Source organism: Polyodon spathula, chromosome 14 (genome assembly GCF_017654505.1).
Source record: "Polyodon spathula isolate WHYD16114869_AA chromosome 14, ASM1765450v1, whole genome shotgun sequence".
In the NCBI taxonomy this organism is placed as follows: domain Eukaryota; kingdom Metazoa; phylum Chordata; class Actinopteri; order Acipenseriformes; family Polyodontidae; genus Polyodon; species Polyodon spathula.
The window spans coordinates 4,581,484-4,634,865 of record NC_054547.1 but is presented as its reverse complement, the minus strand read 5'-3'; the positions used below and the strand labels follow the sequence as shown (position 1 = coordinate 4,634,865).

At 37.4% G+C, this 53,382-nt stretch overlaps 4 protein-coding genes across 8 annotated transcripts; 1 reads left to right on the top strand and 3 right to left on the bottom strand.

Annotated features, from left to right (window-relative positions):
* Positions 1 to 5,636: 5,636 nt before the first annotated feature.
* LOC121327310 (volume-regulated anion channel subunit LRRC8D-like) lies at positions 5,637 to 13,570 on the bottom strand. Its single transcript, XM_041271260.1, has 2 exons — positions 12,854 to 13,570; positions 5,637 to 8,890 (listed from the first exon to the last, which is right to left on the bottom strand). Exon 2 carries the CDS (start codon positions 8,886 to 8,888, stop codon positions 6,321 to 6,323), a length of 2,568 nt encoding a protein of 855 aa, XP_041127194.1. The 5' UTR covers positions 8,889 to 8,890; positions 12,854 to 13,570; the 3' UTR covers positions 5,637 to 6,320.
* Positions 13,571 to 21,155: 7,585 nt separating this feature from the next.
* Positions 21,156 to 31,577, bottom strand: LOC121326423 (volume-regulated anion channel subunit LRRC8C). The gene is made up of 3 exons (XM_041269678.1): positions 31,366 to 31,577; positions 25,750 to 25,892; positions 21,156 to 23,665 (listed from the first exon to the last, which is right to left on the bottom strand). Exons 2-3 carry the CDS (start codon positions 25,885 to 25,887, stop codon positions 21,395 to 21,397), a joined length of 2,409 nt encoding a protein of 802 aa, XP_041125612.1. The 5' UTR covers positions 25,888 to 25,892; positions 31,366 to 31,577; the 3' UTR covers positions 21,156 to 21,394.
* A 949-nt stretch (positions 31,578 to 32,526) lies between these two features.
* LOC121327425 (volume-regulated anion channel subunit LRRC8B-like) lies at positions 32,527 to 35,516 on the bottom strand. Of its 2 annotated transcripts, none has more exons than XM_041271486.1 (2): positions 33,420 to 35,516; positions 32,527 to 32,793 (listed from the first exon to the last, which is right to left on the bottom strand). In XM_041271486.1, the coding sequence occupies exons 1-2, from the start codon at positions 35,514 to 35,516 to the stop codon at positions 32,527 to 32,529; spliced, it is 2,364 nt and encodes a 787-aa protein (XP_041127420.1). The 2 variants fall into 2 exon arrangements, with proteins under 2 accessions (XP_041127420.1, XP_041127419.1); XM_041271485.1 differs by having other exon boundaries at positions 32,527 to 32,802; positions 33,429 to 35,516.
* A 2,039-nt stretch (positions 35,517 to 37,555) lies between these two features.
* Positions 37,556 to 52,090, top strand: LOC121327307 (kynurenine--oxoglutarate transaminase 3-like). Of its 4 annotated transcripts, none has more exons than XM_041271255.1 (14): positions 37,556 to 37,610; positions 43,300 to 43,400; positions 43,560 to 43,618; positions 43,789 to 43,933; positions 44,838 to 44,987; positions 45,346 to 45,432; positions 46,634 to 46,765; positions 46,851 to 46,971; positions 47,234 to 47,310; positions 47,857 to 47,946; positions 48,145 to 48,331; positions 49,350 to 49,423; positions 49,790 to 49,876; positions 50,764 to 52,090. In XM_041271255.1, exons 1-14 carry the CDS (start codon positions 37,571 to 37,573, stop codon positions 50,827 to 50,829), a joined length of 1,416 nt encoding a protein of 471 aa, XP_041127189.1. In that variant the 5' UTR covers positions 37,556 to 37,570; the 3' UTR covers positions 50,830 to 52,090. The 4 variants fall into 4 exon arrangements, with proteins under 4 accessions (XP_041127189.1, XP_041127191.1, XP_041127190.1 ...); XM_041271257.1 differs by lacking the exon at positions 37,556 to 37,610 and adding an exon at positions 42,885 to 43,016; XM_041271256.1 differs by lacking the exon at positions 37,556 to 37,610 and adding an exon at positions 42,885 to 43,026.
* Positions 52,091 to 53,382: the final 1,292 nt, after the last annotated feature.

Here is a 53,382-nt window from a genome sequence, read left to right as displayed (position 1 = left end):
TAATACTAAATATGACTCATTATAATTTACAACACGACAGAAAATAAATGATGAGTTTATGGGGGGTTTAAATTGAAACTAACAGCAACATTTTTAACTAAAATAATAGATCTGTATACCTGTAGAGTTCCTGCAAAAACTGATATCAAGATCATAAATATGATAAGATACTCTGCAAACACATCCCACCATGGCTTTAGAATTCTGAAGGGATTGTCTTCTCCATGACTTGTAATTTCACCAATAGCAATCATATCTAGAAATTAATAAATATTAGTTTTAAAACTTTACAATTAAAATAATGGTGATGTGTAAAAAAAAAAAAAAAAAAAAAAGGCAGCTAGACATATGCTCCAAACATACAAACACATATAAGCGATGCTTATTGCTGTGGAGAAATCTACCCATCATTTAATCTATTTTGCTTTGTTCTAAATTGGATTGCACATTGGAGTAATCCTAATAAAGTGTCCTGCCCTGTAGACAAATGTGAATATTTGACGTTTGGGGCTTTTTAAAATCTATATTCAGCTATTAATGTTTTTTCCCTGACCCTTTGCTCCTCAGGTAGTTTATTTTTTTATTATTATTTATATCCCAAACAAACGTTATCCACTATATAGAAACTACACAACAGCAGGGAAAAGACGAAGCATTGAAAAACTTATATGAAACTACAAGTCAAGTAGACAAACGCTTAGTAGTGACTGTCAGTGTTATGAATGAACAGGTAAATAAGTGTTATTTCTACAATAAAAAAGTAGTTTTTGAAGCAAGTAAGGGAATACCTATAAATATGCTACATGTGTGCAGTTTATAACAGTTAAAGCATAAAGTAACCAACTTGAATGTAAAACAATTTTTTATCGACGGTACCGATGTGGTAGTATTAATGTAGCCCTATACATAGATATTAATGATCTTAATAAAATAAAATACATTAAAAAGTCATACTTGCTTGTCAGCGAAATTCCACCCAGTTGTAGGTAGAGTGTAAATTTCACAAAATATCAAACAACCATTTTTTACAACCTCAAAAGAGCGGCACACACGCCTATGCAGTTAACGGTTGTTTAAATATTGTTTGTTCTGTTCCGAGCTCGGACTCTTGCATTTCACCGGTCAGTGTGACCCTCGCGGTGGTAAGAACTTTGGACAGCCAATCAAGCGCTCAGTCATGTATGTAAAATAGTACAGAAACAATGTTGGTTGAAGGATACAGTGGCGGTAAGTAGATGCTCATTAGAAGTAAACACGAGTTGGATGGAGGGTGTTATTCTAAAAAGTTTAAGGATCTCCTGTTGCAGTTCGTGTGTATCCTTATTTGAGAATAAACCTATATGCAAGAAAAGGCCATTCGATTTACATGTTCTTGAATTTATTCTATGTCGAGTTGCGTTTGACCATTAGAGGGAGCAATTGCATTCATAAAAATACATTTGAAGTTAGATGAGTCCGCATTGAATGGAAAGCTGAAAACCACGTAAACTCTGATTTTAGAAGGTTAATAAATGTCAGTATTTCACACGGTTTGTTAATATACAGTACAGGATGTAGTTAACAAACTATAGCTGGTTGTGGCGTCAGTGGAGTTCGTGTCAGCGATGTTGAAGTTCCCCTTTTAAAAAAAACAGAAAGTGCAGTACGAGCTTTAAAAATAGGCCCAGTGGAAATTGGAACTTGTGGGGCATATGTTGTTGATACTGTATTCATATTTTTGTTATAAACCAAGACGTTATTACCATACTCCACCCAAGACTGATCAATGTGCCAAACTGAGGAACAGGGGCCAGTCCAACTGCATGATACGTGCAACCACAAATTACACAATACCAACATAAATCGCATTAAAAAGAAATAAAAAATAAAAAAACGTACTACAAACAATACAAGCACAGAAGACAAGTGCATTCATTTTTATTTATTTTTTCTTCCAAGAAGAACCTCAAAAACATTTGCAATTTTAGTGTAAGCATCTACACGATTACAAAAAAAAAAAAAAAAATGCAGCAGTAATCTGAGAAATGTACCGTTCATTATTGTGATGGGAAACACCCTCATGCCCCTGTTTGAAACATATTTCATTCTGACTTCTACCGCATGTAGAGTTTCACTGGAATTGTGCTATCATGCACAAAAATCTAAACAATTCTGGCTGGGTTTTCTTTAAGTATCATACAATTACATCACTATATAAAATGAAGAAAAGGTTTGGGTGTTTTCACATAATAAAACACAATACACAAGGAATGTTGTCCAACATTGTAGATGAACACGAATAAATAATGCTACACATTGCAGTAACACATTGGTTTTTATGTGCACGTCCTAGTGGAGAATCAGTTATCCAAATGATTTTCATGAAATGTTTTTGGTTATGTGAACCAGGCTTTATAGTGCCGACTGATTATAGGTGTCACATTTTAAAAGGCAAGTTACAAAAAATGTAGTTGACAGTAAATGAGGTACTATGCATTCTACACTAAAACTTCACCCTCAATTCTCCCATTGGCAATAAACTATTAATGGATGCACAAAGCAACAACAGCAAAAAGTAAACAGCAGCATAATATTTTACTAATTATAATAAAATAAATTGTAAAATAGCAAACAGCACAATTAGCCTTATCATGCTTTAATACTTTGCTCCAAAATATGCACAGCTTATGGTAATTTTGTTTTGGTTAATACTTGACAAAATAGAAACAAACCATCCCTAGCTGTAACACACACTCAGTGGCAGAAAATGTAGCAGTAAAACAAAGCAAACTTTGAAGTTTATTTTAGTTTACTGCATCTATATAAAAACAGAAACAAACTAAGCTACAATAATTAAACGGGTACCTTTGTTTTGGTTTGTTTTACGTGGGGACATAATGTTTGTTGGTTTCTCCAAACTTTTAAATGTGTGTGGGTTTGGAAAAGTGATTCTCCAGTTTCTCAGAGGGACAGGAAGTGACCCCCTCAAACATAATAATACATAGTCACAAAACTTGAGAAACGTATATTCATAGTTTAAGCTTCCCGAATACCCTATGCAACTGTTATAATGTCTAAACTCTTAAAGTTGAGAATGAAGGAGCTGTGTACCCAGGATAGGACTTGGTTCCACAACGATAGGGTGCTTTCTAGTTTATTATTGATCTGTGAACAAGAGAGTCATACGAAGACATTACAAAATACAAAAACAGATTAAAACAAACAAATTTAGTATTCTACATTTTCAATACAATACCTAGGCAACTGTTTTTATTTTCCCCAATCAAAATAAACTGCAAGTAAAGCCTGACTCTAGGTTGAGGGTTTTATGTAGGGCCTATCATGACCTCTCAAAGATTAATGGTTTTTAAAGGTACGATTTATTCAGCTTTCACTGTAAAAATGGCATCTGCTAATTTAAGGGATCCTGCATGCATGCACATGGCTGTTGCACCATCTTTTCTGAAAATAACTAGATCAGTACCCGTACATAAAAGCTTTAAGAAAAGGCAGACAGGGTGGAAACATTTTGAAATTTTACTAGAAATGTATTAGAACTGTAATTTTTGTTTTTACCCACTGTGCTTCTACCGTTATTTCAGTTAACTAACCCTATGAAATCCACTTTTTTTTTTTTTTTTTTTTTTTTTTTTAAACTATGGCATAGTTTTAAGTTGCAGAAATGTCATTAATCTACAGTATACATTTGCTGTTTACTAGCTCCATTATTTCCCCAATTTTCTCATTATCACAACACGTTACCTTTGCTTCCAACAGGAAACCAGTGGTTTAGAACTGCACAGCTACATCAGCAACAGAACTTTAGTCTCAGGAATGGTTCTGAGCAAAACAGTATAGCCATTGTGTTATTTTAGCATATGTTAGTAATAAAGCACATTTATACAGTAAAACAGGCCTAACTTGTACCTTGGGACCATCACGATTTTCTCACAAGCTTTACTCTCACTACATGCCACAAAAATCAACATTCTAAAGACACTGCTGTTTCTTGAATTAGGTACACTTAATTAGCAGCCCTTTTTTGTGTACACAAAGACAAATAAACTAGAAATCAATAAGGCCAGCTAAGTACTCAAATGCTCGTTCTATTTTAGTATTACCAGATAGATTACCAGTATTTTTCTCCATTAGAACAATTTAATTTCATGCTGGTCTGTAAATATTTATTTCTCACAGGATAGAACTAAGCTAGGCAACAGGTGCTTTCACTGAAGATGAAAAACAAAATACATCTGTCAATATATTACTCCACACTGTTCTACAGTGGAAGGCTGAACTAACTGGGTTTACAACCAATTTTTGCAAGCCGAAGTGGTACGTTCTCATCACATGACCATAATTTATATATATATATATATATATATATATATATATATATATACACACACACATACATCCTGTCCTCCTGTGGTCTTCAAAGCTTTTGTATTTTGAATGTCCTTGTTTCTTACCATTCACCTCTGTTCCAATACAGCTCATGTAACAATTATCATACGGATGCTGCTGGATTCATTCTTGACAGGTTACTGATGAGAATGTACTGGTTTAGTGATTGCTTTATTAAATTAGCACATAAATAGATAACTTAGATTACTTCAAATTGTTTGTGGTCAGACCCTAACAGCTGTTTGAAAAACAAGATATTCTGCACTGCTATAGTGACGTTCCCCCATCTTGCCTGTGATATTTGATGCACAAGTCTAAATACAAAAATAGCAGCGAAACGTCGGGCATAAGAAATGCAGCGAATAAAAGCTATATTGTGAATAGCCCTTTACTTTGAATGATCTTGGAGTACATAACCAAAAAGCTATGCCAGAAGCTGGTTTGAAACAGCTCCTGTGCGGAGCAGTGTCACAAGTGAAACTGCAGATATAAAGTTAAATAGGGCTGTGTTCAAAGGTTCGTTCGCTAGCCAGGGATTTGAAGATTGTTTTAAATCTTCGAAAACGTTCATCAGACGGGTTCACGCACTGTATTGTTTTGTTTTTTTCTGTTAACAGAAACTTTAACAATATGTGGATACTATAAATCACACATTAAATGTCACTCGATACAAATAAAGATTGAATTTTGCATCTAATGCATATTACGTAAACAAAAGTTATTAAAATCCGCTACCAAATCGTTACGTAGCAACTCTACATGGCACAGCAAAGCGCTTTAGCGTGCGTAAGGCGTAAGCTGAAAGAAATGTCTCGAAACCTCTCTGCTGTTTGGGTTTTTTTCGTTAAATGCCCAGACGACCAAAAAGAAGCTGAATGCAAACTGTGCAAGCGACTCGTATCATGGAGGGATAACCAATCTCTGGGGTCACTTGACAAACCTAAGTTTGTATTACTATTAGCATTAGTAATATTTTTAGTAGTAGTAAAATGTAAATGATAACCTGCTTGGAACAGTGACTGTTAAAGCTTTGTCCGCTGCAGCTGGTGCTGGTGCAATGCAAGCTTACTGTATCTATCGCAGACTCAATCAAGTGTAATTAAACAACGTGTATTTTTATTTAAATTATACAAACTAACTTGATTATTGTTCTATATAATGTATTTGAAACTACATGTGTATGTTTTATTCCATTAAATGGGATTACCTGTAAAATAGGATTTTCAATCAAATCAAACTAGTATGGGCAGGTCACCAATAAATTATGCAAATGAGTACCATGGAAGGTTCGAACCTTCCTTCAGGAATGTGTTCTGAACCTTCAAAGGGCAAAATGTACCATTGGTTGCAGCCCTAAAGTTAAGCATGGTAAATATGAACACTGAGGAGTACATATACAGCACTCACAGCCCTCAGTGCCCAATACACCAGCAGCATTACAAACAGACATCCTGTAAAATTTATAAGCACTCTATTAAGTTACCGATGCACATTTTATTAAGTTTCTCTGGGGTGCTCTGCGCCAAAGCAATAGGTATTGGGGGTGATCTAGCAACTAAAGACTAAAAGTAAAAAATGTTTTCATAATCCAATGTTGTCCTACTAAAATGATGGTAGAATGACATTTTGTGGCTTGACAAACATGTTTTTTTTGTTTGTGTGTTTTTTTTTTTTTTTAATAAATCTCATTGTTAAATAAAAAGCTCACCTCTAGTAGGTTTGTTAAGAACAATCTGTTCTATAAACAAATGAATAAGGAAAGTGAGCCTCTACCATCACCCACAACTGTAGTTCCCATTGAAACCTGACCAGCAGAATATGGATGTGAACCCTCATCTCCCTTCACGTTAAAAGGGGTCTTCAATACATTAGTGCACTTGCGTGTTTGGGATACATAAAAATATCACTGTAGAGTTTGTTCGGCTTCTGTAAAATTACACACCAGCGAAGGGGGCAGTAGACTCGAGATTGATCATTTCCTTCACCTCCAGGGGCAGGGTGTCAAAAAGGTGGTCCTCTACAATAAGACAATTTTTCTTGAGAAGACGACAGAGACCTAGTTGTGAAGGGAGGCGATCCAAGCAGTTTCCCTTTAGTTCGAGCTGAGTAAGCTGCAGCAACTGGCCTATTTCATCTGGGATTGTGGTGATGCAGTTCTGTCCCAGGAATAAAGTCCTTATCTTTGTGCATTTAAAAAGGGGTTTAGGCAAGATTTCCATTTTGTTTCCTGTAATGGCAAAATGCTGCAGGTCATGCAAGGAGACAATTTCATTGGGAATTACCGCAATGTTGTTGTAACTTACATCTAAATATCGGAGCTTCTGGAGTAGGAAGATCGAAGTGGGCAGCGATTCTAGTTTGTTGTTAGAAAGGTACAGCCATTCAAGGTTCTTGACATGGCTTATCGATAAAGGAATGGTGATAATTTTGTTGTGCCACAGTTTAAGACAGGTTAGTCGCTTGAGGTGCTGCAAGCTAATGATTTCTTCAATAGTGCGAATGTTATTTGATTTCAGGTCCAGCTCTTGCAAATTAGTTAAGCTAAATATGGCATGAGGAATTCTCTCAAGTTCGCAGTCGTGCAGCTCCAGTTCAGCCAAGTTCATCATCTTCTTTAAGCTGTTCAGCACTACAAGTTTAGTTCCATCATTGTGTACTACTAGTTTGGTTAAATGTGGGGACAGGTCAGTGATGTTTGTTGGAATCTTGGTGAGGTTACTCTTGAGATGCAAGATCTTCAGATGTCTCAAATCTCTGAGAGACTCCAAAGCTATCATCTTGTTGTTCTCAGAATTCAGATTACCTACCAAGTACAGTTCCCTCAGGTTTTTAAGCAAATAGACCCAGGTTGGAATTTCAGCAACGTCTGTAAACTTGACATGAAGGCACCGCAGGTGGTCACGGAGAAAGCTGAAAGCCGTTTGCTCCACCTTGGCAGGACAGTGGTAAAAATGCAGTTCCTGAAGGCTGGTCATTTGAGAAATCTTAGCAGTAAGCTTGGCTTCAGGTATCAGTTCCAGCTTTAAGATGTCTAGGTCGGTGAGGTCAAACACTGCATCAGGGACCCCAGACAGCATGAAGAGGTGAAGCTCCAGCTTGTCTTGGGCATTCCTTGTTACGTGCTGTCGTAGCTTCTCATAGGCCCACTCATGGTTGAGGCTAATCGCACGAAGCTTGTTCTCACTGACCTCAGACAGAAAAACCCCAAACCGTTTGGAATACAACTGATCATACTGGTCCACCATGTGCAAAAGGAATGCAAAATCATTCTTAACGTCCGGAATGTCACTAAAGCTGCTTTCTTCTCGTACTTTCTCAAAGGAGTATTCCTTCAAAGGCCGCCTAAATAACCAAAACAGGGTATACAAACAGACAAGGCCGTAGACACAAATGAGAGCAATGTAGCTGACGAGCAGCTTTCTTAACATAAATGCCATGTTGTGAGTGCAGTGAAATTTGGAGTAGCCTGTTAGATGCTCTACATTTGGCTCGCATATGTGGTTGAAATGGATTGCAGCTACAAAGTTTAAGGTATAGCACAAAATCAAAATGAACTTGACCGTTTTGATCACTGTCTGAACAACATACAGTTTATATATGAAGTCACTGTCCTCAACATGGGCACGGAACTTCCTGACCTTCTCAAAAAGTGCCTTGGCCTGTTCGCCATCTTTCTTATCCAAAATAGTCATGCAAGGAACCTCGATAACAGGTTTTTCTGCAGAAAATCTCACGCCTGTTTTTGTCAGCATTGGGGTCGTCTGACCTGGACTCCCCTCGTCACTGCTGGTCGACACGTGCTTTGGTAAAGAAGAAGTCGCACCGGTTAACCGCTGCTTGTTCTCTTCTGAATCTTCACAGGCCGTTTCAGACAGAGCTTTTGTAGTCCAAGGGGACTCGAAACACTTCCCCAAAATAGAAACAAAATGCTCGATCTTCGAACTCGTCTTTGGATACTTGAACCAGAAGTTGCTGCTGACCATGAGGACAATTGTGTGAATCAGAGCAAGATAAGGAAAGTACTTGGAGTACCAAGGCAGGGCCACATGATAGCACATCTGGTTAACAAAAACATACTGCTGATAATCCAAGTTGGTTTTGCGTCCTGTAGGTTCTGGCTCAGATATTTTAACTACAGGGTTTGGCATTTGGGTGTATTGAATCTCATGAGCTACATTATCTGCTGTAATTGGTGGTATGGTTCCTAAAGACACCTCTTTAGGAAGGCTTCGATGTTGCACAGAAGGATCATTAGATTCTGCTGCCCAGGGTGTTGTACGCATACTTGGAAAACTATTCAACCCACTGGTTTTTTCTTTTGGTTCTTGCAAAACTGGAAGGCAAACTACTTGATCTTTGGTTAATTGCATGGTGCCTGCAAAGATTGCCACCATAAGCATGACAACAGCCAAGTAGTCCATAAACACATCCCACCATGGTTTTAAAATTCGGTATGTTGGTTGTATATCATTGAGAGAAGCGACTTCTGTAAGGGTAAACATTCCTGTAAAAAAAGAAAAAAAAAAAGAATTTTAGATTTTGCAGGACCATGCAAAAACCCACGTGCACATCCCAAAACAAAAAAAAACAAAAAAAAGACTGAAAAGTGCTGACTATTTCGGCCATTCTGGAGTGTAAATGTTGCAAGAACTAAGATGTTGTATCCATTGATGAATACCCCTCCAAAACATGGTTATCCTAATTTTTACCAGAGCATGCATGGTACAAAAGTTTGAGAATTTTATTCAAAAACGGAGGCAACGTGGTATTTTGGAAAGTTACTGGAGACATTCTGGAGTTGCCCGATCGGAAAGCCTTTTTGATTTTCGTAGCTAATTGGTTAGAGACTGACAGTCTAATTGCAGGCAGATCTCAGGAAGCACTTTAATGCTTGCAATAGGTGCAACGACGCAAATGCATGACGACCCATTTACAGTTGCAGCACCTCAGATCCATTGCTTTTTAAAAAAAGTAAATTTATAACAGTTATAAGTAAAATACACATAGAAAGCTACACACATAGGGTCATTCCATGTCAAAATCACACAAGACCACACTCTACCTATAGGCCTGTTGACCTAGAGACAAAATGTTGTCATTATAACCATTCTGTATTGATCTTTGACTCAACATCTTATAATCCATATTGTAAATACCAGTTCTATAAAAATTCCTGGCTGGGATAAAAGGTTAGATTTTTACTGTGACAATAATTGCAAGCAAGCATCAGAGTTAACCCATTTCCTCTTCTACTAGGAGTCCAAACCAATACAGTTCTATTCATACCTACTTTCATCTTCCAATTGAAATGAATGCACCAACCTCACATGCCAGTCAAACTAACCTATGGTAGCACATTGGAAACATACTTAATGGTTTTTACACATTTGAATTCGACCTTCTTCCCCTTTGCATCATTACATTATTTCCACGCTTGACAGTTCTATTGATTCTTTACATTTCACCACGCTTCCTGTACTATTCCATGCTGCAGTAAACTGTTTAAGAGAACAGCCTTAAAAAAGAGAATGCAATACAAATGCTTAGATGAAAAGGCTTCTCCATAACCACTGTGTGAGGACCACCCATATCTCCTCAGCAACAACGAAGCCTCTTCAAAATTAACTTGCAGCAAGTTGACAAAAAAACAAAGCGTTTAAGTACAGATTTGTATCCCCCCCCCGATCTAGTTTTACTACCTGAAGAGCACTACACATGCTATAATAAAAAGGAACTGTAATTACAGGCCTTTTACAAGACCCATGTAATTAAAACACTGTGCTCTTTGATTTAGGCCTACTGTTGATTTAAAACACCAGCCAATCTGAATGGGAAGGACAGAAGCTATTCTTAGAACATTATCAGAATCCAAACATTCTACAGGTTCAAGAAAATCAATTCCCAAAAGTGCTGGGAAATGACATATACATTGCTGCAGGCTTTTTAAAAATCACTATCCAATTGCCATCTTCAGACGCATGCTGGGTTATACATACTTGAAGAGTCAAGTTCTTTCAGATTCACATGAATGGACTAATATTTGTTTATTATAAATGAATGTTTAATTTTAAAAAAATACTGTACATACACATCATGAAGCTGTCCCTTAACTGTGTATATACTCCACATTGTGCTGATGTTGCTGTCAGTCGTACACAATTCTTACCATGTCAAACAATGTAACACATTAGGACTGCTTGCAATCTACATGTATTCAGAATAATTCTCCATGCACTCATCCCAACTCATTTCCTGAAACATTAACATACTAAGAACAGGGGAATTATATTCATGTGTGCATCTACTCAAGCTGAATAAAGAAAGGCATGCAATAGAATGAAAAACACTGTTTATGATCTATTCACAAAGCAACACGAGCCGTGCCTCACAGCCCGTCTGTGGATGTGTCGCTTGCCATTTTATTGTATTGCCTCTTGTGTTGCGCAATCTGCACAACTGAAAGCACTTCTATGTAACCTCAGTCTAGTTCCTTTTAAAGAACCGGGGTCAGGAGCTCAATACTTATACAGGACGACTCATTTACCATCGCATTTTACAAAAAGTTAAGACGGTGTGAGGGCAAAGCACAAGAGTCAAGCTAGACTTGCTATAGACAGATCTATAACACACTATTCTGCATAGCAGGCATGATATTTTTGTGTTAAGCAGAAGATATGTCCAAGTACTACTTGAGGTTGTCTGACAAACTTAAACCAAGTAGGAAGTTATTTATTTGGTGAAGTTAACTAGTGAACTGGTATCCACTCAGTAACATTCGAAAGCTGTACTTTAGCAGGACACAGTCCACCGACATTAACACTGGCTTTGTGCTTATACTGCTGAGGGGTAAGCATGTAATAAATGGAGCAAATGTTTCATCACAATTTGGTTAATGGATCTGAAGATAAAGCAAATAAATATCAGTACAGAGGGGCAGGCAGGCTAACAACACATCTTATATAAGTCTGTGACAAATGCGCATATAACCTGTACTGAAATGGATACAGATAACCACTTACATGCAAGAACAGTAGGGGCAATAAACCAAGCAGGGCCCACCCTGCAATTGTACTTTGTCTGCTTGGTTCTATCACTGATTAAATAACTGAAAATACCCAAATATCATGCGAATTGAAGTTACCAGGACTGGACAACATAAAAATGATTCAAAAATCGGTTTTAAAATTTTATTAAAAAATTGACAAGCTGTATATGCACTAGGCATTTACAGTCTAGTTACCCTTTGAAAATAAAAAGGGAAGTCAAAGTTAGTGTACAAACTGACAGCAACAAATCCATTTACATAGGTGTGACTGCTACAGTAGCACAGTGCAGACCTATCTTCATACTGCACACAATAAGCAAGTACTGATGACCCCGAGTCTTGCTGATAACAAGGACTGTGTTGCCTAGTTGTAATTGCTGAAGGCCATTGGTTGAACTGTATTCCAAACTGTCCCGCCAGTAAGTCAAAACATCTAGGAGTTGTCTTCCTTATTTTAATGGACGTCTAACCATATCCGTTAAGGGATTCGAATATGTGTCACGATATTTACTCCCAGATTAGGGAATTACAAAAAAAGAGAACAAGTTCAATCACACCTCTCTGCTGCACAAATACACGTTCTAGTTGCTTACTTGAATTAGATCATTTGATCACAGTTTGACTGCAAATCAGCAGGTCTAGACGCCTTAGTGTTTTATTACTTGAAGGTAGAAGTGTCCAGTTACAATCTTCAGGGAGCTGAACATGCGACGCGAGAAGCAGTGTGAAAACACAGCGGTTAGGTTTTGTCCTTGCTGAGGCACGACAGATCTATTTTTATTCATCAATAACCATGCAAGACAGGCCTGCTTCTACTGGTCCACTTGCACGGATCACAGTACACCGATTCAGTTATTAAACTTATTACAGCCCACAAGAAACTATCTAAAATCACCACGTCTTGGTAACAGGTTCCCGTACAGAAACCGGTGCTTGCTTGTCTTGAATTAGGAATATTTGGTAAAAAAAAAAAAAAAAAAAAAAGTTTTACATTAACACAATGTAACAATATATGTACTTTTATTATCAGTGTACCTTCTTGAACACTTGGTTACATTTGAAGGTCAAAACGCTACATTCAAAGTGTCTCTCATAACATGCGGCGTTCTCTAACTCCTGTGCCAGTTTGTCAGGGAGACACATTGGTTACAGTAAGAACTACAGTAGCCATGTTGTATCAAGTATCATATAATTCATTAGACATTTCTGTAGCTTGTGCTCTACTGCATTTGCTTTGGCGGAACAGAAACTGCGTAAGACTCACAGTAACTCACAATTCACTGCCTGGCATTCCGTTTAAAAACGTAAAAACGTTACGTATAACGATTAGGAGAGAACTTCCCAATACAAATACCCACGTAGCGTTTTTACCAAAGGCAGGCAAGTATTCAAATAAACAAAACATTCACATAGTATACTTACTGTATATTAAGACGGTATATTATTGAGACTTCTCAAAATACCTTTACCAACCCGGCGATATTGTCCATACAGAAATGCCTTTTGTCTCTGCCGGATTACTGAACACAAGTAGGAGATTATAAATCCAGTCCAGTTCCCGGCTGCAGCAAGGTTCACAATCCAGGTAAGTGATCTATGGTCTGTTCACCACTGCTGCACGCCTCATGCTCACTTTGTTATTGTTCATGCCCTACATCCAACTACGGCGTGTTTTTTAAGAACGTGTATAACTGAGCATTAAAAACATATTGCGGTTTTGTTTGCCTGCCGCTACCGATGTGTCTGCTTGGTTTTCCTCGGGGAATGTCTGCCGTTCAAACAACGTCCTGGAAATTATTCAGTGAAAATAATTTCTGCCAATAAACAGCGCTTCTCCCGCGAGTATAAAGAATGTTAATCTGTTAAATGACAAATCCCTTGTCGTTCCAGTCATTCTACTGAATTGCGGTTTGATCACATTTTGTGTCTGATGTGCAGAACCAGTCAGGACCAGTTTTCACTGCGTTGCTAAAAGTACACAATCATGTTTGAAAGGAGAAACTTCGTACCGGTATCCATTAAGAACCTTACGACGACGGCAAAAAAATTTTTTTTTAAAAAAAAGCGTCTGGTCAAGGTGAATGAATGCTTGACTCAATTAATAATTAACGTGTCGACTTCTTAACAACGACTCGATAATCGCAATATAAACAGGAAGTGCGAGAGGGCGTTACTGATGAGGGAGGGAGGGCTTATTATGCAAACCACTATAACACCTGGTTTTAAGTGCAAATGCACAAACCTGCCTGCGAGACACGGGCTTTATTTTCTCGTGCGTCTACAAGCAGCAGCATGCATAGCGCATTCTTCAGGGAAACTCGAATTTCCCAATTGCATACTCTTGTAATTAAAACATGATCTAACATGTAACGAATGTAAACATACGCTGATTAAATTATATTAGGTTTGTTTAATGTAAACTGCTTTTAGTGCCTTCATTCTGTGTAAGTCATGCTCATAAATAATAAACTCTTCTCTACAAACCTTGGGTTGAATGCAATTCACAGCCTCAGTGCTCATGTATAATTGACCATGGGCTGTTCTTCATTGTTTAACAAACTGCAAAAAGACACCAGCTTATGTGCTGTATATAGGAATTAAATGTGTCACTAGCATTACCAGCACTGCAGAACCAGTACTGGTATATGTTTAAGTGATGTAAAGGATATATTAATAGTAAAGGCATTTAAGAAATTAACTCCTACATTATTACAGTGGATCATTGAACTAATAGGAAAAATGATCTTTTGCAATTTGAAATGATCCAGGGATAATTAAAACAATTATAATCATTATACTCGTCGATCTACTGTACAATATATTGACGATTATTTCATGCAAAAAGTATTTTATTATATAAATGTTCGTTTAATAAGTGTCGTATCAATAAAGCACTTGATTTCACCAGGTGCATGAGAACTTACCCAGCTTATGCCAGGGTGCAAACGGCCCCTGGAACTACAGGACATCTATTATTTAGTTGACACTAACCAGGCTGTGTAATGATTTACACCAAACAAATCCTATCCCCTGCAGCAAGAGGAAATGGAAGAACATGCTTGCCGTGTCACAGATATGAAACAGGAGTGCAGTGCTTTCTATTTGAAACAGGAGTGCAGTGCTTTCTATTTGAAACAGGAGTGCAGTGCTTTCTATTTGAAACAAGCAGTTTGAAAAGAGATAGTAGACTCTGGATTGCCATGTCACCTCCCCTACACCATTAGTTCTCAGCTGTCAATCAAGTTTATACAATTTGATGCAAGTTTGAAGCTTGAATCTTGTAAACAGTAGCAGATAAAAGGCCGATTGGTGACTAATAAGCTCAGATACAAGACTAACCCAGGAACAGCATCATCTCCTTTATTTGCTCGTCAGAGTTTCCTCTCCTGCTTGCAGTTCATAACAGGATGCTTTTATCCTTCTGGTTTTAGGGCACAAGCACAACGTACTATATGCTTCAATATGAAAGTTCCAAATGCACTTCCTATCTGAGGGGGAGATCCTTGAGGAAGACAGTTATTGGCTCCTGGCATTCGAGTAGAGCACACAATAATAATAATATAATATCTTTATATAGCACCTTTTATAGTGGACCACCATCACAAAGCACTTTACAGAGGTAGGCTGTGAACTGTGCATTATATGCAGAGTCACTTACGATAGGACATTGATTTAACATCTCATCTGCAAGACAGAGCACAAGGAGGTTAAGTGACTTGCTCATAGGCACACAGTGAGTCAGTCAGTGGCAGGGTGGGATTTGAACCAGTGACCTTCTGTTGACAAGCCCTGGATTTTAACCACTGGACCACGCTGCCAACATTAGATTTCTTCAGCTGTCTTTGAAGTGAGATGAAGCAAAAGTGGGATGACCATTACTGAGGACATGGTACTTGAAGCATGAGCTGACAATACAGTAAAGTAGTTGGGCAAGCCTACCCAATTTTGTTTCACAGTATTGGGTTTGCCATGAGAATGGGATTGGCAGATTAGCGTAATTCTAATATTAAACAGTAGTGTAAGTGCCATATTTTAATAAGAATTATATACAAAATGCACTCTTTATTTTTAACAACAAGTAAAACTGTCAATAATTAAATCATTTTAAAATAATGGCAGGGGAGATCTGAAATAGATAAAACACAGTTTTAGTTCCTATATTTACTGTACACACTACATAACTCACAAGATTGTGGAAGCTAGATGTGGGAACAGTCTCAAGCTCAAATGTTGTTTTTTTTTCTTATTTTTATTTATTGCCAAACAATAATATATGCGTTTAACATGAACTTTTTCCATACTTCAAGCCTCTAGAACTCCAATCTGCAGACCGTTCTAGTGGTAGAAGAAATAAAACACTCAGGCTCTCCTAGACCTGCCAGCACAGTTTATTTAGCAACTAATCTGAAACCACCTCCCAAAGGTTTAATAATAGGGAGCCATCTGCAGATGACTAGGGTCTTATCTACTTCCAGCCCATTTAATTATATTACCAGCAAAATGGGAAATGGTGTTTTCTTCTTTAATTTGTATTGCAGGAAAAACAGCTTGATAATTATAGTGCCTTTGAAGTGCTGTCTCGCAGCGGTTACTGGCTGTTCCAGTTTAGTCTTCATTATTAAAAGCGCTGTTTATTTACCTGCTGCATTCGTAACATGTCATGTTTATTAGCACGGATAATTTATCCTTGCTGTTTGTCATTTTAATTGAGACAACATCACAGGTCTAAATGAAACTAAACATAGTAGATCATTAAAAGGATAAGAGAAAAGTGAAAAAATTTAAACTATGACATGTTACTTAGCCTTTTAAAAAATGAGATTCCCTTTTTTTCAGAATGTGCTATTATCTAGTAACATTTACAGAACTCACACATTTTCAAACTTTTTCTTTTAAACCTCCACTTAAAAAAATGTAAATGTAACCCAGTGATGTTTTGACATAGGTGTTAGTAAAAAGAAAACATGACATATAAATATACTGCATGATTAACTGCACCTATAGTGGTGGATATCAAAAAGTCTTTTGAAATCTATAAATACAGATCAGAAGAGTTGAGAGGAGGTCATTCTGCCTATTGAGGTTGTCTAGCGCAGTGGTACTCAACTCTGGCCCTCGAGATCCATTCCAGCCCTGGTCTTTATTCCAACCAGGTCCTAAATTAGTTATTTGCCTCTTAGCAGCTTCAATTAACTACATTAAAACCTGCTTTGAGTAAAAACCTGGACTGGAATAGATCTCGAGGGCCAGGGTTGAGTATCACTGACAAGCACACCATTTGCCTCAGGACAGTACCTAATTGCTGTTCATTTAGATCCTAGTTACAACTTCACATGTAGTATTGCTTTCTGCAATCCGTTCCGAACTTCCTTTTACTCAGCTTCCATTTGTGCCCTCTGGTCCTGCACTCTAGCATGGATTAAATCAAAACCATGTACAAAAAAGTACAGTTGTGATAAATACTCATTTATTTCTATCCACATAGTAACTGACGTCATCATCTATTTCACACCCTTTAAAAATGTGATTAAATGTAATTCAACTAACAACCATTTTCTAGTCTAAAAAGATCAGCACATACAGTATTTAACATTAACCTCAGTGTGCTGAAATCCTACCAGTGCACAATCGACATTCATCCAACCATGTGCAGAATAGCAAAACCGCTTAATAAAACCCTGTTAACCTTTAACTTCTGCCTGCTATACGTGACTGAAATCAGCAGACATTTTTCAAAGAGTTCAATCTAGGCCAATTAACTCAGCAGTAGCACCATCTCTTAGTGTGGTTACTTTATATGTAGTTTCTGGTTGTGAACATTTTTATCAATAATTTAAAGGGTACATAAGGACCTTTTTATTTTATTGTGTTACATGTTCCCATGTGTTGCTAAAACTGTTTATGTAAGGTGTGTGTATTGTTTTAATTTTAGTTTTTTCTTACTTTTTAAAAAAAAACTTTTAAATTTGCATTCCCTGCCTCAAGGTGACTTCACATGTACCCGCATGGACCGCTCAGAACTACATTTCCCATCATCCTCCTGCTCACTGGTAAATCCATCTGTTATATATGTGAGCAGGTCTTAGCATGCCAACCACGATGCTCTTACTGGCACATTAATGCTTTATATATTAGGACACTGGTACAATACTTGGGCAAACCATAATTAATCAGTTACTAAAGACCAGGGTGGTTCAAAAGTCACTTGACCAATTCACGTGAATGCAAAGGGCAAAGTATGCACTGTAGAGTAATGCAACTTGGCAGGTAGAATCAGCAGACCGTAGCGACAAGATCTGTGGTTGGCAACTTGCCTTTTAATCCATGGAAAAAGAATAAGATTAAAAATATGCTTTTACATTATTTACCAAAATAAAACAGCTTTGGCATCAAAGAGCAACAAAACATTACATACGTAAAGCGAGTTAAAAGCCTAGCAATACTACAGTGCAGATGGAATTTTCCATTAGCCATTGCTGAAAGAAAACAATGTCTTTGTGTCCAGCACAATGGTCTATTTGTCATTAAGAATGTGAAGCTGTGTTCAGCAATCTTTACACTACAGCAGAACAGTATGTAATCCAGTACAAATAAAATGAAAGGTCCTCACTCTTCATGGTCGGCAACTCATCTGGTCATCCAAAAAATACTTTCCCATTCCTCTATTGTGCTTTCCATACCCTTCAGCAGCAGTGTACAATGTGAGCATTTCAATCTTCTAATCTAACGCTGCATTAAACATTACACCCATACCTTACCATACATGCTCCCAGGTTTACATTACAGTACAGGTCACACAATTAACTGCTTGAAAAGACTCTTTACACAGCCTTTAACCCTTTCTTAGAAACAAAGGGAAGAAACAAGACTTTTTTATTTCTATCCGCATGTACACAATTGCTTTAAGAAGGCCTACTGCATTTGACAAAAATATCGGTTGTTCTACAGACTCTGTAAAGGCATTTTCACATGTGGTTAATTCCCAAATTAACCCAGTTTATTTTATTTGAAATAAAATAATGGGGTAAAAAAAATGAAGAACAAATTTGCTTTAACTGATTTGCTTCCAGTTTATTTGCTTTCACATTGCGCTGAACAAATGGACATAACTGTGCTTGCAGGCCTACAATGAACTTGAATGAGTTTGACTGGACCATTTAAACTAACTAAATGGCACACAGTTGAAAATAAACTGACCATACTTAAGTGTGAATGGGCTCTTTCTATTAAAGGGATTGATACATTTATCATTCAATAAAGTACAAAAAATTATACTCCTTATGTAAACCCATCTTATCTGCAGGCCTACTTCAAAACGAGATCATACCTCAGAAGCCATACTGTAACAACACCAAAACAAATATGATCCTGACTAATTTTTGTTATTTATCTGTAGTGTAATTCTAGTGGAGAAGCAATGAATAGTATCTATTTGTTTTTTTGTTTTGTTTTTTTGTTTGTTTTTTTTAGGGATTTTTCCATTTTGGTTATTTTTTTTTCTTATAAAAGGTGGGATGCGACGTGTTATTGAAAATACAGAATTATTAAATCTATGAAACATTATGATTTCATATAGTTCAATATCACAATAAGGCTTCTCTCACTCCTCTACCTCAACCTTATCCATTTTAGGATTTGCTCTCCACTGCCCTCTGCTGTTAAGAAGTGTAAATATTTTTCAGTTTTCACTCACACAGTATGCAAGAAGAAACCAACCCTCTGAAAACGAAACCTCTTTCTATGGCAAAAACATTTAAACAGTGAACACTGCTTCAGAACCATTATTCCTGTGGGTGTTTAAACACTGTTGTCGTACATTTCTGAAAAATTACCATACTGTGCCACCTACAGGCTTTCATATAAGATATGTTTTATTGTTGTTTTTTTGTTTGTTTGTTTGTTTGGTCTTGTTTATTACAAACCCAACTCAGCTTTGAGCTAATCTGAATGTACACAGCATGTGAGCAATTAAATATTACAGAAGCTGCATAAAAACCCAAAGGAATATGTATCCCAGATGTAAAAGTGCAATGTATTTTTTACATATAGGGCTTCTAGTTTTTGGTTTCTATCTCTCTCCCTCCATTTAAACCTTAATTAATAGTTGTTAAGCCTTAACTGAATACCAGATAGTTTAAATTAGGGACGCACTACTAGAAGCTAACGCAGTGAAAATTAATAAACTGGATTCGGCGATTAGAACTACAGGTTCAAATAGAATCAGGTGAGATCAATGCACGTCGTTTGTTAACGCAATCAAGATATAACAGTAAAAAGAAACAACTTCCTTTGGCAATTAGCGTTCGATTAAGAAAGCGAATCGGCTCAAAATATGTTTAAAGGGACATCATGTGATCAAAAATAAAACCCCAAAACTAGAAGACGTATTTACATATAAAAGCTGAACAAGAAAACATGATGAGAAACCTTCAAAAGTACTTTCTGATAAATCACATTTACTGTCTGCTATAAAATAATGCACATCTATAGAAAAGAAATAAATATGAAACTACATTAATATACGGCATGTCTGATTATTTTTTGTATATTTAAAATCTTGTTATAACACAATCTCAAATACTTTTAATAACTTACAGCTCCTCAACAAATTCATTTATATGTATATTATACAAGGTATCAATAATACCCAATTAAGTACTTTTTTTTTTTTAAGAAACATGTTAAGCACCTTTTTGTAACATGTTACTAAAGCAAACATTTCATACAAAGTATTTGAAAGCATACTTATATAAGAAATTACTATAGCAAGAGGAACAAACACACACGCAATAAACAGTAACCCATCTAAAATCCTCTTTTCGTTTCATTTTCAGTATTAACATTTTTAACTGAACTGAACTGTTGTTTTTAAGGATACAAAATGCAACTGCAATGCAGGAAGTGATCACAGTAGCTGCAGGAATGCAGACACTGCATTCACTGATCTGCATACAAAGACATTTCTTCACATTAATCGTCACACAGTCAAACACACACATCAGTCACTGCAAGCATCTGCCAATGAACACAGAATGTATTCCACACACAGGAATGATGCACAGCTACAAACGTTGTTTTTAAGGAGTGATAAATAAGACTTTAAAAAGAGGTAGGCACAGGTGAAAAAAAGATTCACAATGAACAGTTGATGCAGGTAAGAGCAAGAGCATTCGGTGGTTTGGGTACTTTTTGGTTGTTGGATACCCATGCCTACCTTCCCTTCTTCTAAACAGCCATCTCATCTCTGACCTCCTTTTAATGAAAACATGGTAGTTATTTGCTGCTTCTTTTTCATTTAGAAATCAGGACCCCTCCTCTCTCAACTATGGAAATATCTGCCTTTCCTCTAACCTAATCAGTAATCAAAGACCCTGTGTGTGATAAACATGAACATAAGTCCCCAAACAATCAGACCACACTTACATTGGAACTTGGGACACTGCACATGTGGCGTATGGTTCTGGAGTTAACTAAGCAGGTCTCACATAATTCTATAAATAATCTTTATGGCGCATTTATGGGATTGAAACACTGTATAAAATAATCAGTGCAATTTTTAATGTCTTCATATACTGGCATGGTTATGTAATTGCCCATAAATCTTGGCACATGCATCTAAGTAGCTACATTTAGAAAAAAAAAAAAAAAAATATATATATATATATATATATATATATATATATATATATATATATATATATATATGTGTGTGTGTGTGTGTATATATATATATATATATATATATATATATATATATATGTGTGTGTGTGTGTGTGTGTGTGTAAAAAACAAGTGCCAATAAAATGTTGGATGTAAACACTAAAATACAGTAGCAAATCTTAAATATATATCAAACACATATAATACTGTAGCTTAATAAGAAACTAGTTAGAAATGCCACTTTGTAACAGTCTGGATTGATCGTCATATTAAGACATTTGCAATTTTAGAAAATGGCGTAGATTACTCCACTTTCATTTTCTCCCTGACTTCAGAAGGCAGAGTTTCAAACAAGGCATCCTCCACAATCAGACCACTTCGCTTCAAAGCCTTACAGGCACCCAGTTCAGCAGGGAGAGCTTCAAAGTGGTTGCCTTTGAGGTCTAAGAGCGTCAATAAAACTAAATTAGCAATCTTTGGAGACAGCAGAGACAAAGAGTTCTTTCCTATCTTTAAGGTCTTCAGCTTCTTGCAAAAATAAAGCTCGTCGGGCAAACTTTCAACTTTGTTGCAAGTAATGGAAAAGTACTGGAGACTCTGCAGAACCCCGACTTCAGGAGGGATGAACCGAATGTCATTGTATGACAAGTCCAAGAATCGGAGCTTGTTGCACAGAAAGAGGTGAGAAGGCAGAACCTCGATTTTATTGTGGCTGAAATACAGCCTCTCCAGACTCGTCAGTTTTTTAATGTGCTCTGGGATGTAGGGGATTCCATTGTGCCACAGTTTCAGGCACGTCAATTTCCGCAGGTGCTGAAAGCTGAGAATCTCCTCAATAGATTTGAGGTTATTTTCCTTCAAGTCCAGCTCTTGGAGGTTTACAAGGCTGAACACTGCGTGCGGTATTCTCTCCAGGTCGCAGTGCACCAGCTCTAACTCAGTCAGGTTGGTCATTTTCTTCAGGTTGTTTAGCATGACCAATTTAGTGCCGTCATTGTGAATGTAAAGCTTCTGCAGGTGACTGGAAACGTCGACAATACACTGTGGGATTTTGGTGAAGTTGCTTTTTAAGGAGAGCGTTTTAAGACTCTTCAGCTCCCGTAAGGAGTCGAGCGTAATGGTTTTTGAGACGTCAGGACTTAAGGAACCAGTGAGGTGAAGTTCCTCTAAATTTCTAAGACAGTATAACCAATGTGGCAGCTCCCGGTTGTCATCAAACTTCACTCTCAAGACCTTTAAGTTTTCTTTCAAAAATGAGGTGGCTGCGGAATGGATTTTTAAAGAACACTGGTAGAGGGCGAGCTCTTGGAGGTTCTCGAGCTGGGCGATAGATGCTGGTATTGTAACATTGTTTATGATCTCCAGCCTCAGGGACTGAAGCTCTGCTACTTCGAATATTGTGTCTGGAAGGCCGGAGAGCATAAAAAGCTGCAGTTCCAGTCTGTTACTGCTGTTTGTCTGCAGCCTTTGTCGAAGCTTATCAGGAGTCCACTCGTTGTTCAAGTTGAGTTGCTTTAATTTGTTTTCACTGACTTCGGACAGAAAGACGGCAAATCTCTTGGAGTACAGAGGATCGTACTGATCGATCATGTGAAGCATGAAGGAAAAGTCGTTTTTCACATCCGGGATATCATCGATCCCTGTCTCCTGACGCACATACTCAAAAGAGTACTCTTTGAGGGAGCGGTAGAACAACCAGTACAAAGTATAGAGACACGTCAGCCCGTAAACACTAACTAAACTCAGGTAGCAAAAAGAGAGTTTAGAGAACAAGTGTGCCATTGTGTGATTGCAGGAGAAATTTTTGTATCCAGTCATGTCTTGTATGTCCACATTGCAGCTGACTGTAAACTGCACTTTCGACACCAGCGCACTGTTATAGATAATAATAATTAGGAACTTTAAAACCTTCAGGACTGTTTGTCGAACATACATGCTGTAAAGCAGATCTCCCTCCTCTACATGCAGCCTGAACTTCTTGACCTTTTCAAACAATGCCTTGGCTTGTTCCCCTTCCTTTTTGTCAAGTGCTCCTGCTGTAGGCTTGTCGACCACAAGCTTTTCCGGGACCGATTTCAGGGACTGTGTTTTCCCCGAGTTGTCTTCCATCACCAGCGTGTTTAAGTTAGGTTTGTTAAGGGTGTTCTTTTTTTTGTCCTTCTCTTCTGGGTTTTCTCCCGACACCTCAGACAGAGCCCGGGTAGTCCAAGGGGAATCGAAACACTTCCCCAGTATAGATATGAAATGTTCAATTTTAGAGCTCGAACCCGGAAACTTGAACCAGAAGTTACTGCACAACATGAAGACAAGCGTGTGTATGAGCACCAGATAGGGGAAATACTTTGCGTACCAGTGCAGCGCCCGCTCGTAGCACATCTGGTTTATAAAGCTGTACTGCTGGATGTCCAGGTTGGTTTTTAGCCCCTTCATTTCGTTGACGGCCGGAGCTGGGGAGGGCTGGGCAGGTGGGGGTAGAGGAGGCTCTGGTGCAGACTCAGTAGTGGAGTTAAGAAGGAGAGTTTGGTTTGCCATGGAAATTCTTTTGGGAAGGCAGATGATTTTATCTTGCATTACCTATAGGATCAGGTAATAAAAAGAAAATACATATTAGAAATTAAATCATCTCACGTGGCAAGTACCTTCTTCAGCTTTTCTATATTACTGTTATTGTTATGCAGTTATACATTGCTCAAACAAGGAATATCCAGAGATGATAATGTTTACAGTATGCACTGACTCAGTCATTTACTTTCAGAATACTGATGTAAGGAGGGTAGAAGATAAGGCAGGTATGGCATGTGCACAATATTGGGAGCCTCTTTCCCAGCAGTCACTGTAATGTCAGGTATTTGCACATTACCTGACATTGCACCTATACTAAAATGGCTGTCAGGCATTAGTACAAAACAGGATTTGGGGATTCATAATAACAATATACACATCTCTGAATATTCCTAAATGGGCTGTAACAGTGCCTTTCCAGTGCAAGTTGATCACCTGATGATGCTTGTCCAGTGAAAGCTGTCTAAATGACCACTCGGAGGAATCCACACGCTATATTCAAATCAAATCACTTGGAAAACGATCACGCATTGAGGGGTTGAGCGTATTTTAAAAAAAATACATTCCAGTGATATTCCATATATCATTATTTAATATGTAATATTAAATATATTTTTTAAACTATTTACTAAATAATACAAATGCTATACTTAAATGAAGGCTTTGAGCTTTTTGTATGATAAGGTCGGTTAGTTTTCACTTACAATATGATAGCTGTCTGGCCACAGACACTGCATTGTAAGGAAATTCATTCTGCTGTTTTCATCTTTGCTCCCAGTGTAGAGGAACCCAAATCAGGACCTCACAACAACTGTAACCTACACATGACATCTTAGTATGGAGCAGTGATATACACTTGGAGAACTTTCAATCCATTCCAGTCCGGTGCCTGCTCCCAACCGTGTTTTTAATTGTTTCATTGGACCTAGAGGTTCAAGGGTCTGGTTGAAGCAAAGACCTGGCTTGGAACAAACTCAAAAAGCCACTTGTAAACAGTACTGCTATAGAAAGAGAAGGAGGAACGAGGACTAGTGCCAGGCTAGAAAAGTAATCTTGCTTGGGAGTCACACAAGACTTTCATTTATAAGATTTTTTTTTCTTTTTGCATGGCTCCCAAATAAGATTTTTTTCATAAATATATATTTATTTTAACAGTGATGAGAACTAAAATACATTCAGAAATGTTTAATGTATTTGTTCACTGTTTTTTTCCCCCTCTCATACTAATTTTGCTTAATTAATCATGTACCTTGCAGCATATTCCTGGGTGAAGTCAGCAGACTTTTCACAACTGGATAGTTAAAAGCTAACACAGGCTAAAAGCATTCCTGCAGTCACTCTGTAGTCCCTTGTGAAACTTTAATTGGCATACATTTTGAAACCTAAACTACCAATCTATGCACTACATGCTCTTCTGTACTTAGGGCCTTATTAATACAACTTAGTTTTACCAACTTTAGGGTGTATTTTTTGCAGCGTTTCTGCAGCTGAGAAAAATACCATTGGTATGTAATTCTTAATTGTTATTAAATTAGTCATTTAGCAGATGCGTTTATCCAAAGTGACTTTCAGAGACTAGGGGGTGAACTATGCATCAACAACTGCTGCTGCAGAGTCACTTACAATAGGACCTTGTTTTTTTATGTCTCATTTGAAGGACAGACCACAAGGAGGTTAAGTGACTTGCTCAGGGTCACACACAGTGACTCACTGGCTGAGCCAGGGTTTGAACCAGGAATCTCCTGGTTTCAAACCACTGGATCACCAAACCTCAGTAATTCACTAGTATTTTAATTACATTAGCAAATCACTGTATTATCAGCAATGGCAACACTGCATACTGGTACTGACATTGGTACCTTATTAACAATGGATAATTTCATTGGACAGTAACTCCCTTGTGCTACCACTGCACCTTCACATATCCCCAGATCGTGATAATCTCAATAAGACGAGCTAAATAATACCCTTTCAAATTTCACAACTTCATTAGCAGTTCACTGGGGATATGCATTCTCCAGGGGGATAATGCATTTTCCAAAACCCATACTAAGGCCATAGAAGTGTGAATATGTGGACTGGATTGTCACACCTACCTGCAAAGTGCATCCAAACACTCCGATCATGAGCATGGCTACTGAAAGGTAGTCTGTAAAGACATCCCACCATGGCTTCAGCACTCGGAATGCTGGCTGCTGCTCTGAGAACTGCCGGAACTCTGTGACTGGAATCATCGTTCCTGTCAAAACACCAAGCAATCATTAGCAGGCTTGCTGTTTTCAAGTAATACAGATTCAAATGATGAACACAAACCCCCAGTACTGGGATGCCTTTTTTAAAAGATGATTAAATAATGAATAGCTTTTAGAAACTACACATTCCATTTAGGCAAATTACCAGTTTTCCAGAATAAAAAGATAATCCCTGGTGATAACAGATATGCAGTGTGCTCTGTTATGTATGAATTGTCATGTTTCTCAAAATGAAGTAATTGCACTTATTTAAAGAGATCTTAATATGTGCCGCTGAGTTGCACTTTAGTCCCCATACACTTGTGATTTGCTTTGCTTTTCTTTTTAAATGGCATAATAATATTATTCCTCCTAAACTCTGGAAACAAGGGACCTCACTGTGTTGCTTCTTCTGGCTGTCTTGCTTGACTGTGGAATATAATTAAGGCGCAATTAGCAGTTAATAAATAAAGCTCCACCAGAAACACAATCCCTGACTGTTTAGTCACCCCTACCTTAGAGTGTGAAGAACTGCGTTGCAGGGGGAGTTGTATTAAGTGAAACACAGAAGAATTACCAGGGTGTAACAGTCAACAATAACACAATGGACTCTAGGGTTCTACAGCAGGGCAAAATAAATGCTGCAAAAGAAAACTAAGCATCTGGCATATGCACAAAATGGTTGTGTATCAGGCAGACATCATTGCTACAGGAAACAATGACTGCAATAAAAGCAGCATTGCTATAATGTGCTATGCAAGTAAAGATACTCTGCTTCATGCAGTTGTTGTTCATAATCCCTCCTGTTTCTGGTAGCTGTATACCAGAGTTCTGAATGCTTTGCAAAGAAGTTCTGAGATGGCAACAATTAAATAGCTAGTATCAGGTCTATATGCGTTAAAACAAAACCTGTAAGATGCATTGGACCTTGCTGTGCATTTTTCTGTCTTTCAATATTTTGTGGGCATTATGAGCTGAGGTCAGAACCAGTGTTTGCTTGTCATTTTGTGCCCCAATCCTAACCAGAAGCGTGGTAATAAGTTTAGGTTTTTTGTTTTTTTTTTATTTTAAATTTTGATTTATTGATGATTGTATCAGATATAAGCACATTATATGACCTAAAGCACCTCATGCATCCTTTTGGGCATCGAAGAACTTACTGACCAGGAAAAACTGTAGATTTTTCCAAAACTATGTGTTGTCCATGAGTTTTCTGTATGGCTCATTAAGCTAGGTAAAGGGACAAATAACAAACATAAAATAAAAAGTACTTCTTCTGTGTGTGTGTGTGTAGGTTTTTTCCTTTATTATTACTATTATTAAACTGAAATAATAAACATGTGTGATGATTCAACTAAACTGCCTTTTACAGTGTTAGATTATGTTCAATACAATTATGGGTCAAAGAGTAAGCACAGAGCTAATGCAGTGATGATACATGGACAGTAATGCTGTTAATTGTGTCAGATGGATAACTGTTTATTCTGGCACCAGAAACAGGAATCCTGCTTTCTTTCCACACAATGACAGGGATTACGAACATCCTACTTCAAATCTTTTAAATATGGATGTGATGAACTGCATGCATAATATTTAGACCTATTTCCTAAGCATGGAATGACCTTCACCTTCACTGTTAAGGTACTGCAGTGATTCTGGTCCCATTTCTGGAATGTTTACTGAAGTTTTAACTTATACAACATAATTTACACACCACATTCCATCTGCAAACTGTTTAAAACCAAATGCAATCCTCATACACTTCATCATTAGCTGTTTAAGTTGTCTTTTCATAGCTTTACAGTCATGAATATATTTAGGCTATATTATAGTTCAATCACACATTACAGAGATTTTATTTATAATATGCTCTAGTATACTATGACCATGATTCATTTTCAAAAGGAACAGTTACATGTTTTGTTTATTCAAGAGTTGTTTATAGATTTGTCAGCACATTCGTTTTTGCATAATTCAATGTTTAGAAATCATGTTTGGTTCCAGGAAACCTAACATCATAACATGGCAATGCGTGTTTCCTGTGCAGCACCAGTCCATCATTAAAGTAAGACCAACTAAAGTTTATCTTTTAGACATGTTTACAGGAAATAACTCACCCAGTGTAATCTTGGAATAAATCATACAAATCCGTCAGGAGGAGCACATTTGTAATTAGTTCACAAAGCAATACAGGATGACTGCTTATTTCTAAGACCTTCCATTTAATAAGCTATACTTTCAATGCACATTAAAGCGCGGATGGCTGAAAAGTCACAATAACAGTTAATTGTATTGCGTAGTACTATATCTATATCTATATCTATATCTATATCTATATCTATATATATATATATATATATATATATATATATATATATAGTGCACCCAGGCCATTATCTCCTACGATGGGTCCCCATTATCTCCTACTCTTGTTTTTTAACACTTATCTACTGCCAATTTTGTGCGCTTTTGTCAATGTGGGTCACCAAGATGACTTAATTTGTTATGCTTGTGAAGAGTAAATCTTGTTAAGGTTGCCTAACAGAAAATACAGGTGATCAGAAGTCCTCTAATAAAAAGACCAATCAGCTAAATATGTCTTACTGTGCCACCCTGTCGAGATCCAAGGCGAATGTGTTAAATTTTCCTTCTCTTGAATTCACCATCAATGTAATAAAAAACAAGACCACCCTGTGACAGACAGAATGATTCTTGGTGATAAATCCCCATACCGACCTGTGAGGGCGCTGTGTAAACGGAACCGAGTGCCCTCGACTGGATGGCCAGACAATTCATTCCCAGGGCTAGAACAAAGATCTTCTATATACACAAGAAAGTCAACTCCCCCTTTTCTTCCGTCCCAGCCGAAGCGGTGCATCCTGGGAATCCAAAGAGTTACTGTGGCGAGTTTTCTCTTATCTCTATAATGTAAAATTTGCCTTATTACCTATTCCAAGCTTTCTCTTTTGAAAATGATTGCATTTTTTAGCAAGATTCATCTGTATTTATTCAGAGACACCCCTCCTTAACACATATGCATTATTATTTCTATGATCAATGTTTTCAATTTGCCTGACAAGAGCTCTTTATTGCCGTAGTGCTGTCAGAAATTGCCGGCTCTCATGAATATTTATGCGCAGACAAGGCAGGGGCATGGTTTGAGCTTCGGCAATATATATAGCTATATTATATATATATATATAATATATATCATATATATATATATATATATATATATATATATATATATATATATATATAATGTTGTTCTATTAATGGCTTTATTGTCTGACGATTGTAATTGAGGCAATATTCACTGTTTAATTATAAGCCTACATTCATACCTGTGATACACATAAATCAAGAAGTTAGAAATTACAGAAGATCATATTCAGAGAATTTTTTGTAACTGTGTTGCCACAATTAAATGCCGAACGCCTCTGAGGTATTAATATGTATGCCTATTAATTGTAGTCATGATGGAAATAATATTAATGTTAATGACAATGACAATAATAAAAATCGACCTAATTAACCCGCTATCAAGGAATTGAATTGCCACTGACCTATATATCCCACCCTTAACAACCAAACAACGCCCCTGTCTTGTCTGCTCATGAATATGCATAAGAGTCAGCAATTTCTGACAGCACTGCGGCGATAAAGAGCTCTTGTCAGGCAAATTGAAAACAGTGATCGTAGAAATAATAATGCCTGTGTGAAGGAAGGGTGTCTCTGAATAAATCCAGATGAATCTTGCTAAAAAGACAATGTTTTCAAAAGAGAAAGCTTGGAATAGGTAATGAGGCAGACTTTACATTATAGAGATAGGAGAAAACTCGACACTGTAACTCTCTGGATTCCCAGGATGCACCGCTTCAGCTCGGACAGAAGTTGCAATGTTAAATCAGCACAACAATCTTGTGTATATAGAAGAACTTTGGTTAGATGGCCATCTAGAAAGGGGGTGGAGCTACGGTACACTATCAACCCAGAAGGGAAACGATGTGGCAGTCGTGGATTGGAGGAGCAGTTGCACTCGTTAACCAAGGTGTCATGATTGACAGTACAAAAGGGGTCGTGACATGACTTGTGAACGTGTGTGTCTTTGCGTGTGTTCTACTGTGTTTATTATTTACGAACTGAGTCTTATTATTTCGGGGCTGCAACCTGTTGTTTTGAAACAGTGCAATACACAGATTATTCTTTGTGGTCGTAAGACTAAGATTATAACAATAAAACCTGTTGGGATCATGAACTTTGTTGTCTGTCTTCTGTTTCACAATCATCATCACTACACCTGTGCACTACAAACCACTTTGCCAGACACCCATAAAAAATGATCATTTTACTGTTATTTCTGTTGGCCCTTCCCTTACACTGCAAGAAATGTAATTACAAAATAAGAATGCACTTTTACTTTGTAATTACATTTTTATTACTAAAAGGCTAACGATAAAAAGAGAAACGACACACAAAACAAGAACAATAAAAAAATAAATCCATCACATTAACAAATGATTTGGTCACTACATAATTTATACACTGGCTAGCACTCAATGCTACTTTACAATGCATAGTGTTTATAAAGTCCCTTAGCCACTACTGCTGTGGTAAAAACATTTTTAGGACAATTTGTCAATGTCCATATTGAGCAGCTAAGTAAATGCCACACACGTGTACCCTACTTGTAAGGACATTTCTGACTGTGGTGTTCTTGTTGTCCATCTTTGGCCCCTCACCTAAAAAGTTTCATTGTTCCTCACTGATTTTTTTATACACAGCAGCATTGTAACCACACAGACTAATTGTTTAACCCTTGTGACTTTCTTACTGAGCTTGTGAAATGTAATACAGCACTCTGAGTCAAAGTCTTTGGCTTACTACTCTTGGTAATGTATCTTTTCTCTCATTTTCCAGTTATATGTAAAATACACTCAACAGCCCTTTTGGAATGCTGCATTTAAATGTAAGGATTATGTTATTTTCTGTAAGACCAGTAAATAAATATGACAACAGTATATCGTTGTTTTTTTATTTGTAAACTTCCTAAACATGGTTACTCAGTGTGACCAGCTGAATTAAAAACATATATTTCAGTATATTTCAGGAGGGACGGTCCACAAAGAGCTATCACTATCAAACAGATGTTGACCCACATGTGCTGTAGCAGCATCTCGAAAAGTTGAAAAGCTTTCTTTTAATAACAACGCATCACGACTCCGTCACTGTCATTATATATCAAAACAAACCAACAGTCGCTCACCCAAAAACATATTTAAAATAAATTATTCTAAAGCAATGTTAAAACCCCGCCTTGATGCTTGCTTCAGTCGGATATATACAGTGACCAAACCCAACTGATAAATAATCCACACACACACATATATATATATATATATATATATATATATATATATATATATATATATATATATATATATATATATATATATATATATATATATTCTTACTTCTTACCTTACGCTTGTTCTCAGAAGCCCCTACGCAGATTATCCTTTTGTTACAGCTGTCGCGGGTCAGTATCTAACGAAGGCGGCCTCATGTCCTTGTGGTTGCGGTATGCGATCACTTTGCTTTCCGCTATTTGTTAAACTGCATAATGTACAGTAGCACTGTCTCACAAGGACCGCGCGGAGGATCCTTCAGAGAGACTGAACTGACTGACTGCCATGGGGCGGAGCCTCGTGAGAAATTACTAAAAGGGTATATTGTAAACCATGCCCTTGCTATTGAGACGACGGAAAGAGACTCGTGTCTAGAGTTAACAAGCGGGTGGAACTGAATCCCACACAAGAACTGAATGAACTCACAGCCGGGGCGGCCTATACGGACCTTATTTCTGTTTTGTTTTCAGACACACGCACTGTTAGTATTTTACTCGGTCATGATGATCCCTAAAATATAAACGGTTTGGAATTAAATAGAGTTAAACAGCCCCTGTGTTACAAAGAACATCCTTCCTTTGATTAAAAGGGGTTGTTTCTGTTTTTGTGAGAACTAGCAAGGATGCACCTTTAAAAGAGCAGCAAAATGCCAGGAAATTGAAACAAATGGGAACATAAAACTCCCAGGAGCACCATTGCTTTATTTCTTAAAGTCTCCAGTGTTTAAAACAGTATATATTTAAATAACCTTAATTCTCCAGCGAAAACCACTGTTCTATATGTAGTCCTTCTTACATTATGCTATGTTACATTAACACATGGGCCTTTAAAACACAGCTAATAATTATATCTATTCAATTAGTGTCTTTAAAAGACACTTGGCTAGGTAGAAACTCAATTTTCTAATATAAAAATATACTAAAATATAAAGATTAACTCTACCAAAATAATAAAGCTACAATAATGTAGTCATGCCAACTGCACATATGACTGATAAAGTACAAAGTGATAAAGTATTTTTATTTTTTTTTAGCTGGGGTGCTGTACTTCTGTGTGAATTGAAAACAGCAAAGAGAATTGACAAAAATTAAATTCCGAAAGAAAAAAAAACCTGTATAAATATTTCCATACAGCTAAGCTGTCCTGATATCCAGTTACTGACACAGTCAGTCCAGCTCTAACAAACCTCTAACCATTGTATTACATATAAACGAGGTGCAACCTGAGGGTTGCCTCACAGTTGCTCTTTCTCAGATTGTAGCCAGTTTTCTTTCATTGCAGATGGAAGGGAACGGAATAGACAATCTTCTACAATCAGACCACTAGCTCTAAGGTTCAAACAGCCCCCCAGCTCCACAGGTAGTGTCTCCAGTTGGTTTCCACTGAGCTCCAGCTCTACTAGGTTCACTAGTTCACTAACCAGGGGAGGTAATACTGATAGACTGTTATTTCCCAGAAGCAAAGACTGGAGCATTCTGCACTGAAATAATCCATCTGGCAGCTCATCAATCTACAAAATAAAAAGGAACATGAAAAACTGAGATGTACATAAACTACTGTAACAAAAAAAACATGTACAAATACACTGCATTTCCTGTGGACCGTCCAGATACCAATTTATGAATTGCAAGGCAGTAATCAAAATCTACGTTAACTAAAATACCAATATAAGGTAATGCAACAATGACCGGTTTGACATTTGGGAAGAGATAAACCAATTTTTATTTAAGTGGGATTGGGTTTGAGGTGAGGGCACAAAATAACATAAATACGAAACAAAAATGTGATAATACAACTTGGTTGTATAACCCTGACGAATATAAATAATAAGCTTATCTTAACAGAATGTTTTCACCAAGCATGTCTAACAACACCAACAGACTAGCGCTTGTATGTAACAAGTGTTTTGGTCACGGGTAAATGGCTTAGCCACCGGGCTCTATAGTTTAGAACTGTTAAAAGTTTAGTTAGATGTCCTTGATAGAGTTAGGCTTTTGGTTTGTTTGTATATTTTTTGTTTTGTTCACGTGTTTATATTTTATCTGTGCACAGAAAAGCGCTTAAACTTGCAGTTCTGGTGTCTGGGTCAACTGTTTTAAGGGCCAAAACCAGCCTTGGCCAGGGGACACTACTTACATTATTGTTGGTGACGGCAAAGTACTGTAACTTCTTAAGATAGTGTATTTCATCTGGAATAAAAGTTAAGCTGTTGTGACTAAGGTCTAGAAGGGATAGTTTGCTGCACAGGAAAAGCTGTAGAGGAATGGTATCAATGTTGTTATGGCTCAGGTAAAGTTGCTCAAGACTTTCCAAAGCCCCAATATGCATAGGGATATATGCAATGTTGTTGTGCCACAGTTTGATAGTGCAAAGTCTCTGAAGGTGCTGAAAACTAATAATTTCTTCAACTGTTTTAAGATTGTTTCCTTCCAGATCAATTTCCCACAGATCAGTAAGACTGAAAACTGAGTGTGGGATTCGCTCTAGATCACAGTTGACAAGCTTAAGGCATGTGAGGTTTATCATCATTTTGAGGTTATTTAACTCTGTTAATCTTGTGCCTTCATTGTTTACAGATAAATTCTGCAGGGAAGACAATGAGCAAGGTATCACCTGTGGAATGCATGGTATACTGTTCTTTAAGAACAGAACTTTCAGATTTTTAAGCTTTGCAAGTCCGTTAATGAATTGAGCATTACTTTCTGGAGGCAGGTCCAAGTAAAGTTCCCTGAGGTTTATTAAACTAAACATCCACTGTGGAGCTCTATCCATATCTGTACATCTTAACCTTAATATTTTAATGTTTTCAGACAGGAAACTTAGTGCTGGGAAATCCACAGTAGCTATCGTATGGTTAAGCCATATTTCTTTCAGATTGACAAGCTGCGTTACTTTTAGTAGGAACCTGGCATCAGGAATGAGCTCGAGCTTTAGGACTTCAAGTTCTTTTAACTCAAATACAGCATCTGGAATCCCACTGAGTAGTAATAGTTGCAGTTCTACTTTGTCTTGTATATTACGTGACAGCTTTTGCTTCAACTTTTCAGCAGTCCATGTATCGTTCAGATTAATCTGTTTAAGTTTGTTTTCACTGACCTCTGATAAAAAGACAGAAAAGCGTTTAGAGAAAAGAGGGTCGTATTGGTCTAACAAGTGAAGGATAAAAGCAAAATCATTCTTAAGATCCGGGATGTCACTGTAGCTGCTTCCTTCTCGAACAGACTCAAACGAGTATTGTTTAAGAGAACGTCTGAGCATCCACCAAAAACTATAAAAACACATAAGCCCATACATTATAACTAACACCACATAGAATGATGCAAGCATTTTGAAAATGGTCGCCAAAGAATGGACACAGTGATATCTCTGATACCCTGTAAATGCTTGTATGTCAACCACGCAATCTAAATCAAATGATATACAAGTAGTAACATAAGGGATATAAGCCATAATGATGAAGAACAACATCAGTTTAGCCAGTATCTGATTCATATATAATCGATATATAATGTCTTTTTCTTCAACATGCATTTTAAACTTTTTAACTTTTTCAAAAATTGCTTTAGCTTGTTCACCCTCTTTTTTGTCCAAAATACCAATTGGGTCAATTCCCACTAAATTATTGGGTCTAACATCACCATCCATTGAAGATGATGACTTTAAAACACTATATTTGCTCAGAGTGGACCGCTGACTGTTTTGTTCAGCAACCGTTTCGGACAAAGCACGAGTGGTCCAAGGAGAGTCACAACATTTACGTAAAATGGAAACAAAGTGCACAAGTCTTGAACTTGTACTGGGGTACTTAAACCAAAAATTGCTAACCAGTATGAAGATCAACGTCTGGGAGAGGACCAGATAGGGGAAGAACTTAGCAAACCAATGGAGTTGTTTCTCATAGCACACAGCATCAATGTACGAATACTGCTGCAAATCCAGATCGTTTATAATTCCAGTTAGGAGTGGGATACCAGTACTGGTGTAGCTTGCTGAGCTATGATTTGCTGTGCCCAAATCTAAAGGAGGTGTACAACCATGATCTGAAGACAGCTGACAAGGAACACAAAGAATCTTGCACTGGGCAATTTGCAGAGTTCCGCCAACAGCAGCGACCATAAGCATCATAATGGAGAGGTGGTGGCTGAAGACATCCCACCATGGTTGTAGAACATGGTACAATGACCGACCACTGACAAAGTGTTTGAGCTCGCTTCCTGAAAGCATTTCTTTGATCTGTGGACAGAAAACAAGAAAATACCAGTTAGAACCTAAGAAAACAGCGAAAAAAATATTGCTAGGCTCAACATCTTGCTGTGACACTGTTCAATTAATACAAAGTCAACATAACGAAAATTAACAAATATTTATTGTTATTTACACTCAAAACTCAATGCCAGGAGTCATGTGGTTGTGTGCCAGAATAACCTGTGAGTTATGAAAGGCTACCCCTTATGTGCATTTGGACACTGTTTTTAAAATATTTGTTGTGGTCGGTTGCTGCACTGTTAGGTATTCATTGTATTGGAAAGACAAATGAGTACATTAAAGGACTGTTCCAACATATCAGCAGGTATGCTGTAGGCTCAGATAAGTCTTACAAGAGGTGCTGACCAAATGTACCAAATGTGAAAGCTTTGTCAAACCAATAACCTTATTTTATTATTACTTTTTTAATGGTTTACAATATACTTGCCTACTGAAACAAACTCTTTTGTTACTCAATCTATGTTAAAATAGTGTGGCAGGGCGAGAGCCGTGCTTTTAAATAAAGTGCAGTGTTTTGTGTGTTTTGGTGGTGGTTGGCAGAGATGGGGTTAATTCCAGTCCCTGCCAGAATCATGTGAGAATGTCGCTGCTCCCAAATAGAGTAATTGGGAGCAGCCACGTGCTATAAAAGAGCCGAGACAGGCAGGCAGGCAGACTCCTATTATTTTTATGTAAAACCTCACTGTGATAGTGATAGTGATAGTGACAGATGTGGGTGAGGGATTTTCTTTTTAATTTTGTGTGCACGATTTGTTTTTGTTTAACTTTTTATTTTGGCTTGGTGAGCTGTGTTTTGTTGTTAATTTTGATTTATAAAAATAAACCTTCAATACTTCAGTTCTGAGTCTCCCTTCTGCCTACTGACTACCACAGACACCTGGCCACTCTGCCACAAATGGGATTTCTACATTTCTTTTTTCAGTCAAGTCTGGTGGCTGTTTCATGCGGTGAATGCAGGACTGAACACTGCCACCACACTTTAAAGCACAACAGAGGTGATTACTTTACATTGAAATAATACCGCACATGGGACTTACAGTAATAACTTTCACTTACTGCTCTGTCAGGTATTTTAGAATACCTTACCCTATGGAAGATGAAATATGAAATTATAACGAAATTCTGAAATAGTAGTGTTGCCTAGGATCACGATGGTTAACATACGAATAAAAAACATTTCACAAATCATTTCAATAGCACATGAAATATTGGAATTGTTGTTAAAGGCATTACATTTCAAGGGACAAACTCTGATTTAATTTTGCTTTGATTGTCAAAAAAGGAGTCCACTTGATTAGCTTAGATATTGGTAATTCGTTCTGTTTAAAGTGCTACATAGGTTTACAAAGTTTGTAAAGGTTCTACCGTGGTAAAACAGTTTCACTCATTTAAGCATAAACACTGGTATTAAAAAAAATAATAATAATAATAATTTAAAATTCTCTTTCTCTGTGGGGCAGGCTAGTTTTTGGAGGCCTCAGTGATGCTGTCAAATGCTAACAGAGCAAGCAACTGTGTGACTAGTCCTCACCCCTGACTGAACGCATAGCAGGAGACACAAAACTGCATGATAAAAACTACCAGATATGTTAATGTAAAGTGATTTTAGTAGTCAAAAAACAATTAATTAAAATGAATGTATCTTGCCAGAAATAAATTATACTCCCCCATGACATGAAAGGTTAACAATTAAATATGAAATCCCATCTATTACATTTGCAATGGAACTAGAGCAGAACATATAGCTTTGAAGAAACCAGACCAAATATCTTGGCACACTGTTCAAAACAGGAAACACAGGGTTGCCAATTATTCTTTCCCACTGTTCAAGGCTTAGGGTCTTTTTATCTTTCAGTGCATACGCTGTTTGTCTTTCATCCCACAGCCTGTTCGTATAATCAACTACATTGTTTATCCAGGATGGGATGGAATTAGTCATCACAAAACCTGTGTATGTTTCAATCATGCAAAAATGAAATGTTCTGCAGAACTCAGTTGAGGAAGAAAGCTGTATGCCAGGAGGCTGTTTGGTCCTTCGGGTGAGACGTTGTTGTAAGTGACTCTGCAGCTCATTTATAGTTTACACACCCTAGTCTTATATCTTGTAAAACACTTTGTGATGGTGGTCCACTGTGAAAGGCACTATATAAAGATTATTATTATTTGTATCTCACTTAAAAAAAGAAAATACAACCTTGGCTAAGCTTTTCTGTCCATGCAAAAAAAAAAATCTAATGCAAGTTTTGGCAGTCGTGCAGCTTTTTTTTAGGGTGTTTTTTTGTTTTTTTTAAAGACCATTAGTCATTAAATTACCAAAATATGTGCAATATAACCGCATGGATCAGTTTTACACCAATATTATCTTTTGACAAAGGAAAACTGTTTGTTGTAAAGAATATAAAACTAGCTGAAGACCAGCTGGGCCTCACAAATACCCTAAGCCTAATACAAAATGTTAACAGAAAACAACATGCTTAGTTTAAAACTGCACAATGTGCACATTAAATATGCATTAACAGTAAGGTTTAGAGTGATAGAAGTACCAGAGGGAAAAGGGACATATATTTAACTTTAAGTTAACAAAAAACAAAAGGAATTTTGCCGCAGGCTTTGCATTGTGCTTGTAGTCTGTATGGAGTGTCATTTTTCATTTCTAAGTGGAAGCCCATCAAAATGTACTTGCAATAGTAGTGTAAAATTTCAAAGCATTTTATATTCACTTTCTCTTTGATAATTAGACCCAAAATGCGACTTACTGCTGAGATAACCAAACCAAACTGCTATCCTTAAGGGTCCATTTTTAATGTTCAACTTGGGCTATAAATAAATTGATATATTTATATATATTTTAAATAGCATTTAATTACAAGTTGGTGATTTAACTTGGCTTGGAATAAAGAAAGCATGGTGATTATGCACACAAGTCATGGTTAGGCAATGGTTTGGCACTGAAAACTGATGGAAAATACCATGTTATCATTTAGCCTCTGGGTCAGTGTAAGGTTTCAGTTGTGGGATTCTTTGGTTAAAGTTTGAATATGGAAACTATTACTGCTTTGCCATTCTAGTTACAGCAATGGAAGATAGTTCCACAGAACGCTTATTTTTTACAGTATTATTTGCACAGAAAGAAAAAGCTTGTCCCCTTTAATGTGTCACATTGTATGGCATTGCAAGCACAGAAATTGTGGCCAAAATGATCTGTGGGCTCGTTAAACATTATCCATGCTACTGCATGCAGAACAGCAGATAGGAATATTCATTATGCTTTTATTTCCACTTGCAGTGTCCTCTGTTACAAAATCCAGAGACAATAACGACTCAAGTGTAAGAAAAGCACTTCCTAGCGTGTAATGCTATTAATCATTGAAAATGCAGTGTTCATTGTGGATATTATGAATGCTTTTATCGTATGTGAACATAAATCCACAGCCATCTGGTTGTAGATTTCTACATTATTATCAGGCCAGAGAACACTGGCCTTTATAATTACTCAATTAGGAGTAGCTTAATACAGACTTTAATAAGACTGAAATGAACAATAGGTCAAGTAATTACTGACTACCAAAGACAAATAAGCGTACTGTAATGCTAGCTGGAAAAAAAGCAGACCCCCAACACACATAAAAATGCAGGATAATGCCATAGCTGTCACATTGTTTCCAAATCATTATTAGACAAAAAATAAATAAAAAAAATATCTGCATACACATACTGTAATCCTTGCTAGCTACAGTACATACAGAACATTATTACAAATTCAAGCCTTTTGGTCCCAGTAGCCTTGCTGTGCAGGTTTGAAAGAATAGGTTTTCTGTATTTCACATTAACATTTTATTATACAGTATACGTCAGCAATGTGGGAAAAACGAGACATACTTCAAGTTATCTCATCCAAAACACTGCAAGAAATTAACTGACTGATCGGATACCGTAGTAAGCCATTCTTAAAAATAAATAAATAAATAAATGGAGGTTCCGTTATATATTGTACAAGACTAATTTAAACTAGCCGCGCTCGCAATATATGGCCTAATAATAAACTGGTCTTTACGTTTATTTAACATTACCCATCAACTTTGCACGCTAAATATTAAAGGTGTACGTTGTAAAACAAACATTTTACAAATATCAACGAGCACACAAGTCAGTTACAACCCAGCACACTCTTGACAATTAGACTACCATTGCTTATTTAAATTAGAATGCTGTAGACTATAAGACAAGTTTAGTGCTTTTTGAGACACCATACCTACACTAAAATTTCAAGCCGTCGTCTTCACTCCAGCGGCACTCGGGATGCTGTTGCTACTTAATAAAAACCATTCTGTTGTCAAGTGAGTAATCGTGGCGTGACGTCATAAACGCGCTGGATACGATTAAGACATTTAAAACCCTTAACGTTTACAGTGATATCTTACTCAGCAGAAAACAGCCATGTTGCTTTGGGAAACGAGACTGACCTACAAGCTTTATTTATACACTAAAAAGGTTGTTTATGAAGCCTTAAACACTGTTTTTGGGCACATGCCTAAGTGAGGTAACAATATAGCAGCTTTCCTCAAATTTTACACAAAAAGGGTATTCTAGACAAGATTTCATCCAATAGTGGCTGATGATATTCTATTATCTATTATAATTGGTGTATGCGTCATGTTGTACAGCACAGTTGAAACATGAATTATGTTGTGAAATCTCTCCCAGGGTAGGCTGAAAAGCCTGAAGGCAATGATGCAACCCCGGGGACCATAGGCCACCTTGGTGGTTGACATACGCCACCACTGTTGTGTTGTCCGTCCTGACCAACACATGTGTACCTCTTGCATTGGGAGGAAATGGCGGAGAGCAAGGGAGACTGACTGCAGCTCCAGCATGTTTATATGCAGGGACGTCCATCGGTCCGACCAGGATCCATGGACTCCCCTGCCTTCTCAGACTGCCCCCCCAACAAAAGTAGGAGGCATCTGTTGTCATGACTTGGTGGTTGAAAACCACTCCCATATGTACACCCACGTGCAGGTGAGAGGTCGTCCTCCACCAGCGTAGGGCTGCCAAGCACAGATGAGACACCATCAGCCAACGGTGTCTATCACGCTTGGGATGTAGATGGAACGCATCAAGCTACCCTTGTAGCAGGCACATGTGAAGTAGACCCAGCTGAATGGCCAATGTGGCTGCAGCCATCAGACCCAACAGTCAGCATTTGGAACCTCCTTTCTTTTAAGAACTCATTGAGAAGCATCAGGTAGGGTGGGGCGAAAGCTGCCATTTTTTTGGGGCACCACAAAATACCTCAAGTAGTATCCCTCTCCGTGGGAGTGGGGTCTACGAGATGAATGGCTCGCTTGCACAGCAAGGCGGACACTTCCTTCTGAAGTACCGAGGCCAAGAAAGGGTCTGTCACGAAAGTATTTGTGATTCCTGGAAAGGAAGGAGGTCCCAAGCGGAACTGAAGCGAGTAACCATTGTGCGCGGTGGTGAGCACCGAGGTGTCGGATGTGCAAGAGCGCCAGTACTGCAGCTGTTGTGCCAAAAATGGGCCCTGAGGCCACCAGCCTTCAGGGGGCCCTATCCGGGCTGCTGAGGTTGTGGTGGGGCAGTTTGGGGTGGCTGTCCTGGGACTCTGATGTGTGGGCTGGCCACGTCCTACGTTCCCTCTGCCTGCTGGGAGGGTACGGTTGTATTGGAGTAAACGGTGTGAACATATAACCTCCTTTGTGCTGAGCTAACAAGAGGCAGATGGAGAGATACACCAAATCGGTATAAAGAGGGGAATACGCAATTGATTGTACTGTGGAAATTTACGTTCAGAGATGTATTTAGCTAACAAATACTACTTGGTGTAATTTAGTAGTTAACTGTAATGGGAATTAGAGCGCCATCTTCTGTTTTATTGAAGAGAAAAAAAACTGCTAATTTAAGGGATTACTGGATTTTTTTAAAAGTTTGGGCTACACTAGCATTAGTTACTAGTATGTACAATTAATAATATGCCAGAGCATTCTTAAACTAAGAACTGAACAATTCATTAACGCCCTCACTCCATTGATTCAACTTTAGGCTAATTTTTAATAGAAAATGTGTAAGTTATGCAAGCCTGCTGAGAACAAAAAAAATTAAAAAATTAAAAATGCAGTACAGCTTAAATCAAGTTTACTCAATTTATAATACATTTGCTGAACAGTAAGTTATATAATGAATTGTTAAAGATTTGACCGTGGTACGTTAGCAAACATCGTCGAGCAATTCACACCACTATCGGTTGAGGTTGGACGCGGGTTGGAATTTGAGAGTCGCGGGTTGGAATTTGTATAAACACCCCCACTCTCAAACGAGTTGGGCTTATTTTAAAACACAATGCCACTTTTTTCACTGGTACGAGCAATACAGTTTGTCCACTTGGTGGCCTGTGTCGAGTTTCAGCGGTCTCAGCAGTTATGCAGAAGACAAAAATGAAGACACATGCATTGCCACTTACGTGTGAACCTTTCGAAGTTCATCATTATATTGCATAATTATTAACTCTATAATGCTGGATGGATTGTCTCTGCGCAAACGTATATATTAAGATAGACCTTCGGTGGACAAGAAATATAATTTTTAGATACCATAGTAAAACCTGAAGAAGATTCAGTTGAGACTGACCTCTTCTGTAAACCTGCTGCCATGCACCAGTATTTACACATGTCCTCTGCCATTCAATACACACAAAAATGTCAATCCCAAAGGGTCTAGGAATAAGAATACCAAGACCATGCTCAAAAGTGCGTGCCCATGTAAAACAAAGAAATATATTAAAAACAATAAATCTTGAAAAAAGAGGATAGAAATAAAGAATTATAGAGGCGGAGTTACGAAAAGTGGATAAACTAAAAAGAGATGATCTACTAGAGATAAAAAGATCATTTTATTTTCAGGACGTACTTCAGCTGTTTAAAAATATTTTTTTTAACAGATGAAGGAGAGTTTTTGCCTAAAACGTCCTGAAATATATACACATATATATATATATATATATATATATATATATATATATATATATATATATATATATATATTATTATATATATAAAAAGAAAGTTTCGAAAGTTAAAACATTTGTAACGTCAATTGTAACAGACAGACAGAGAGAGAGAGAGAGAGAGAGAGAGAGAGAGAGAGAGAGAGAGAGAGAGAGAGATGCATTAGTTCTAACAGCCAGCTGAAAAAGTTGAGAAGATGAAAAAATGAGCTAGCATATTTTCAGATATACTGTGTATGACACAGCGTGCTTTTCTGGCGGAAGTGTTCTGCCGGAACTACATGGTATTTGGTTGCTACACCGGTCTTTCTCGTCATTGGATGATTGAAAGGGCTTGAACAGTAGCACGTGATGGAAACACAACTGATTTTAACAGGTTCTTCAACAACGCAAAGGAGCAAAAGCAACACGAAACAAGACGTGCAGACATTACAAAGGTGCACTAAGGTAGATTCGTTAGAGTTAACAATCCCTGCTTATGCAGACAAAACCAACTGCGTAGGCTTATACGTGCGTGGTAGGAACTTCAATTTCTCATAGAGTTTCTCATTCAACCTTTGTTTGACATTGTACTAGCTTTTGTTATTAGTGTCCAGTCTGTTTTTCACATTCATCCTGCCTTGGTATTTATTCAACCGCAATTCATGACTCCCGACAGTAGGGTGAAGTCAGGTATGTACGTCAGTATCTGAAGAAAGTCTTTTGTTTATTTTTCTGTAGTGATGAACATTGTTCGTCTGCCACTGAGCTGCTGTCATTTAGCTGGTCATTTCCTGAAGAAATACACACTTTCGAGGTTTCTTCACTTTTCAGCTTCAGCAGTAAGTAGCTTCACTGGACATTAAAACACAAAACACGGTGTTCGCTCTGATGCTTGGATTTATTTTTAAATTGCATGCCACTGGCTGCGCTGGAGCCTGAAAACAACACTCATTTTTATGGATGTATTTTAAATGTTCTTGTTGATTATTTTATTTTAGATGGCTTCCTTTAGACATAAAAATGCAAAAAGAATTGAAGGGCTTGACAAGAATGTCTGGTAAGTTCCGCGACATGAGGACGGGAGATTGATTACTGTCAATACAAAAGTCAGAACAATGAGTTTCATTCTTTGCACTTGTTTATTAGTTTCGTAGAGAATTTTAGTTTCACATGTAATTTGTTGTACACCACACAGGTAAGTCCTGTTTAGATTGTGTTTCTTTTTAGGGTCACATTTACTTCAGTGGCTGCAGACCCTTCAATAGTGAACCTGGGACAGGGATTACCAGACCTCCCACCTCCATCCTATGTCAAGGAAGGACTAGCTAAAGCTGCATCAGTTGACAGGCTGAATCAATACACTCGGGGTTTTGTAAGTCTATTTCCCTGTACTTTTCGGATGTGTTCAGTTTTGAAAGGAACTGCAAACTGGTCATTGTTAATGATGTATTCTAAACTGCAGTCTGATTGGACTAGCTTACCATTTTAAATGGCAAAGTTCTGATTGGCTGTCTAATGGTTACAGTAGCTATCAGGGTTGTCATTAGTGGAAAGGCACTGACCACGTCCTATGGTTATTTTGCTTTAACTGTGGCTGCTGGTACTTTTCAGTAACTGTTTCTGGATCAGCTACATTTTCTGGTAATTGGTGTTGGGTATTCAAATTTGAAGGTATTCCCAGCTCAGGAAGACCAATCCTTAGAAGAACTGCAGATATATGGAGGCTGTCTGTCACACTTATGTTTTTACCTACATTTAGAAAAGAGCTTATTCAAATGTGATAGACTTTGAATTATGCCATTCTTTAGCACAAACTGTTGAGAGTTTCTCAATTTAGGGTACTGTATGTGGAGGGACCTCTTTTTTCAACATCTAGATAAGTGCTTATTACATTTTTTACTAATTTGGTTAGGAAGTTCTTTAGCCCAGTTTATTAGGAGTGCCAGCCTGGTGTTGACATACTTTTATGTTGCTGGGGGCTCTAATGTTGTATTTGCATAAAATAACTTTGTACTTTTTTCCCTTGTACTAAATCAAATAATTGCTATAAAATGACTACCAATAACAAAAAAGACAGGAAATCAGGAAATCCAGTAACATCCAGGTCTTTCAGACACTGATTCCATTTCATGTCAGTTTTAGAAAGTGTGGGTTTGAGTATCTATCTGTAGAAGTGGTGTATTAAGACAAAAACATTATTTTTTCACTGCTGAAAATGTATGTCTATTTTAAATGCACTTATGAGTCTTTCTTCAACTATTATTCTTGTTGGACAGGGGCACCCTACTTTGGTAAAGGCCCTTTCTGAAGTCTATGGAAGAATTTATGGGCATCAGATTGATCCATTCAAAGAAGTCCTGGTGACAGTGGGAGGTTACGGCTCTCTGTTTAGTACCATGCAGGGACTGGTGGAAGAAGGAGATGAGGTGGGGGGCTGTCTCTTGTGATAGTGGTAGTTTGTTTTATATAGACTGATATATATATATATATATATATATATATATATATATATATATGATTACTATGTGTTTCAAGAAATCCACCATTCAGAAATTGATCGGCGTAAGTCTCTAATATGTGAACATTGGCGATCACGTAACATGTCATGTGATCCATTACCTAGCTTTAACCCCTGAGTGACCTGTGTTCAACTATTCCGAAAAAAAAGGAAAGCTGTTGTAATCTCAGTGACTTCACAAAGGTTTTAAAATGAAGTTAATAATGCACAATAAAGAGTTATATATCAAATAACATGTACATTTTAAACCTTCATGTCTGTTCCAGGTAATAATCATTGAACCTTTCTTTGATTGTTATGAGCCAATGGTTCGAATGGCAGGAGCAAAGCCAGTCTTTATTCCATTAAGACTTGTGAGTATACATATAAGTCACATACATTTTCATTTTGTGTGTATTACTTAATTTTTCTGCTTTAGTAATTATTTCCCTTGCTGTGACAAAATGCCCGCCCCTGTGTGTATTTTCTGTATATGTTGCGTGTGGTGTGTTAAATGTTGGTGTATAGGCATTGGTACACGGGATATAAACGGGTCTGTGTTTCACGTGTGTTTAAAAATGTATAACTGTATTTAGGCACGGGATTGTACATCACTTCACGTGCATTTAAAGTAGTTAATATGTGAGCATGAGGTTGCACATAATTAATTCACGTGCTGGGATTCAAGTGAATAATTAATTGGTAATTGAGTCCCAGCACAGCTGTATATATAGATGCACGTTTTACTCACTCGGGGTTGTTGGGTGTTCGGGGAGTAGGGAACGGGAGAGAGAGGAGGAGAAATAGAGTTTGATATCAATTGCTATTGCGTGCTGGAGGGACCAGCACGATACTTGTTTATTTCAAACTTACCGTGTTTGTTAGTGTGTCCGTTTTTTGTGTGTCTCTTTTGTTTTGGCGAATGTGCCATGTCCTGTGGCTTCTGTTTGTTTAAACCTTTTATTTGCAATAAACTGGTGCAAGCAAGCGTCTGCATCATTTCACCTCATCTGTCCTGTCTCTGTGTATTAATTTCCTGGTTCTGACGTCGCCACTCGGCCGTTTTTGTGACACATGCATACTAACTTTTCCTGGAAAAATGACTTATGATAGACTACAAAAGGCTTATTGTGGGGAAGTGAGATGGGGAAGGATTTTAGTGGTGCATAGGCTTCACTGCACAATGCTTTACTCTATTGCTTCAGTGTACAGCGCAACCCTTATATGCTTCCTCACCTCACTTCCTCACCGTTAATTTTGCTGTTTAGTTAGCAAGAATCGTAACTAATCATTTAAGCAGAAACAAAAATATAGAATCATGATATTAAATAGGTGCCTTAACCAACATTACGTCATTACAGTATGCACTGAGTGCAATAGCCCTACACTTAAAATATGAAAACTGCATGCAAAAACTCTTGCACAAGCAAGGAGATGACGGAGTAAGGAATATGCTGAAAATTTTTTTAAAAAAGTGTTTCTTAAACAAACATCTTTTTCCTAATGCTTGATAGTTCCCAGAAAAGATCATTTTATTCATTTCAATATTTTTTTCTTTCTTTTACCCAACTTCAGAAAACAGCAGCAGCAGAAGGTGCCACAATCTCCAGCGCTGACTTTGTGCTTGATCCAGATGAGCTTGCAAGTAAATTCAATTCCAGGACTAAAGGCATAATAATAAACACTCCGAACAATCCAATAGGAAAGGTACACTTCAGGCTCTTTTCTTACCATCACCTTTATGGTTGATTTGCTAACACGGTAACATCCCTTTGATTCGTTTTGTTTATAGATCTTCACCAAGGAAGAGCTTCAGGTGATTGCTGATCTCTGTATCAAACATGACACTCTGTGCTTCAGCGATGAGGTCTATGAGTGGCTGGTATACAGTGGACATAAACACGTTAAAATAGGTAATTGTATTTGTAGCGAATGGCCATTTCTTTCCTGTAGAGAAAACAATTATTACTGCTGTCAACTAGACACAGAAAACTTTGTCCTGAACCCATAGTATTAGTTAATGTTGTTTTTTTTTGTTTTTCATTTGAATAAGCAGAAGATAAAGCTTTGAGAAAGAACAAGCCTTTCATCAGTCCCCATTCTTTGCATGTTAAGTGATTGATCTTCCACTGAACTGCAGTACTTCAATAAGGCTATATTTCCCTTTTTTTAAAGCTACTCTGCCTGGGATGTGGGAAAGAACAGTAACAATTGGAAGTGCTGGGAAGACATTCAGTGTAACTGGCTGGAAGGCAAGACATAATTTCCCCCTTTCCCCATTGTCACAATCTTCTGACAAACCTTCAGACAGCCGACAGGACACAAATCAACATTGTCCAGATATGCAGATTGGATTGAGTTCACCTGCGAGTCAGAACAGAGCAACACCTTTTCAGTTGCTCACTAGCAGCTTGCTGTTATTGTACAAACCAGCTGTCTAGACATCACAGGGTATTTCCTTGGCAAATCCGTGGCTCACAAATGGGGAATAGGACTAATTTGGGAATTATAATTTGCGTCACAAATTCTAATACATTGTCAAAATATTATTAAAGTTCTCTTAATTTCTAAGGATTTGTAGGAAAAAAATGACAAAAATATTGAGCAAATATTTGTATTTATTTTCTTGATATCCTTTTTGTATTTTTAATGTTAGCATGTATGTTTTATAATCATGAGCATTTATCTACACACACACACACACACACACACATGTTGTTGCTTTTAAAATTACAATACAGGCTTTGAGATATTGTCTTAGAATGAAATGCATAAATATGTTTTTCTTTATCTTTCAGCTTGGCTGGTCAATTGGTCCTGAGCATTTATTAAAACATTTACAAACTGTCCACCAGAACAGCCTTTACACCTGTCCTACTCCTTTGCAGGTACCTGCAATGTGTTTTATATATCTCAAAATGTGTCTTTAGCGCTAGTATCCTTTGCTTGTGTAGTGCCTACTAGAGAAACAAAAGATACCAGCTTTTGCTAATTCTAATACTTGTAAAACATTGATGCCATCTTACAGAACCTTTTCTTGTAAGCTGACCACTTTATTTATATAGTAATCAATGCTTTTTGTGCAGGAAGCAGTGGCTCAAGGCTTCCTACATAATTTCAGTCTCATGGATGATCCTGAGTGCTACTTTTACTCCCTTCCAAGAGAACTGCAGGGAAAACGGGATCGGATGGCCAAGTTTCTCCAAGCTGCAGGCATGAGGCCTGTCCTTCCAGAGGGAGGCTACTTCATGATTGTTGATGTTTCTGGGCTTAGTAAGTCATTTTAGACTTCTGAAAATATTAGTATTAGTAGTGGTCGTATTAGTATTATTATCTTTCAAAACAGCATACCATCTTTCACAGGTCTAGGAAAGGAAACTCCACTCAGCAAAGCATACTGGAAAACTGGCCTTAGTTACTCCTAGTTATAAAGAAAGAAAGAAAAAAAAAAAAAAAAAATATATATATATATATATATATATATATATATATATATATATATATATATATAATTTAATTAATTCTCTTTCTGTATAGCTACCTGGTGTCAAAAGAGTACAAGCTTAAAGAAGTAATAACCATGGCTTTTAAAAAAAAAAAGAAAAAAAAAAAAATGCAACTCTTCTTCTTATCATTACTTTCTTGTTAGTCCCCTATCGTATTTCTGTACATCCAGTAGTTTGGTTCTCCAGACTTGATTTTCACATTAAATTGAGTAAACCCATTCATCCAGTCATAACATTCTGTACCCACTCCCTGTGCAGCAGGTATAAGGACCCCACCTGACACCATTTGTTGTAATGTGCAGGAAAGGGAGTTTCAGATGGGATTTTAATATATATGTATATAGTGTAAATGGACTTCTAACCCCAACAGGTTTGGAACATGGCTTTAAAATGAACTGCTGATAATAACTTTCAAATACCTTTCATAATCAATTCAGGTTTTCGCTTAAAAACTGCTGTGTGCTTTTAAATCAACCCAGTGCCTGCTTCACAGACATAACCAGTTGAAAACAAATATGTTTTATGTTTGTTTTGAATGGAATTACACAGTGAGGCATGTTACCACAGTCCAGTATACTGTACATCCCAGTGATTGACTGCAGACCCTGCTTTCTGTAAACAAGAGTGGAAATAAGAAGGGACAATGAATTCCTCTGTAACCTTGAGAGAGGGAAATCCTTCATGACTGTGGTGTACTGACAACACAATGTTAGCTTGAATGGCCGCATTGTGCAGATGGCTTCTAAACGTAGGCTTGAAATAAAATGTACATTTTCTTTTTGCAGAAAAGGACCTGTCCGACATGGAGGGAGTTGAGCCCTATGATTATAAATTTGTAAAATGGATGATAAAGGAAAAGGTTGGCTTTTTTTTTTCTCCTTTTTTTTATATTTGATGTGAATATCCTCAATGGTGGTGATATAGTCGAGGCATCTGTCTGTACATCCATACCTTTTAACTGTCTTAACTGCCTATTCATCTGGGATGAAACCTATTATGAGCATTCCTCAGCCCAAGTAGAGCAGGTATCTTTAATTAGTGTTATCTCTAAGCTGTGCTTTATTTGCCTTTATAGTAGTAACATCACGGCTGACCACAGAAAACAATGGCAGAGTACTGTCCAGTTGTTATGTAATATATCCAGATTCCTATGTGTAACCCCTAATGTGTTCAAATGACCTATTTCCTTCATAACTTTGTAGCTAAGTGTTTATAACTTTTTCAGAAACTGGCAGCTATTCCAATTACAGCGTTCTGTGGGGCTGAATCTACGAAGCAGTTTGAAAAATACATCCGCTTGTGTTTCATCAAGGTAAGAGGCAGATCTTTGTTCATAAATCGTTTAATCTTATAACCCTGAGGTATCCTTTTAAGTAGTACCCCCTGCAGTTTGAAACGGTTTTCCCATCTGTCTCCCACATTGTAGATTCTTTTAGAGCACAGTCTAGCACTTTGGAAGTGCACTGCACACTGGCACTGTTATTAATCCCCACCCGAGGTGCTCCTGCTTCTTTGGGGACAGCACTGTGAGTTGATGGGGAAATGTCTCTCTCTCACTGCAGGGCTGTGCTTGGTAATTTGCTTGGGTGTTAGAAAAGAGGCTGTGGGGTATGTTCATGTAAAGGAAGCCCTCATCAAGCGGTGCCTTATACATAGAGGTGTCAGCTGTCCGAATGTAACTAATATAAAAAAAAAAAATGATGATGGTTTTTTATTTATTTTTTTAAATCTGTGGTCTTCTTTCCATTCCTACTGACTACTCCCACAAAACATAAAGGCTGCCATTCATAAAACAAAACACACCTGATTTTCCACCAGAGAATTTTAAATCATGTCTCCTAGATCATAAAACATTCTGTTAAATCAGTAATATATTAATTCAAGCATTGTAGCTGTTTTAATCAAAACTTTAAAACACTCAATCTTACCATATAAATTTGGACTAGTAAGAAACTTAGGGGTTAATTTAATCAACCTGTACCACGATGGGCATCGCCCAGATTGCACAAACCACCCTTATGTGTAAAATTAAGGTTGAACCAACATGGTAAACTTTTGTGCTCTGTTCAAACTGCAAACATCATCGAGTATATCCCATCTATCAGCTCTGCCAGAGATGGCAGTGATGAACTCCACTTTTGTAAACACCCCACTGGCTGTTTACATTCTACTGAAAATGTACCTTCTTTCTTTTAACAGAACGATAGCACATTGGATGCAGCTGAAGCAATTCTGAAAGACTGGAACAAAGAGTCGTCTGTTTGATAAAATGCACTGTACTATCTTTTGGGGAGATTCATGAAAGGCTCTTTCTTTAGGTTATTTGTAGACCTGTGATGCTGCTTCTATTGCTGAATACTGGAATCCATTCAGCCGATACACTACTTGCTGTACCTGCAGTCCTATCTCTGTAGAACGTAAATATCTCAGTTTTTTGTTTTGTTTTAGACTGTATACCAGTGTTTCTCAACGGGGGCGGTACCGCCCCTCAAGGGGCGTTTTGAAGCCAAAGGGGGCGGGAGGGGTGCGTTTTAGCTATAAAAAAAAGGGGGGGGGTGTTGTGTTTTCTTATTTAAAATTAAAGAAACTTTTTTTTCAAAATGTTTAACTACTTACACACAATGTGCCAGTGACTTACTCACTGGCCAGTGCACTACAAGGTCTTGTAAACATCAAGTCAGAAATGTGTGTTGCTACACAGCAACGTCACCGCCATTTGTGCTATCCGGTTTGTCATGCAAATGTAATATGGTCCAATCAGAATGAAGCAACCGTTCCATTTATGCTTGTTGCCATGTTACGTTGCACGTCTGAATTTCACAGTTTATTGTTATGAATTATTGATCTGGAATTCTCGGAACTAGTGGAATTAAATGTAATTAATAATTGATGTTAATTAAACTGCATTGTTAATTGGCAATAATTCTTATTTTTTTATTTTCTGTGGAAATAAGGGGGTGATGACTTAGCTGATCCTTAGGGGGCGTTGTTACGAAAAAGGTTGAGAAACACTGTATACGGTCATTTTAGTTTCACAAACTTGATAATCAAATCTCTTTCTACAGTCTTTGTACTACATGACAACTTTCGTGATTAATACAATATCTCTCAAACGACGTACTCTTTTTTAATATACAGTATAGATAGATCCCGGTCTTCGCAAATGTTCAGCCTACTATTAGCATATAAATCTCATTAATGAATCTAGGCTATAATGTGTCTTTAAATGAAGAGGTCAGTTATGTTTCTGTTAATAGGAAATTATCACAAGCAGAGAAGTAGTAAAAACGCTATACTAAACTGTTTTACTGTTGTTGGCTTACTAGAAGAGTTTAATGAATATCATATTTGATTTTACTCATGAAAACATAAAACATTCAACTAACTTCAACAGCTGAAGCTTTGTAAAGAAAGTCTAGGATTATAAAATCCTGAGTTTGCACAGTGTCATAAAACATAAGAACAAGAACATAAAGTTTACAAACGAGAGGAGGCCATTCGGCCTGGAAATCTAAATAAACCATGTCATATGCTTTGCAATTATCCATTATCGATGTTGCATCCTCAAAAAAATAAAGCAGGTTAGTTAGACACGATCGCCCTTTCCTAAAACCATGTTGACTGTCTCCCAGGACCCTGTTACCATATAGGTAATTTTCCATTTTGGATCTTATTATAGTTTCCATAAGTTTGCATATAATAGAAGTCAGGCTTACTGGTCTGTAGTTACCTGGTTCAGTTTTGTTTCCCTTTTTGTGGATCGGTATTACGTTTGCAATTTTTCAGTCTGTCTGTACCAACCCTGTGTCAAGAGACTGTTGCATGATCTTGGTTAGCGGTTTGTAAATAACTTCTTTCATTTCTTTGAGTACTATTGGGAGGATCTCATCCGGCCCAGGGGATTTGTTTATTTTAAGAGCGCCTAGTCCCTTTAACACTTCTGCCTCAGTTATGCTAAAGTTATTTAAAACTGGATAGGAACTGGATGACACGTGGGGCATGTTGTCCGTATCCGCCTTTGTAAAAACTTGTGAAAAGTAATCATTTAATATATTTGCTATTTTTTTTTTCTTTATCTATGATTTTGCAATTTGTATCTCTTAGTCATTTAACCTCCTCTTTTGAATGTTCTCTTGCTGTTGTAATATTGGAAAAACATTTTGGAATTGTTTTTATCCCCCTCATTTCTATTTCTCTCTTGGCCTTTCTAAATTCTTTTTTGACTTGCGTTTGCAGTTCTGTGTACCCTTTTTTGTACTTTCTTTTTGGTCCCTTTTTAACGCTCTGTAAAGTGCCTTTTTTCTCTGAATATTTTTTTTTAATTGATCTATTAAACCATTTTGGCAATTTAGTTTTACATTTAGATTTGTCTACTTTAGGGATGTAATTGTTTTGCGCCTCTAGTACTACATTTTTGAAGAACAGCCATCCTTTTTCTGTGGATGTTTTCTCTGTTTTACTCCAATCTACTTCTGTTAGTCTGTTTCATACCTTCATAGTTTGCTTTTCTAAAATTGTAAACCTTGGCTTTAGTCATCACTTTTGGAGTTTTAAAAATTACTTCAAGTGAGACCATGTTGTGGGTTGAGTTTGCTAGTGGTTCTCTGACCTCTGTTTTAGTTATTCTGTCTTCGTTATTTGAAAAGACTAAATCAAGGCATGCCTCCCCTCTAGTCGGTGCCTTGACAAATTCTGTTAGGAAGCAGTCATTTGTCATTTCCACCATTTCAATTTCATCCATCATACTCCCCACTGGGTTTTCCCATTTTATATGGGGGAAGTTTAAATCAGTATCCCCATTAGTATGGCTTCTCCTTT

What these genes read in the sequence shown, in the direction of transcription:
- LOC121327310 (XM_041271260.1), bottom strand. Translation starts at nt 8,888, where the DNA reads ATGTTTACCCTTACAGAAGTCGCTTCTCTCAATGATATACAACCAACA.
- LOC121326423 (XM_041269678.1), bottom strand. Translation starts at nt 25,887, where the DNA reads ATGATTCCAGTCACAGAGTTCCGGCAGTTCTCAGAGCAGCAGCCAGCA. An exon ending in TGTTTGGATGCACTTTGCAG is followed by an intron (nt 23,666 to 25,749) that starts GTAGGTGTGACA and finishes CTGATCCTATAG; the next exon opens with GTAATGCAAGATAAAATCAT.
- LOC121327425 (XM_041271486.1), bottom strand. Translation starts at nt 35,516, where the DNA reads ATGCTTTCAGGAAGCGAGCTCAAACACTTTGTCAGTGGTCGGTCATTG. An exon ending in CCAACAATAATGTAAGTAGT is followed by an intron (nt 32,794 to 33,419) that starts GTCCCCTGGCCA and finishes TAGATTGATGAG; the next exon opens with CTGCCAGATGGATTATTTCA.
- LOC121327307 (XM_041271255.1), top strand. Translation starts at nt 37,571, where the DNA reads ATGCCAGGAGGCTGTTTGGTCCTTCGGGTGAGACGTTGTT. An exon ending in GGGCTTGACAAGAATGTCTG is followed by an intron (nt 43,619 to 43,788) that starts GTAAGTTCCGCG and finishes GTTTCTTTTTAG; the next exon opens with GGTCACATTTACTTCAGTGG. An exon ending in CCTGTCCTACTCCTTTGCAG is followed by an intron (nt 47,947 to 48,144) that starts GTACCTGCAATG and finishes CTTTTTGTGCAG; the next exon opens with GAAGCAGTGGCTCAAGGCTT.